Genomic DNA, 72,089 nt, shown 5'->3' on the forward strand with positions numbered 1-72,089 from the left:
ATCTCCTGTGATTATCTCGCCTCTCCTCTGTGCATCTCTACTTATCTGTCCATTGCTGAGGATCTCCTGTGATTTGTCCTTCGATGTGTGTCTACTGATCTTTCCCCTTCTGTGCATCTCTATTGATCTATTTCCTGCTTTACATCTCTTCTGATCAGTCCCACATTGTGCATTTCTATTGATCTGTCCCCTGCTGTGCATCATCTATGATCCATCCCCTGCTTTACATATATACTAATCTGTCACCTGCTGTGCATCTTAACTAATATTTATCTGGCTGCACCTCTCTACTGATCTATCCCCAGTTGTGCGTCTCTTCTGAACTTTCTCCCACTGAGAATTTCTACTTATCTGTCCCCTGCTGTGCATCTTCAGGAACTGTGATCTGATCCCTGCTCTGCCTCTACTGTGACCTTTCCCCACAGCTGTGTGTCTCTACTGATATTTCCCCTGCTGTGCATCTCCTGTGATGTGTCCTTTGCTGTGTGTGTCTACTGATCCACCCCTTGCTGTGCATCTCTAGTAAACTATTCCATGCTGTGCATTTCCTGTGATCTGTCTCCTACTGTGCATGTCTACTGACCTGTACCCTGCTGTGCATCTCCAGTAATCTGCCCCCCATTTTGCCCTCTGCTGATCTGTTTCCTACTGTGCATGTCTACTGACCTGTACCCTGCTGTGCATCTCCAGTAATCTGTACCCCGTTTTGCATCTCTGCTGATATGTACCCTGCTGTGTATCTCCAGTGATCTGTCCTCTTTTGTGCATATCTACAGATCTGTCCCCTCCTGTGCATCTCCTGTGATACATTCCCTGTTGTATATCTCTACTGATCTGTCCTCTGCTGTGTCTCTATTGATTTGTCTCCTGATGTGTATCTCCTGTGATCTGTCGTCCACTGTGTGTCTTCACTGATGTGTCTCCTTCTGTGCATGTCTAGTGATCTGTCCTTTGCTGTTCATTTCTACTTATCTGTCTCCTGCTCTGCATCTATATTAATCTGTTACCCGCTGTGCATGTCTTGTGGTCTCTCCCCTATTGTGCATCTCCTGTGATCTGTCCTCTACTGATCTTTCCTCTTCTGTGCTTCTCTAATTATCTGTAGCCTGCTGTGTATGTCCTCTAAACTTTTTTCTGCTTTGTGCCTCTATTGATCTGTCACTTGTTGTGCATTTCCTCTCATCTGTTCTTTGCTGTTTGTGTCTACTGATCTGTCTCCTGCTGTGCATCTCTACTGATCTGTCCCCCACTCTGCATCTCCAGTGACATGTACCCTGTTGTGCATCTCTACTGATCTGTCCCCCACTATACATCTCAAGTGATCTGTACCCCATTGTGCATCTCTACTGATCTGTTAACTGCTGTGTATATACTGTGTTCTGACCCCTTTTGTGTATCTCTACTAATCTGTCACCTGCTGTGCATCTCTACTGATATGTCCCCCACTGTGAGTCTCTACTAATCTTTTCCCTGCTGTGCATCTCTTGAGATCTGTCTCTCACTGGCATTTCTATGGATCTGTCCCCTGCTGTGCATCTCTACTGATCTGTCGCTCGCTGTGCATTTCCTGTAATATGTCCCCCACTGTGCATCTCTACTGATCTTTCCCTCACTGTGCATCTCTACTGATCTTTCCCTCAATGTGCATCTCCTGTGATCTAAATCCTGCTGTACATATGTCTCCAGCTGCATGTCTCTACCAGTCTGTCCCCTGCTGTGCATCTCCTATGACCTGTCCCCTGCTGTATATCTCTACAGATCTGTCCATCACTGTGCATTTCTTGTGATCTGTCCCCTGCTGTGTTTCTCTACTGATTTGTCCCTTGCTGTGCATCTCATTTTATGTGTCCACCATTTTTGCTGCACATATCTAGTGACCTGTCCACTGCTACGCATCTCTAATAATCTGCCACCTACTCCTCATCACTAATGATCCATCTCCTGCTGTGTGTCTCCTATAATCTATCTCCCACTATGCTTCTCTACTGATCGCTCTCTCACTGTGCAACTCCTGTGGTCTGTCCCCTGCTGTGCATCTCTACTGATCTGTCCCATACTATGTGCCTCTACTGATGTGTCCCCAATGTGCATCTCCTGTGATCTGTCTCCCACTGAACATTTCTACTTATCTGTCCCCTGCTGTGCATCTCTTGTGACCTGTCCCCCCAGCTGTGCATCTCTACTGATACTGCCCCCTGATGTGCATCTTCTGTGATCTGTCCTTCTGTGGGTGTGTCTAGTGCTATTTTCCCTGCTGTGCATCTCCTGTGATCAGGGATGTCTTGACAGCAGTGTGGGCCTTGGGCAAAGCAATGCACTGGGGCCCCTACCCACCCATTCACGGGACAAAAATATGTAAATGGTCAATAAAATTAAACGTTTAGATTTAGTAGTACTTGCAACAAAATCAGTCAAACATTTGATTAAAAAAAATATAATGGTTTGGCTGACCTTGGTGCTCACTATGTATACTGTGTCTGGGTAATTCATAGGCTGCTGCTGCCCAAAAAAGGAAAGTTGTGCAATCTTACCAAAATTAATTATATACAGTCAAGTGCATAAATATTGGGACATTGACAGAATTTTCATATTTTGGCCTCTATTCACCACCACAATGGCTTTGAAATGAAACAACCAAGATGTGCTTTAACTGCAAACTTTCAGATTTAATTTGAGGGTAATTACATCCAAATCAGGTGAACGGTGTAGGAATTACAATGGTTTCTATACGTGCCTTCCACTTTTTAAGGGGCCAAAAGTATTGGGACAAACTAAACAATCCTAAATCTAACTTTCACTTTTTAATACTTTGTTGCAAATCCTTTGCAGGCAATTACAGCCTGATGTCTGGAACACATAGACATCACCAGACACTGGGTTCATCCATGGTGATGCTCTGCCAGGCCTCTACTGCAAATGTCCTCAGTTCCTGCTTGTTCTTTTGGCATTTTCCCTTCAGTTTTGTCTTCATCAAGTGAAATGCATGCTCAATCGGATTCAGGTCAGGGGATTGACTTGGCCATTGCATAACATTCCACTTTTTAGCCTTGAAAAACTCTTTGGTTGCTTTTGCAGTATGCTTCGGGTCATTGTCCATCTGCACTGTGAAGCGCCGTCCAATGAGTTCTGAAGCATTTGACTGAATATGAGCATATAATATTGCCCGAAACACTTCAGAATTCATTCTGCTGCTTTTGTCAGCAGTCACATCATCAATAAATACAAGGGAACCAGTTCCATTGACAGCCATACATGCCCACGCCATGACACTACCACCACCATGCTTCACTGATGAGGTGGTATGTTTTGGATCATGAGCAGTTCCTTTCCTTCTCCATACTCTTCTCTTCCCATCACTCTGGTACAAGTTGATCTTTGTCTCATCTGTCCATAGGATGTTGTTCCAGAACTGTAATGGCTTTTTTAGATGTTGTTTGGCAAACTCTAATCTGGTCTTCCTGTTTTTGCAACTCACCAATGGTTTACATCTTGTGGTGAACCCTCTATATTCAATCTTGTGAAGTCTTCTCTTGATGGTTGACTTTGACACATATACACCTACCTCCTGGAGAGTGTTCTTGATTTGGCCAACTGTTGTGAAGGGGTTTTCTTCACCAGGGAAATAATTCTTCTGTCATCCACTACAGTTGTTTTCCATGGTCTTCCTGGTCTTTTGGTGTTGCTGAGCTCTCCAGCACATTCTTTCTTTTTAAGAATGTTCCAAACAGTTGATTTGGCCACACCTAATATTTTTGCTATCTCTCTGATAGGTTTGTTTTGATTTTTCAGCCTAATGATGGCTTGCTTCACTGATAGTGACAGCTCTTAGGATCTCATATTGAGAGTCGACAGCAACTGATTCCAAATGCAAATGTCACACCTAGAATCAACTCCAGGACTTTTACCTGCTTAATTGATAATGAAATAATGAGGGAATAGCCCACACCTGTCCATGAAATAGCTTTTGAGTTGATAGTCCCATTACTTTTGGCCCCTTAAAAAGTGGAAGGCACATATAGAAACTGTTGTAATTCCTACACCGTTCACCTGATTTGGATGTAATTACCCTCAAATTAAATCTGAAAGTCTGCAGTTAAAGCACATCTTGTTTGTTTAATTTCAAAGCCATTGTGGTGGTGAATAGAGGCCAAAATATGAAAATTCTGTCAATGTCCCAATATTTATGCACCTGTATAAAACATAGGTGATAGAGTGCTGGTGGTTGCTCCTGGTAACCATAGCGATGGAGTTGTAACTGAGAAGCCATCCCTTGCAGTTAAATAAAGTACCTGCAACATTTTTGTCCCCACAAGTAAATAAATATCCCACAGCAGCACTGGAGACAGGCTGCTGTGTATAAGCAGTTGTGTCTCTCACACTGCCCTGGGGCTTATTGCTCTGCCGCAGCACAGCCCTTACCTTTGCAGTGTGGGTGGGTGCATGCATCTGTGGCCGGGTTGGGAGTCCGAGTTGGAATAGAGGCAGTGGTGGCGGAGTCTCCTCTGAGGAGACAGAGACTGGGATGGGTCCTTTGGGTCCAGGAGTCTATGCGGCAGAGGCTGGGCAGCCGCCGGTCCTTCATTGTCTCATCACATCTTTCCTGCTGCAGGAAAGATCTGTCAGTATCATCCACGATCTGGCAGCATATCGTTCAGTGTGTATGACTGAATTATATGATGCTGCATGCACAGAGCAGGGATATCTGTGATAGATGCATCAAGACACAGATATCCGCATGGACCAGTGAGATCCGTGCAGCAAGCACCTGTGATAAAAGACACAGATGAGGGACAGATTAGTGAGATCTGTCCATGCATCTGTGTTAACATAATGTAAACAAAGTGAAAAAAAAAATGGCTTGCCCCCCTTCCCCAAAGCACAACCAGCCACGGGCTTTTCACAGCCGGTCCTGGTTGTGCTAAATACAAGAGACAAACAATGTAGGGGTCCCCTGTGTTTTGCACAACAAGCACCAGGATTTTCCAAGTCAGTCCTGGTTGTCAAAATACAGGGGACAACAGACGTAGCGGTCCCCTGTATTTAGCACATCCAGCACTGGGCTCAGACGAGCCGGTCCTGGTTCTGGAAATACAGGGGACAAAAAGCATAGGGATCTGCTGTATTATCCATAACCAGCAGCGGACCCTTTCTAGTTGGGGAGAAATGCTACTTCCAGGGGAACCCTTTCACTGGGTCCTCAGGCCAAAGCATTACCCCTGACCGCTAGTCAGCAAAGGCTGGGAATCCCTGGGGAGTTGGGGACCCCCAATAAAGGAGTCCCCCTCTCCAGGGCACCCCAGGCCTAGGCTGATAGCCTGGGGCTATCCCCGGCACCCCTGGAGTGGTGGGTGCCGGGTTGATTATGTGAAAATGTGGTGCATTTGAAAGAATGAAAATATTGTATTTTGCAGTAGAACTACAGGTACCAGCAAGCCTCCCCTGCATGCTGGTACTTGAAGAACCACAAGTACCAGCATGCAGGGCATTATGGGCCTGCTGGTACTTGTAGTTCACCTACAAAATAATATCTAAAAATGACAAGACACACCGTGAAAGAAAAAGTTTATTAAAACATACAGGCGCACTCACACATGCACTCTCACTATCTCACATACTCACCTATGTATCCCTGAAGCCAATCACGCCCCCTTCACCAAGTAGATAATCCATGAGTACCTGTAAAAAAAATTCCATACTCACCTCACCTCATATGCTTGAAACAGTGCAGCAGAGTGCCGACAGACTGCTGGAGGAGGTGGGGGCAAAAACCGGTCAGCCAGAGCTTTAGAGTTGAGTGACAAGTAGATTGCAGGAGGCAGGCCTAAACATTGGCCAATCGGAGCCTGCAGGGGTCGTAACCACACGCAAGCCAGCCGGAGCCTTGAGGGGGTGGAGCCAAATGCCGCACTCATGGACGGAGGTGAGTAGTAGTGCTCATCAGGGGGGGAGCACAGCGGAGGACTACAGTGCTCCAGCGGCCAGCTTTTAAAAATATCACTAATTTACAAAATGGCCGTGGCTGCAGGGGAGTTGGTTGGTGGGCCCCTAGAAGCTTCGGGCCCTTGGGCATGTGCCCAACAAGCTCAATGGAAGAGACGGCCCTGCCTGCGATATGTCTCACACTGAACATTTTTACTTCTCTGTACCTTGCCATGCATCTCCTGTGATCTGCTCCCTGCTGGGCATCTCTATTGTTCTGACCCTTGCTGTGAGTTTCTACTAATCTATCCCCTGCTATGCATTTCTACTGATCTGTCCCCTGCTGTGATTCTCTACTGATCTGTCCTCTGCTGTGCATCTCCTGTGATCTCTCCCCTGCTGTGTATCTCTACTGATCTGTCCCATTCTGCGCAACTCCTGTGATCTTTCTCCTGCTGTGCATCTCTACTGATCTTTAACCCGATGTGCATCTCCAGTGATCTGTCCCCCAATGTGCATCTCTATGGGTCTGTACCCCGTTCTGCATCTCCTGTCATCCGCCCCCTACTGTTTATCTCTACTGATTTCTCCCCTGCTTTGCTTCTCTACTGATCTGTCTGCTGCTCTAAATCTCTACTGATCTGTCCCTTGCTGTGCATCTCCTCTGATCTGTCTTTTGCTATGCAGCTCTACTGATATGTCTCCCACTGTGAGTCTCTACTAATCTGTTCCCTGCTGTGCCTCTACTGAACTCTCCTTCATTGTTTATCTCATGTAATCTGTCCCCCACTGTACATCTATATTGATCTGTCCCCTGCTGTGCACCTCTACTAATCTTTCCCATGCTGTGATTTTACCCCTTCTGTGCATCTCTACTGATCTGTCCACTGCTGTGAATCATTTGTGATCTGTCCCTTGCTGGATTTCTTTATGATTCTCTACTCTGTTGTCTGTCTCCATTGACCTTTTCCTCTTTGCCAGCACCTTTGAGTATGAATAGTCAGCTTATATACTACCACAATTACTACCTGTCTATTTATAAACTTAAACCAGGGAAAAGGGAAGAGGAACTACTGCACTAGTAAATAATAAATAATGACACCCCATAATGCAGTAAATTCTAATGGTATTGTTTGTGGGGGTGATGCCAAAGACAATATGGAGAACCACATAAACTGGAAAAAAAAAGAAGAAAAGGATTGTCGAACGTTGGCGAACATGCACGAATAAATAGATACTATAAAATGTAACTTTTATTGTTTAATGTTAAAAAAACCTCATACAGTGAAAAATTAAAATCAAATAAAGATAGAGTGTGAAAAATAGTAAGGAATAAATCAGATAAAAAATTCATGCTGTTATAGTATATGTTGCGAAAAAATTATTCAGAATACATTTTAATAATTATTGTGAGTTACAATGACTCAATTGAAATGTATGTATTGACAATCAGTTCAAACAAATCTATGTCTAGGAGGCAGTCTAATATATAAGTAACTGGTTTAAGAATATCTGTTACCTGTTTGCTTCTGATGATAGAATAGCTACAGGTATAAGCTCTAAAATATGGGTTAAATGTAATAAAAATTGGCTTCTATTGTGGAGCTTATATTTATAGAGTGTGTAGGTATTCTTTGGGAATCTCCGTTATTATCAGTTTTAAACTGTAGAATAAATAAAGCAAGAGGAACTGTTATTTAGTACCCCTGTTATTCTTAATACTGCTGGTGTTACTTAATGGAATACTGTATGGATATTTTATATCTCCTCTGGTCCCTTGTCAAATATATTGCATTTATTGTCCGTGGTGTCTTTGCATTGTTGGGTATGCATAAGGCGTCCTTGTTAGTTAGGTGTATCTGTGTTGGTCTGCAATTGCTGCTTTTAGCAGTATCAAACTGCACTAATAATTAAGCAGGTAGATCAATCACATTTACACACCCATTGTTTTATTAGCTGTTAATATTGGCTGATTATGCACATTACATTATGTGTTATTAGCACTATTGCACTGCAATATTAATTTGACATGAGCATGAGTAAATTTACTGGCCTAGCATGAAACCGCAAATCTCACATACGAGATTTTTGTGGATACAACTAATCAACCTGGATTTCATACAGTAGATAAGACCAGCCATTACTTACATACACTATATAAGTGCTTCTCTTCCATTCCATCAGTTGGGATCACTACATGATTGAATAGTTTAGTAGCATGCTGGTTTCATATTATGATAATAACATCAATCCAAATATATGTGATTTTTCTGGGAAGGGGCATCAACTACTGTCTAGTATCTTTCCCTTCTATCCCATGACATGATCATGGGTAAATTCATTAGCCTAATATGAACTACAGACCTTACATATATGATCTTTGTGAATACAGTCAATTAAGCTACATTATGTAGATAAGATCAGCCATAATTTACAGATAGTGTACTGGTGCTTTCTTTTTATTCCATTAATTAGGATTACCACATAACTGAATAGGGTTGTAGTTTTATGTGGAAAAATCATATGCACTATATTATGATAATGGTACCAATTCACTTATGCGTGTTTTCCCAGGAAGGGGCAAGAATTATTGTCTATTGATATGCTGACTCTGTCTAATCAAATACGTAACTCTTCTATATCTGACCGTATTAACCATATGAGTCTGAGAAGCACCGATCCAACAATTTATGGTATAACCCCCAACTCAGATATAATAATAGTTGGATCTCACACACATTGTGGGATATATGGAGGATTAATATAAACCCCATTGGTTTCTAAACAAGTATGTAGAATCAACCACTCTTTTATCATACTGGACATAGTATTTAATAATGATAAAAAATCCTTGAGCTACTGTATACATTTATTTGGTTAGGACCTCACAATTATGAGTCTTTACTTATTAGTGTGTTATCTGTGAACAAGATATAATTTCTCTTCATCACAATCAAGGATCTGTACCATTATATAAGCTCTTGTAACATTACATTATTCCCCTGAAACACATTAAAATATTTTTGGACACCATTTTGCACATTATTACCCAGTTGTCTTAGAAGTCTCTTTTTTGCTCACCATCTACTTGATATAGTCTCACATTTGGCATTTTTATTGTTTTTTCATGTTAATTTTAATTAATTGTAAATTCTGTAATAAAGACACTAAGGGATCTATTTACTAAGCAGCGTTAGGAGAAGTGAAAAGTGAAGAGTGAAAAGTGATAAGGTGCCAGCCAATCAGCTCCTAACTGCCATCTCACAGGCTGTGTTTGAAAAATGACAGTTGGGAGCAGATTGGCTGCACCTTATCACTTTTCACTCTTCACTTTTCACTTCTCCTAACACTGCTTAGTATATAGACCCCTTACACACTGAAATTTATTATATTATATTCCCCTTTATTAAACACATTTATTTTAGTTCATATCACATCCACAACTCACTAGATTAAGCACCTAGCATATATTTGTGAATTTAAAAAAAGTTGAATGAAAAGATGCTTGGTGCTACCAATACGCACCAGTCACACGTTATGTGTAATGCAAATTGTAGTGCACAGAGGACAGATGTATGTGGACACATCCGTACTTCATTCTTGGATCATTCCATGTAGATACATTGTTATACACACAGATAGTAACATTCGAATCCATATAGCCTGGCTAGATGACACAATCAGGTTAGCCTTGACAAAATGAGCAGTAAAACATACGTCAGCCGTCACTCACTGAATGGTATATGCTGCATTACTGAATATATTTCACTAATATCAGTGGTGATATGTAAATGTTTGCATTCACATTGCGATCACAGTGTAAAATACGGGTGTCCACTTGCCCTTACTAACATCCATATACTTTGGCAACATAACAAAACAATCTGTAACATTGAGGAACATCGGACCCATGCACAAAGTTAAGGCAGGTCAGACCTCATTCAGGAATTGCTTACTTCAGCGCACAATATGAGGCCTCAGGCTGTGTATGGTATTGCAGTGGAAAATTAATGCACTCCCCTGCAACACTGTCCCAACGCACTGGCATGCCTGTGTTCACCCAACCACCCCCTTTTACCACCCTTAAATGGCACTTCATGTCATTCACTCTACAATGGGTCTGCTTAGCCCTTGTGATCACAGTCCAGATTGCAGTGGCTAGTTCGCGCACTGCGATGTATAAGCATGCAAAGGACGCAACAATCGACCAATTGCGTGCATATAAGCAACTGTGCTCCTTGCTGAATTAGGCCCTGTGTTGACTTTATTAGGAGTCGGGGGTTTCAGTATTGACTATAGGCAGAGCCATAACTAGACTTTGCCCTGTGCCAGAGACAGCATTGGCACCCACCTTCCCCATTGTTTTAAATAGGGAAATAAGATAGTGCACCTAAAAAAGGGTCATGGCTTCATGGGGAAGGACCAGGGAAGAGATAGGGGAGCCCAGCAAATGCTGGGGATAAAAGAAGAGGAAGCTACAAGTGAGAATGATAATAAACAGGAAAATTGCCCTGCACTGTGTTGCCCTGTGCCAAGGCACAGTTCGCACTACCCTAGTTCCAGCCCTGACTATATGCACAGGGGATACTGAGGGTGTCAGTAGAGCATGCCAAGCATAACACTTAAACTAATTTCCAGTCTGTGGTGATAATACTGTTCCTCCGTGTACAGGACACTAATACAATGTACTCCAGGATTTTACCTACCCTGTACATGAGGGGATGAGGACAGTGTGCTGTTCAAATGTGATTAAAGGATAACTGTATACATTAGAGATGTGCGCCGGACCATTTTTGCTGGTTTTGGTTCTAATTTGTCATCCAGTTTTGGTATTGCCAAAATGCCAAGACAGTTTTGGTTTTGGATTCTTTACAAAAATTGACAAAAAAAGCTAAAATCGCATCATTTGGGCCTTTTTTTTGGTCAATACATACATCTAAATTTATAGTCATTGTAACTAACAATTATTATTAAAATGGGTACTATATTTCATTCTCTTTATCTCTATTTGATTTTAATATTTCACTGTATGAGGTTTTTCAACATTAAACAATAAAAGTGAAATTTTATAGTATCTATTTATTCTTGCATGTGCACCAACATTCAACTATCCTTTTTCTTTTTGTTTTCATTCTGAACTTACAATTTAAATTTCTGTCTTGCTTAGTGAATAGGTCAAACTCATTTAATAGTATATTAAACTTTTAGTTTGCTCTCTGTAATGCTGTCATCTCAGTGTTACTGGATTGCCAGCTCCTATTTAACTTGAGCAGTAGATCTGTTTTAGATTCAGTTCACTGTACTATGGCCTGGTACAACTAATTAATTCTATAGCAATAGTGGTCTTTTGAAATCTTGAATTATTTCATTTTGAAAAAAAAAAGTGTTTAAAGACGTGATATTGAATAGAGATTTGAATAGGCTACAGAAATTATTGAGAAATTAAATTCTGAGAAGTAAATTCATTATCTTTTATCTAGTGAAAGGGACCACAGGAACAGATGTAGATAGAAGCAGAGGGTAAGGGATGGAGGAAGTGAGATGCAAGAGATAAGTAGGGGAGAGAGAAGCAGGCAGTGAGTCACAGAGAAGTGTTAAGGAAATATGTTAAACAATAGCAATCCACATTAAATAGGGCAGCAACGGAACAATGGTGATAATCACAGATCACCCTAATGGCATACAAAAAATTGACAAGATGTTTCCAAGTGCTCCTAATGGGAATTTATCACTGTAAAAAAATATATAGTATTCAAGTGTCCTAAAATTAAGTCCAGTATCAAAAAGAAATGTCTATACTTCTAGGTGGAGTCACCAACGAAGGTAGGTGACCATACAGTTATCCCACCAATATAAATTATATTAATATAGGAGTTACTGTCTGTAGGTTTATTATAATTCTTTGTGACTATTCCATTATCTGTAGAATAAATTACTAGATCCAAGAAATTAACATCCTTCTGGCTGATATTAAACGTGAGATGGATGTTATATTCATTATTATTATGATTTTGACAAAATTTCTTTAGGCCCACTTCTTTCTTTAGGCTCACGTTTCCAGACAAAAATATGTTGTCTATAAATCTAATCCAAACAATAATATTATCTGTATATGGATTATTGTGCCAAATAGTCTCTTTGTTTTGCATGCATGTACATTTTGAGGAGTCTGCATATAAGAGAATTCACCTTGGATGAAGGAATATAATTGAAGGAGTTTGTAGTGACGATTTATGATTACCTCCGTTGATGACTCCACCTAGAAGTATAGACATTTCTTTTGGATACTGGACTTAATTTTTGGACACTTGAATACTATATATTTTTACAGTGATAAATTCTCATTAGGAGCACTTAGTCACAGAGAAGTGGAGAGGGAGAGAGGAGGCTATCTATAATGACTACAGTGGTACATACTGTAGGGTGGGCTGTTAAAGAAAAAGTGACACATGGAAGACATAGTGTAAGTCAATGGTGAATAAACAAAAGGGAAACATCAGGGAGATGTAGATATATGGAAGACATTAAGGAAAGGTGACATGCACATGCGCGAGACCCGGCTAGCGACGGGCACTCCGTCGATAGGAGTCTCGCACCAAACGGGTCGAGCTGTCAATGGTGAGTGACAGCTCACCCCATTTGGGTGGCGGGGAGGGGGCGCGGCCAGCCAAACAGAAGCATTCCCGGTGGAACGCTTGCCGTTTGGGGGCGGCCCCACTGACATCAGCAATGATGTCAGTGGGGAGCTTCCTGCTCGATCAGAGAAGGAAGCTACCTGGAACTTGCGGTTGACGAGACCCAAGCTCTTGCGGTTGACCATCACCCTGGTCAATTGCAAGAGTTGTGGGTGGTAACCCACAGCCTAGCGATCAACCAGGAGGCGGCACTGAAAAAAGTAAGCAGCCGCCCTCATTCAGAGCGATCGCTTGCAGCAAGTGATCGACTCTGAATGAGGTCCATAGTGTGGATAGCCTTACATCATGTAATAGGTTTTATATTATACTATGTGTATATTATCCTAAATGAATTTCACACTATTAAAATCCTTAAAGAAATTGTGTAGTTTCTCAAACTCCACCATTACAGTCCAGGTTTTAAGGATATTCATGCCTGAGCCCAGTTAATTAAATCATATGTACTGAGGTACTAATTAAGTCACTTGTGCTCAACCAAGGATATCCTTAAAACATGCAGTGTAATGGTGGAGTTTGGGAACCTCTGGTCTAGTCTCTTCAAATTTCCATACCAGCACTTCTAAATTCCCACTTTGACCACTGGTTACAGGTGAATTATGTTGCTGAAGACTATCTTTTTAAGTGGCATGAGGGTTTGTATGGAGTTGTTTACCAGTAGTGCACCAATGGTTGCCAGGCAACCAGTGATGCACAATCTGTCCAATGGTGTAAATAAAGTTTAAAACCCATCAATATTGGACACATGACACAGCATCTGTCTAATATTGCAAATAACGCATTGGTTTTAAAATGATATTCAAATAATATTATTTGTATTATATTTATTTATTTTTCATTTTTAATCTTTATCTTTAATTTGGTTAATCTGTACCTGGAAGTCTGAGAAGAGGTGCAGAGCGCATGTGTCACCCGGAAAAGTAATCATTCTATATTACAGACTTCCACAAGAAAAAATAGACAACCAGACTCATGATTGCCATACAGTAAAATATTGTCTTTAAAAACTGATTATTTTTTTAGTTCAATAATCCTTCTAAATGTCGCTACAGTTCAGTGAGCTGTGAACTTAAAAATGTCCATAGGTTCAATAAATATACAGTATGTCTTTATTCAAATATTCACATGAATATTCAAAGCTTTGAACAGAATTGAATTTTGAAAATGAATCCATAAAAGCATTATTACCCTCAATTTTATATTAAATGCATTTAATAATTAGAACACCAAATAAATTAAGTTTTTTAAAGACAATATTGTAGTATAGGGTGAATATTGTACTATAGGGTGAATCATACTGTACATGGATGCAGTTTTCTGAGTCATCTAAGGAAATCTACTACTAAGCTACACAGGGTAAAAATAGTTAACAATTCATATTTGTATAAATAGTAATGTAGAAATAATGATGATAGTGCTCTAATCTGCAATTTTTTTTTTTTAACAAACAGAACCTCTGACATGCAGACATAATGGAACAGAGTATAAGGTAAGCTATTTGTAGCCTTTATGGGGGCAGTTCAATTACAAGTGACATGTCGCTAAATATTATGCAATGTTCATCTGTGCACATACAGTATATGTCTAATGTGGTAGGCATCAACATGACGAGATTTACTGCACACCTCTATAGGGTGCAAGGAAAAACATGCATAGACCCAAATGGTTTATTTTGCCATTATAAACAATATCTTATTTGTAATAATTTCCATATGCACTGTTACAGTGTATGTATTTGTGCGTGTATATATATATATATATATATATATAGATAGATGTATGTATATTGGATATCATATGCCGGTGCATGAGATGCCGGCAGTTGAAATACTGATGCTGGCATCTCGATCTTGAAGAATCCTGACAGAGTCAGGTAAGTACTCTAACCCTCCTTTGGTGGTGCCTAACCCTAACCTCCCACTGGTGGTACATAACCCTAACCTCCCCCCGATGGTGCCTAACCCTAACCCCCCTTTTCTACACCCTAAACCTAACCCTCCCCAGGGGGTGCTTAACCCTAACCTCCCCCCAATGGTGCCTAACTCTAACACACCCTCCCCACAGCCTAACTCTGCCCGGGGGTTGCATAACCCTAAACCACCTGGGGAGGTTCCTAAACCTAACCAACCAACACTGGGCTAATTTAATACTTACCCACAGCCTTATGTTTGGGATGCCTCATGGTCGGGGGCCGGACATCGGTATCCTTATATGTATGCCATTGCGGCACTGGCATTATGCCGGGTGTCAGGATTCCAGCATCGGTATATCAACATCCAGGATCCTGTCTGCCGGCATCTTAAATGTATCCCATAGATATATATATATATATATATATATATATACTGGTATTGGATACTCGGCACTCCTGCTGATGTATGCAAAACTGTCACCGGGTGCCCTCTTTCATGGATAAAATACAAACAAGAGGCAATGAGTTGGCAGCACTCACGGTTTTGACAACAGTCAATTAGAAGTCTCTCTCCCCACAAACTGAGTTCAATGTTTCAAATATAATATAATGAAAAATTTATATTTAATTTGAAACATTGAAATATATTATAAGGGCACAGTCGCAGTGGCATAATTTCATCCTAGACGCCTAGAGGCAAGTTATCATTTGGTGCTCCCCCCCCCGAATATGTGAGTATGTTTTTATTAGGCCTATTTACTAAAGTAAATTTGTAGGATATCCCTTCAAAACACCCATTTTGAGATGTGTCTAACTGGCATAAGAAGCTGCAGAGGAGCAGTGACACCACTTAGTAGGGACAGGTTATATAGATAGATGGAAGCAGCAACTGATGGTCTGACACAGTATATCAGCATATGGTTATGGTAGCTTCTCAGGTGCCAAGAAGAGGTGCCATGTATTGAACAGTCATGATGGTACACTCCGGGTACATATTTAAAGACCTAAGTGGGGTGAATATATTGTGGGCAATGGAGGAGGTGCCCCTTCAGTGCTGGCGCCCGGCAGCAGGTGCCTCCATAGTCTACCATAGTTCTGCCCCTGCACAGTCGTACCCTTATATTAAGGCAGAATCTATTAAACTGAATTCTCCCATAGGAAATTCCTGAGATAGGGCATGGTGTTTGAGGGGCTACATCTCAAAAGCTATTGGACATACTGAGCTGAAATTTGGCATGGACGAGTAGAACTGTTGCTTGGTGTTGCATGCTTAATTTCAGGGCACAAAAAAAAATGAGTAAGGGAACAATCTAAAGTTTAACCTGTCAGTTTTTTTTCCACTTTCTGTTTGGTCAAAACTGATACTTTTCTGCTTTAGTCTATGGGGGATTTTTGGGAAGGCATAACTCAGGGTAGAGGATGAATTAGGACTTGGGGTTTGTTTTGTAGCTCTAGTTCCAGTGTAGGACCTATTGGGGTTCAGGTTATTGAGAAAGTTACAGTTTTTAAACTATTAGCCCAGAAATGCCCCATTATACAGTATAGATAGGGAATGTCAACTTGCTGCATATGCTCAGTAGGTGTCTCCTGTAGGGGGTGTACTGTGGTTTCACCTGGGTGCACAAACATGGCCGGCGGTGTGAGCATTAGCGGAGACCTGCTGCTCAAAGGATACCCATGAGGGTCCAATCCCTGCCAGCCATTCTGCAGAGTTTGGTAGCAGTATCAATTTCAAAAATGGTGCCTCAGCTGCAGTTTTTAAATTCAAGATGGCCGCTACAAGCCAATCATGGCTTGTGACATCATCGTCCCACCCTCTCAGCTGGCTTATATAAGCAGCGGCATGGCAGTCCGTTGGCAGGGATGGAGAGTGGAAGACTCCTTAAGAAAGAAGACGGCCGAAGTCCTAGTGGGCGGCAGCCATGCAAAAGAGCTCAAAGGCTGCTGCCCACAAGGAGAAGAGGACACCAGAAGCCATGTGGAGGTGGCAGCCATGAAAAAGAGCTAATCGGCCACCACCCACCAGGTGAAGACACCAGAAGCCCTGGTGGGTTAGCGCCTGCCAGGTGAAGAAGCCGGAGGCCCTGTTGGTTTGGCGCCTGCCCGACAAAGATGCTGGAAGCCCTGGTGTGTCGTGATCACTAGACAAAGATGCCGGAAGCCATTGTGGGTTGGTTCCTGCCAGGTGAAGACTCCAGGAGCCCTGGGTGGGCAGCCTGCATGAAAAAGAGCTTAAAAGCTGCCGTCCCCTGGGTGAAGATGCTGGAAGCCCTGGGGATGCTGCAGCCTTCCCTAGGTGACGATGCCATAGAAGTCCTGGGGGAGGCGTCAGCCATGTAAAAGAGCTTAAAGGCTGCCACCCACCCAGGTGAAGGTGCAGTAAAATAAATTATTAAAACATTCGGTATTTTGCTTATATTTTACTATTTCTTTTACAGGGATACTATAGGTAACAGCGGACCCTTAATGCCCCACTTGCTGGTACTTGTAATTCTCCAAGTACAAGCATGTGGGAGAGGCTTGCTGGGACCTGTAGTTTACCTGCAAAAGACAATGGCCCTCATTCAGAGCCGTACGCTCTGAGCAGAGCGCACGCTCTGAATGAGGGCCGGGCTCCATTTTCATGGAGCGTCCTCCTGGACGCTCGTATAGCTGTGGGTCACCACCCACAGGCTATACGAGCGTGCTTTGTAATGGCCGCGATGGTCGAGAGCATCGTGACCATCGAATTTGCGAGCCGGAGCCTGCGGTTGAGGTTTTCAACTGCAAGCTCCGGAGTGATTTTGGCTCTATCAGAGCCAAAATCACTCCCACTGACATCACTAGTGATGTCAGTGGGCCGGCTTCTGATGGGAGGCGTTCCCGTGGGAACGCCCCCGTCAGGGAGGCACGCCCCCGACACGCCCACCAAAGGGGGCGTGCTGTCAATCAACATTGACAGCACGCCCCCTTTGATCGGACACAACGAGCGAAGGACTTTCCTTTGCTCGTCACGTCTGGCGCATGCGCACGACGGAGCTCCCTCCGTCGTGCGCATGCTCAGTGCCTAACATCGACCCACTTGCGAGCGGACAGCCGCTCGCGAGTGGGTCTGAATCAGGCCCAATATTTTTATTTTTTTCTTTGCACTACTTTACATAGTAATGCTTTGGCCAGGGGATCTAGTGAAAGGTTTCCCCTGTCTGTGGCACTATTCCTCCCCACTAGAAAGGGTCTGATGGTGGCTATGGATAATACAGGAGACCCCCTATGCTTTTTGTCCCCTGTATTTCCAAAACCTACACTGGCTCACTGAACCTAGTGCTGGTTATGCCAAATACAGGGGACCCTTACATCTTTTGTCCCTTGTATTTTCACAACCAGGACTAGCTCTCAAAAGCCCAGTGCTGGGTGTGCTAAATACAGGGGACCCCTATGTAATTTTCCCCCTGAATTTTCACAACAAGGACCTGCTGTGAAAAGCCCAGGGATGGTTGTGCTTTAGGGGACACACATGCCATTTAAAAAAAAAGGCACTTGTTTTCCTTTTTTTTTAACACACATGCATGGACAGATCTCACTGATTCATTCATTTATCTGTGTCTTATTGAGTACGGATTGCACTGATCCATGCATACATCTCTGAATAATTTTTTTTTACACAGATGGACTACATCACGGATCGCACTGATCCATGCATGCAGTCACCTACCTACCTATCTTTAGATCTTGCACAATAGTTCTTATGTCAAAATGTGCTGTTTAAGCACCATATCGTGTCCTGGAGTGTCGGGGAGAGTTCAAGGGAAATCGTTCATGATATCGCATTGTGAGCACATTGTTTTGTGTGTAGGGGCCTTAAGAAGCAATTCAGGGCTGGGATCACCAACACCAGTGAGCCCCTCTGTTCCCCACTGTTGTCCCTGTGCACTGCCCCACTGCTGCCACTGCTCTGCACCTGTGCTGCTGCCCCTGTGCCCTGCCCCACTGCTGCCACTGACCTGCAAGCCTGCAGCCTGCCCCCGCAGCCATCTCTTCCTCTGCAACACCGAAACACCTTCTGTGTGCTGTCCCCTACACCACCCACGCTAGTGTACCATTTTGTTGCCCTTCTCCCCTGCAGGTGGCCCGGTTTGCTGCTCCCATCCCTCATGCTTAATACATTTTAAAAAGCAATGAAATTCCATAGACAAAAAAACTTGCAGTTTCACATGTCCCATTATGGGGCATATTCAATTAGCCGCGATAAGCCGTCTTCGGCAAAAAGTTTTCGCCGGTGACATCATTTTGCCAGGTGAAAACTTATCCCCATTTTCAATTTCAAAGACTTTTCGCCGGTGCACAAAGTCAATGCATTGGAATAGGCGAAAAAGATTTGCCTATGAAAGTTGGCGTAAAATAGTGCAGAATTGGGGTTTTTGGGTGCAAACTTGTGGAAACGACTCTGCACCCTTGGGTCAGCCCCCCAAAGGTAAACTGTGTCAAAAAATTAAGAAAAAAAAACAAAAGAACACCCCAAAAAAGTACTTTCATTTTGGGGGCGAAAAAAAAACAAAGTTGGGGGACAAACTAAAAAACTAGCAAAATAGACTCCAAGGGGTCCCTAAGTATGCCCCAGGTGTTTTTAAGATTGCAGGTGTTTGTGGCAGGTGGACTTTTTAAGTTTTTTAAAACTTCACTTTACCAACTTTAATATATGCTAGCACCCATTTTCATGTACCCCAAATTTGCTGGGACTACTTATTTTCTGCAAAAACAACCTGCTAAATGCTATTCTTCACCACTTCTGCAAAGACGCTTTTTAACAGCTATTGAGATCATTTAAGTACCCCAAATACCTTCAGCAGGCCTATTCAGGGGTATCTAACGTGATCCTCAATGTCAGTGCATCTTTTGGGGGGTGTCAGGCTGATTTCCCCAATTCTGACAGAACTTTTTGCTGGTTTCGAATTCGCTGAGTTCCGTTTTTTGTAATTGAATATGGAGATAAGCGGGGACATGCGCGATACTTTTCCAGCAGAAAAACCAGCGATGTCCGCGAAAAGTCCGTCATGCGAAAAGTACGGGACTTTTCACACCTAATTGAATATGCCCCTAAGGCTTCTTGCACATGATCTGAATTTACACAAAACCTACTGACTTTCACATTTTCAGGGGACTACCGGAGTCCTGAAAGCATAGATTGAGCTCCTGTAATCCATCCACCTCCTGTTAAAATTAGCAGGACAGGGAGCATAATGCTGTGAATAGCTGGTCCATCAGAAAGGCAGAATCACAATGACGCCTCTTCATAGACCTACGATTCACAGCATCATCCTGCAAGAGAGCAGGGCCTAATGACTTAAAGCACCTGGCCATGTCCCTTTAGTGATCAGCTGCATCTCCACTCCAGGCACTCTTTCACAGCGGAGAAAAAAAAAAGTTAGACATGTATGATTTATCAATGTCTGGTTTGTATTGCTTCATAATTGATCAGATATTATTCATGATCAGATCATTCAAGCTAAATTATGTTGGATTTGTGATGCAACATTTGAGGCCGGGGACAGAGAAAGAACTACATACACTTGAACAAGGATTTATAGCAGGAAATAATAGTCACTATTGTTATGGAGTAAAAAAAGACACATGAATCCTGTTCTTAATCAGATAGTCGTGACCTATTATATAGCACTTTGTAGTATTTGCACTACCTTATACTGTTTAATAAATACTTACAATACTTATTATAAAGGAAAAACATATGTAGTGGTGTATAATAGGTCAAATCAACCTCTGGGATTAGAGGTGTGCCTATAATATAGCAATGTAAGGCTGATGCCCAAGGCAGCAGGTTGTGAGGTGAAGAAAAATGTGGTGAATTATTTTACAAAATGTAAATTTTCTTGCTGCAAATGTTCAAACGGTATGTATGTAGTTAAAAATCCTGTCGGTCAGAATGGCGACGCCAGAATCCTGACACCAGTCAAAATCCCGGCGCCGGCATCCCAACAGTAAGTAGTGGGATTAGGGTAAGAGGGGTTTGGCTAGGCAATAGGGGGAGGATTAGGATGCAGGGAGGGAGGGTTAGGTTTAGGGGGAGGGTTAGGATACTTACCTGCAGCTGTCAATATCCTAACCCTGTCGGGATTCTGACCGCTGGGATCCCGTACCCAACTCATCCAAATTAGTGTTTTACCCTTGTTAGCAGATATAACAACAAATACATTGTCAATATGGGCCTTTTTTGTGTGTATTATTTATGATCGCTTGTGAGAAAGATCAGAAACTATTCCACTTTGGTTGGTTTCCCAGGCAATAGAATGATATTCACACCCCTGGGAACAGTACAATTATATTAAGCATACCTGTACAAAGAAATCCATATAATTTTAATAACATACTTCCCTACTTTTCATACATTCACTGAGGTACACAGGACTCGATGACACCATTTGCATAATCACAGCATGTCCATGTCCACATTGCAGGCAGATAAGAGCCCCTGCAGAAATATTACTGTCTCCCTCGAAAGTTCAGAAGTTCTACCCATAATTTGAAAGTCTCCTGAGCAATCCTTGAAGAGTATGCAGCTATATATTAAACTAGTTTGTTATTTCCAAACCTGCAAATTAATTTTTCAATGAGATATCACTAAAAAATGTTTCTGTGATAGATTCATGCCACCTTACTAAATCTTGTTCTTCTAATGTTCTAGATAAATGACTCCTTCAGAGATCCAGATAATCCCTGTATGGTTTATACTTGTGATGTGACTGGTATGACAGCATGGGCTGACACATGTCCACAACAGAAGTACTGCACAAAGGTAACATGTGGCACAATCTTATTGTATCTACCATAAATCACACTGACACGTATTGAAATCCATCCAATAGAAGTAGGAACAGCATGAAAATAATATAAACACCAATATTTTTGCTAAATCATATAGAAGACGGTTATATAATCACCATACATTAATATTTTCAAGCTTGAGGTTGATAAATGTTCTATACGTTATACAGTACTGACATAATTGAAAATGTTTAATTTTGATAAAGCATTTGGCAACATTTAAGATCAATAAAATCCATGTTTACACTGAAGGTAATTTAGGAAAAGTACACACAAAATTTCTCTAACCTCCTTCTCCTCTTTTGCTTCCTGATCTCCCTCCTTGTCCTATGTGTGGTGAGAAGTGTGTTTACCCATAGATTCCCATTGAGTTTTTCAATCTTACCCTCTCCTAGACCTAACTCCTAGGGGTATATTTATTAAAGTGCAGGTTTTTAGAAGTGGAGGGTTTTGCCCATAGCAACCAATCAGATTCGACTTATCATTTATCTAGCACCTTCTAGAGGTTAATAGCTAGAATCTGATTGGTTGATATGGGCAACATCTCCACTTCTATAAACTCAGACTTTAGTATATATACCCCTAGTGACTTCCTACTCACTCAGTTTACCTGAATAAACTGGAAACTGTCTCTATTTGTTAAATTAATTCTGTCTTTAAAGCAGGTGGAAACACGTTTCTGCATGTTTAAGATACACTTAAGTTTTACACAGAAAAATATGGTAATTAATGCAAACATTTGCAATGATGCTGAGTTGAGTTTACGTCTGTTTGCATAGCATATTCTGCATATTTTTGCACTGCAAGCATATATATAGCTGCACCCATTTCAGTTTCATCTGCATATATGAATAATGGGGCTCAACTAGACTCACAAGAGTAATGTACAGTGAATGCGTGTTGACATAATTGTAGGTTATGCAGAGATGGCCAGAAGCATAAATGCACTGTTTTCAGACTTTTTTTGCACTAAGGTTAGGGCTGGCACCAAAGTACACCCATGGTAATTCTAGGAATAAGCCAAACATACAGATAGGGTTGGGAGAATGAATATACGCATTTAGTTCTGTGCACACAATAGTAAAGCAATTATGGCCGACTTGTGTTCAATTCTGTAATAGGATCTAAATGTCTATTCAAAATAAAATCTTGTTCATATCCTCATTACTTTCTGCTTACATTTGTCTTTTTAGGATAGAAGAACATATGATGAATTTGGATGCTGCTATACTTGTAAGTGCAGCTATGCATTGATACTGTATGTATAAAAACAAACTCTCCAGGATGAACATGACTTGTACAAATATGTTTGTGTGATAGATAGAGAGGAGATAGGAAAGGCGCTGTCAAAGCAGCTAGTTCGAAAGGGGTATGTCAAACCCCAGTAAGCACAAAAGGGAAAGAAGAAAGGATCGAACAGCGCTGGTAATAATGGCAGTATAGAAACTGATCTAACACTAATTAGCTCCAAATCTAGTGGAGCAACATCTAAATATAAATGACAGATAATAAATAAAAATGGTTCCCTGAATTATATTCAATACGGCTTGGTTCAGAATTCAGAACATTTAATAATAGAATTGTTTAAAATATATAATGATAACAATCACACATGGAGTAAAAAGCAACAGCACATAGAGTAATAATATTCCAGCGTATAAGGTGCATGTGTGGACTCAAATCATAGGAGTCTCGAGTCCATATAGTTCAATGGTATTGTAGAAATCAAATAAAATGTCACAATGTCACAAGAAAAAAGCAACCCACATGGAAAGAAATGGAGTATATTGAGGCAATCCGGACAATTATCCAGCAGTTGTCAGTATATTACCAGCCCGCGGAGATGATCCAGTTAGTGGCTGGTCCAGTTAGCCAGCGGGGGCCGCCACTCAATGGCAGATGGTGAAAATGTATAGTGCTGGTCCGGAACTTCCCGAGTGTGTCTCCAAATCAGTCCTGGTACTCTGGGGTGCTGTAAGTCCTGCGGTGCTAAACGCGTTTCATTGTGGAACCCCCCACAACTTCGTCAGTAGCTCATTTGAGCTACTGACAAAGTTGTGGGGGGTTCCACAATGAAACGCATTTAGCACCCCAGGACTTACAGCACCCCAGAGTACCGGGACTGATTTGGAGACACACTCGGGAAGTTCCGGACCAGCACTATACATTTTCACCATCTGCCATTGAGTGGCGGCCCCCGCTGGCTAACTGGACCAGCCACTAACTGGATCATCTCCGCGGGCTGGTAATATACTGACAACTGCTGGATAATTGTCCGGATTGCCTCAATATACTCCATTTCTTTCCATGTGGGTTGCTTTTTTCTTGTGACATTGTGACATTTTATTTGATTTCTACAATACCATTGAACTATATGGACTCGAGACTCCTATGATTTGAGTCCACACATGCACCTTATACGCTGGAATATTATTACTCTATGTGCTGTTGCTTTTTACTCCATGTGTGATTGTTATCATTATATATTTTAAACAATTCTATTATTAAATGTTCTGAATTCTGAACCAAGCCGTATTGAATATAATTCAGGGAACCATTTTTATTTATTATCTGTCATTTATATTTAGATGTTGCTCCACTAGATTTGGAGCTAATTAGTGTTAGATCAGTTTCTATACTGCCATTATTACCAGCGCTGTTCGATCCTTTCTTCTTTATAAATATGTTTGTGTTAGGACACAAATATGAAGCTGGCTACACATTCAAGACAGGAGAACTATGATTCTAAAAATAAAATTTGCCACCCAATCTTGTGGCAGATAAAATCAGGGCCATAACTAGGGTGGTGCGACGCGCCACCACACAGGGCACCGCAGGGCATGGAGCGCTGTTTGGGCCTGTCAATTTTCTGTTTATAATCAGTCTCACTTGTAGCTTCCTCTATTTTATCCCTGTAATCTCCTGGCCACCCCTATCTCCTCTTTCGCTGACTTCACCCTCCATCTGGCCACCTCCCCAAGCACTTTCAGTCACATCCTCTTTTATTTAACACACACATTTAAATATGCTGCCATACCTGGGACTCAAACCTATCACCCCTCACCTGGCAGTCAGACATCTTACACATGGAGCTATCTGTCCCATAATTTCTGAAGGCAGCCATTTCCAACCCAGGTGTTACTAGCACTCCCCAAGTACCCTTGCCGGTGAGTTCAGCTCCTGGCTCAGAGTACACACATGGATCTCCCTGCCGCTGATATTTGCTGCATATACACTACAGGCATAGCTCTTTCTATACCTTCAGTCAGTGATCTACACTGCTGTCTCCAGGCTGTTGTGATGGACAAATCCTGCTGTAGCTGCAGCTTCACCAGCACTCTCCTACATCTAGAGCTGGTGAATTGTACTGCACAATTATTGGGTATCTTCACTACAGCTATTGGGTTGACACTGTTTTTGGCAGTGACACCTGGATAACAGTGGTACAATGAGATCAGTACCCTTTATCATTGTATGAGGCAAATCAGATGTCTCTGTTTGAAAAATGCTTTTTCTGAGCCCAGGGCACCAAAAAGTCTAGTTACGGCACTGGCATGGATTAAGTAGGAGTGAAGTAGGTGATCCTTTTTTGTTTTTCTAAAGTAATTAAAACTAAGGGCCTGATTCAGACCCACTCGCGAGCGGCTGTCCGCTCGCAAGTGGGTCGATGTTATGCACTGAGCATGCGCACGATGGAGGGAGCTCCGTCGTGCGCATGCGCCAGACGTGACGAGCGAAGGAAAGTCCTTCGCTCGTTGTGTCCGATCAAAGGGGGCGTGCTGTCAATGTTGATTGACAGCACGCCCCCTTTGGTGGGCGTGCCGGGGGCGTGCCTCCCTGACGGGGGCGTTCCCACGGGAACGCCTCCCGTCAGAAGCCGGCCCACTGACATCACTAGTGATGTCAGTGGGAGTGATTTTGGCTCTGATAGAGCCCAAATCACTCCGGAGCTTGCGGTTGAAAACCTCAACCGCAGGCTCCGGCTCGCAATTTCGATGGTCGCGATGGTCTAGACCATCGCGGCCATCAAAAAGCACGCTCGTATAGCCTGTGGGTGGTGACCCACAGCTATATGAGCGTCCAGGAGGACGCTCCATGAAAATGGAGCCCGGCCCTCATTCAGAGCGTGCGCTCTGCTCAGAGCGTACGGCTCTGAATGAGGGCCTAAATTACTATATTGATATTAAAAGCTAAGTATATTTCCCTCCTGCTACTTCTGAGATGTACCTGGTATAACTCATATGAATCATTTAGTAAAATATTCTTAACTTTATTATAAAAGACAGAGTAGTCCATTACTTACTAATTTTAGACCATTTGTTGATCATTGTGGTAAATAATCATTTTCACAAGCAGTGAAAAATATTAAAAAGTATAAAGTACAACTAAACCAAAATTTTACACATTCATATCTGAAGCATTAAGGCAAAATACATGAAGGCTTGCTTAAAAAAAACTGCAGAAACTGGTTGCACAATATATGTAGCATGTACAATATCTTCTTCATCATGCCACATGGTAAGTACAGTAAATTCAATACTGTATGTAGAGGATGTGCTGTATGGGCTTCCTTATCTCAGTGGCCTGTGTGTACAGCAAACATTGCAGCCATTATCAGTATGCCAATGGCTCTACTTCACAGTATATGGAAATTACCCTTTACCTAACCATTCATAGTATTACAAAACCAGCAATAGCATACAAACAATGAGTGCAGCATGTGTCTCCTCCATTGGACAATCTGTGCTGACATGCATTACGGTTGGAGTACCAGAGAGCATGAAATTACATTTATATATACCTGCATAGAGCTATCAATTGTTAACAGTGAAAAGTGCACTAGGTGGTAAACATGAAGTGATTTCTTCAAAATGTGAGTGAGGAGGAGCAAGTCAGGTTGGTGTTGTCGGTTAAGATGACCTTTTAGATCAGGGATAGGGAACCTGTTTTCTGCGGAGGGCCATTTTGATATATATAACATTATTTGCGGGCCCGGTGCAGGCCATGCTCCCTCCAAGTGATGTCACAAGGGACGGGGCCACAATCACCGATGACTACAGCAATGCCCGGAGCATCCTGAGGATGCTCCGGGGAGCTGTAAGGGCAGTGGTGTGACCATCTGAAGCATCCTAAGGATGCTCCTGGTGGCAATGCTGTGTAGATTCTGGCTGCAGGGTGCCATTCTAGGCACCCTGCTAGCCAGATGAGGCTAGCAGAAAAAAGGCTCAGAGGGTCACACCAAATGATTCCGCGGGCCTTATATGGCCCCTGGGCTTGAGGTTCCCCATCCCTGTTTTAGATGAATGATGGATTGAGCAAAGCAATTCTGTGTTTAAATATTTGTATTATTTACTTTAGTATACATAACATATTCATCTTGAATAAAATACTTTCCATATATATTACATAAATTAATCATTTTACAACCATATCTTGTTACAAAATACTACTACTACCACAAGGAGGTATGACAATATTATTATTATTTTAGATATTCTTCTTCCTACTCATCATCCATTATATCTATTTGTGTTCTCTATATACCTTCACATTCGTCCATAAATATTCATTCCCCACATATCCTACCATTCACCTCTCTCTAACATCCCTTACCCAAAATGCCCTTATCATATTGTCTGTTCACACTCTCCTAAATTCTATGGACTGAATACCAATTGGTAGATTAAAAAAAACTCAATTGTTTCTGTGTGGGTACATTTAAAGTCTAAATAAATGGGCCCCATTTGTTATAAAACCTCTACTCCTATCTCCAAATCTGTACATGTGGCTTGCCTCTCTATGTAAATTGTCTGCATTATATCTAATATGACTGTTCGATCAAAAGAGACATCCTTTCAATCCATTTACTGAGAATCGCTTTTCTTGCTATTGTCACTATTACTGTCAATATGGGCACTCCATGTTCAAACTTTGCCCACATCAATGCCATGGGGTCTAACGTAATCTTAATCTTAAATGTTCTATTTAGAAAGGATATCAACTTATAAAGCAATTCTAATGTGTTGCCGGTGATGAGAGACCTATTAATAATTCCAAAATGGTAAAAACTGAGTTTTCATAGAAGGAGTTGAGATTACATGCAGTAAACCCAGCATAACAAAGTAATTTCACAAAGAAATTATTTATTTTGGGGAAATTGTAGATTTTGTTTGAAATGGAACAAAGCATTTCACTTTACAGGATCTGTCCCAAATGTGAAAATGTGAAATAAGATTGATGTTGGCAGGTGCTCTTTTAGCAGAGTTGATCAAAAAATATTTAAGGATCCAAAGAAATGTAGACAATGAAGATACTATCAGGAGCACAGTTTTAATTTCCACTCAAAGTCTAAGGGGTATATTTACTAAAGTGTGGTTTTTAAAAGTGGAGTTGTTGCCCATAGCAACCAATCAGATTCTAGCTATTATCTTCTAGAAGGTGTTAGATAGATGTCAGTGAATGGGTCAGCATAAGCAGGAGATTGTCCATATATAGGGCCTTCCATTTGAGTGGATGCAGCTCCTTATATGCCCGCAAATGCACAGAAGTTAATTAATTAATTTTGAGCATCTCCAGTTGATTGTCAGGAACTGTATGGGAAGTTCCTTGGGAGAAGACAAAAGCCAGGGGGTTAGGGCGGCTAGGGAACAACAAAGTGAGTGACAATACTAGGTCTCCCTATTGCGGCAAAACAGAGGTGCAGAGTCTAACTTACTTGGTGGTGTTCCCCGGTGACCCCCGCAGTTGGGATATGGGATATGGGTTTTGCTGCACCAAGTGAGCAGGCTGTGGCCCTCTGGATAGGTGCCTGGGAGTGGTAGGAAGACCGCTAACTATATTTATGAGACTTAACACTGGAAACACTAGGAATGTAATAGCACAAAGAAACACTAGAGGCCAGTGTAAGAACTGAATACTTGAACACAGGAGTTCAATGTATGAAATGAATACTTGAACACAGGAGATCAGTGTATGAACTGAATACTTGAACACTGGAGATCAGCATATGAGCTGAATACTTGAACCATGGAGATTAGCAAATGAGCTGAATACTTGAACACTGGAGATCAGCGTATGTACTGGGAATTGACACCACAGTAACACAGAGAGGCAGCAGGGGAACCAAACAGCACAATAATAACAACACAAGAGCTGTAAAGTAAAAATCTGGAGTTCAGTGAGAGAACTGAAATGACAAACTGGAAAGTCAGCATGGGAGCTGATATAAATAACACTAGTTGACAACAAGAAGGCTGAAGCAACACATTGAGGACTTAACATGGAGAAAAACTTGTCAGTATCACAGTCACTGGAACAGCGAAGTTGAACAGCAGTTTCCTATTCCTGGAGTCAGACTTAAATACCCCTAGATGGTTGGTCATTGGATCAGGAGATCAGCTGAGAGACCGCAGGGTTGCCATTGGAGGAAACTGATCAGGAGACATAGACCAACATGGCTGCGCCCATGCCCGCTACCACTGGAACCAGGATACACACATGGAAGCCCTAGCAGACCACAGGGAGCATATTCAGTCACCACTCACTTCCACTCCCAGCAACTGAACACCTAAACCCAAGGACGCCAGCGCAGAGGTGAGTAGCAGCTGATCCCAGGCCACAACCTGACATTGCATCAGAGATAGACGAATATTGGTCGGATCTCTCTTTGCATGAAATGGGCAATTCAGACCAGCAGCTGCTGCAGTTGCACTCAAGAGATCAGTCTTGTGTGAATGTCATGGGCATGTAGCTAGATTTCTGTGCTACTCTGAGAAAGAGATGGGAAGCCTGTTTCTGAAGGATCTCTTATATACAGCATGCGCCAGGGGCAAGTTCCGATAATGATGATCATGGTTATGGCTGTGGACAGAAAAATAGTGGCCGGTGCAGCTTCATGCTTGTAGCATTACCAGTGTGGCTTGTAATATTAGCAGAAGATAGTAATTCTGGCACCAGCAGCATCACACAATACAGTCACTTAACATCCAACATAGAATGAGGCCCATAATGTGGTATTGAACTCCCCAGGATCCATCTCAATTGCCAAAATACTGTTATTAAATTTAATTCCAGCTAAATCAGTCTCTGATTTAGCTGGAATTAAAAAACTACTGAAAAACTACTCCCTTCAATTAGCATATTTTTCGTATGCAGATTGCATTTCCCATAATTGTAATGGGAAATGCAATTTGCCTGAGATTTACTAAAAATCATTTGAAAAATAAATACTGGTTCCTTGACTTTTGCTCTATTTTGACAGGCAGAGCAGAGCTGGGAGCTTTCCCCAGTGATCAGCTTCATAGTCTAAGTAGGGGAGGCAGATGTGGATCAGCGGTGGCCAGCAGTGGCAGAGCAGGAAGGGGTAATCAGCGGTAAGGAGGACAGTGGAAATGTTTAGAAGAGAGGCAAGGGTAGGGGAGGGAGCAGTGGTGGTGGTGGCAACAGTGGGGTGTCAACAGCCAGGGGTCAAAGGCAGGCTTAGCAGGAGCAGGGAGCCGGGCTGCAGAACCAAAGAGCTAGGGAAGACAGGCAACAGCAGTGGGACGCATGCACAGACACATTCTCTCTGTATTTTTTTTTTAAAGTACAATGAGAAGTGCGTAGAGGGGAATAGCATGGACATAACTTTACTGCAATTTCTGTCCCTGAAAGGGATTTTTTACACATTCATGTGATATTTCCTGAATTCACAATGCAAATTTAGGCTAAAATATCTCACTACAAATGCATTTGAAATGTGGATTGTAGTAAATAGGGGCCTAGATCTTTTAAAAGAGCAGGAATTAGTTGAAGCATAATTTAGGGTCTTGCCCTGCCTCAACAATAACTATAATTTGGTCTCATGTTGAGGTCATATCATATTGTACCCCATTTATCAGAGTAATGAACATGACAGAAAAGGAGCTAATAAATTAAAATGTTTATTATTAATTATTATTATTATTATTGTTCTATGCCGTAAATGCATCCAAGTTACATGCTGAGGAGAATTTTAGACTTGACATATCATGATACTTTCCTCAGTAGAGATTTCCATTAAGTCAAATGAATGGAATTCCTATGATTTTCTATAGGCGGTAAACATTCCTTGTTTGCTTTTGAAGGATTAGATGAGCCTGGGTGCTCCCAGAGTGGCTAAACTCTCTCTGTGGTCCATTGTTTGGGCAGATACAAAGCTGTAAGTCATATGGGCCTATTTATCATCACTTAATTTTTACAAAAGCAGGTGAAAATTAAAATTTTCACCTGCAATTGTAAAAATTAAGTGTTCGGGCCATTCATTGAGAAGGTAAAGCAGGAGATATCACAGATATCTCCTGCTTACCTTCCTCTTGCGGAATGGCCCACTGTCCCCATACACTAGTATGGGGACAGAATTCATCAAGCTCCGTAAATATAATTTATTTGGAGCTTGATTGCAGTAGCATTCACCATCTTCAGATGGCATTTGCTCCGCCACCTGCTCCTTCCCTATGGGAAGGAGTCCTGGGACATGAAGAAGGATCCTTTTGGATCCCTCCGTCCCTGTCCGGCTCCTTCTGCCGGACGTCGGAGCTTTTGTGCGCATGCATGACCTGTAGTTCATGCATGTGCACTGCTCTTGTGAGAAGTGAAAGGATTCACTGCTCTGGAAGGGGCAGTGAAGCCGCTCATTGGGACAACTGATTTTTGGTTCAGCTGTCTCAGTGCCGGAGCAATGATGACTTGCTCTGGTGTCCATGACGAGTCAGTGTGTTAATTATCAGGGTCTCGCCTTGCTCTAATTGAGCTGCCCACCCTCCAGTGTGTACTGAGAAAGAATTTTTGGCACAGACGGGAACCTTGTCAGCAATCGACGTAGGAGGCTACTTCCTCAAAATGTGGAAAAAATGATGTTCATCAAATGAGCTACAAATTCCACAAGGAAAACCTTTACTGCCAATTACGTCCAAAAAATACAGAGGCACTTGTAATGGTGGATTTCAGTGGGGACAAATTAATATTGTTTGAAGATATACACACTGATGAGGGTGAGGAATTGGATATTGATGGCGACAACATCTTGCCTCTGTAGAGCCAGTTTGTGTACATAGAGATCATTGCTAGCAATGTCACCTGTCCATTGGTAACTTGTTTTGTGGGGGCCAAAACAACCCAATCACTTCAGCCACAAGTGGCAGTCCCTGTCGCTGAATTTATTTGTTTGTTAAACTGTACATGTCCTGTTTAATCTATACAATATAAGGGTGGATGAGAGGGCCCAAGGATAGTTCCATCTTGTACCTCTTTTCTTTGCATTATGCAGTGTTTGGAGCATTGCTGACTGTCTTTTTGCATCGACAACAAACATTATTATAGTTTATAAAACCTCCATCCTTTCTGCCACTGCAGTGCCACTCTTGTTTCCTAGATGTGCTATGTTGGAAGTTGCACTGCCACAGCTGCTGAAATCTTCTACATATGGTTGATAACTTCCAAAAATGTCCAGAAATTGTTATGGCCACAGACATCATTTTTTTTTTAAATTCTGAACCACCAAGTTGATTGGGTGGGCAAATCATGTTAGATTTTCAAATTTACACAGTTTTTATTAATTGCTCCTTCCAACCCCAATCTGTTGCCCTAGGACTTTGGTGAATTGATAGTCCATTATAATTAACAGTTCAGCTCAATAAATGCCTGCCTGCTTTGTATGTACTGTAGGTTACTCTAAGCGGAATAACTGGATAATGTTGGGTGTCATGCGAGAGACCAGAACTATGAACAGCAGCACAGAGCATCTTCCTGCCAGGATGTGTGCAATAAAATGCAAATACATTTAATATAAAAATAGTTGTGTATATTGGTCATATACATACATATTTAAATGTACATACCATGCATAAATCAGGCTGAGGCACTTCACCTGTTGTTGACAAACACATTCCAGCAGGCCTGGAAAACAGCACAGATGCTGTAGTTCAGCCATAGAGCCACAGGCTGCTTTCCTCTGATTTAAACAGCAAGTCTTGGTGCCATTATCCCCAGCAACCTCCCTGTGCACAAAGTAAACATCTGTTTACAGTGTGTACTATTTAGCAACTCCACAAGCAAGGCCACTGCATTTCTATTAGATGTATAAAAAATATACAGCATATATGGGCTAAATCAATATTCAATCAGGAAGTGGCACAAAATGGCTGCCCTCACTGTGTGTTAGCGACAGGTGCTCTTTAGATGTCACTCAGGTGGTCAGGTTTTAGGTGGTTGGTTCACATAGCATTGGACACAAGTGGGCTGCTTCCATATATGCCCCAAGCATCTCTGTGTGATGGTGCAGACACTGCAAAAATATATTCTGACAAACTCTCCATGCTCGAATAGTGAACCTTCTCCAATTAAAAGATGTCTTTCAGGTACTGAAGAACTTGATCCTACATTGATCCTCCCTCATAAATTTTCTTCAGAATCAAAAAATGTAAATAAATGTACAAAATAATCAATCCTTCCTTCCTTTCCCTGCCTTCAACTACTTCATAAACATACTCCATATATCTCAGGCCTCTGATCAAGTTTTTGATCAATGAAAACATTCTTACTTTCTATAAGGGGTCAAATAGTTTATTAAACTGCCATCCTGTCTGCCTGTTACAGTCTCCCAGGACCCACTATGTAAACCCCCAGAACCACAAGGCAAGCCAATAACAGCCACCCACTGTTCCCTTAGAACTCAATACATTCACTGGTACTTAGGTGGCCATCTGGACTTAAACTCGAAGTAGTAGCAGTTTACACAGATATCCTAGGAAGACAAGGGTATACGTGACACCTACAAGAGGAGTGACAGAAGAACAGAATCTGCTGGTTAAGGCTCTGGAGTGGCTGAAGAATCAGGAAATGGCTTATAAGAGCCTGAGTGCATCTAATGTTGCAAAGCGGCTTTGTCTGGCATGATGCGGCTGGTACAGTTGATGGTATTGATGTGGCACAGAGTGACCGTAGTGCAGCTAAGTAAACTGGGATGCAGCTGGTATGGCTGGTGGTAATTGATGTGGCCTGGAGTAACCATGGTGTGACTAAGTTTAGCCGTGATGCAGCTGGTATGGCTGTTGGTAATTGATGCAGCCTGGAGTGACCGTGGTGCAGCTAAGTTAGCTGTGATGTGGCTGGTAAAGTCGGTGGTATTGAGGTGGCCTGGAGTGAATGTAGTGTGGCTAAGTTAGCCGTGATGTGGTAGGTACCACCGGTGGTATTGACGCAGCCTGGAGTGACCATGGTGTGGCTAAGTTAGCCATGATGCGGCTGATACCACTGGTGGTATTGATGCTGCCTGGAATGACCGTGGTGCGGCTAAGTTAGCCATGATGCAACTGATACAGCCAGTGGTAGTGATGTGACCTGGAGTTAACTCGGTGAAGAACAACAATGCAGAGACAGAATCCACACAGCAGGAACCGGAAGGCACGTTTGAAGGCATTATAGCTGGCAAGGCTGTAAGGATGCTGCTAGGCATAAAAAAGGTGAGGAACCAATCAGAACCATGAACATTCATCCTGTGTTCCCAATAATGCGTGATGTCATCCGGCATCCAGATCGCCTAGCAACAGTTGATACAGTTCCCACATGGCAGGTGGAAATAGTAGGAGAGATCACTGAAATGTTGAACAAATCTCTCTGGCAACTTGTAACAGTACTCCCCCTTGACAAGGGTCTAAGGAACCCCAGAACCTGGTTTGTTGAAAAAGTCTTCAAAAAACATTTTCTTCAACCTAGGAGCGTGCAAATAGTTTTCCAGAACCCAAGACCGTTCCTCTGGACCGTATCCTTTCCAATGGACCAAGAACTGCAAGTGTCTTTGTGAGAACCTGGAATCTAGAATCTTCTCCACCACAAATTCTTGTTGACCCTGAACAACAACTGGAGAATGTCTAACTGGACACCCGGACTTAAATTTCGAGGAAGAGAAGACAGGTTTTAATACAGAACAATAAAAGGTGTTGTTAATATGAAGAGAATTGGGCAGGTTAAGCTGGAAGGTGACATGATTAACCTGAGAAAAAAGCCGGAAAGGACCAATAAACTTGGGACCCACTTTCTGTGTTGGTTGGCAAAGTCTGATGTTCTTCGTAGCAAGCCAAACCAAATATCCCACCTTGAATTTATATGGCTTCTGGTGTTTGTCTGCAATAGTTTTGGAGCGAATTGAGGCTCTATGGAGACAATAGTGTACCTTGCTTAAAATGCAGTGTAGCTGAGAGACTGAAGATAGAGATGCAGACCCCTTGGTATTGGGTTCAAAGGAAATTACTCTGGGATGCAGTCCAGTTACATAGAAGAATGAAGAAACTGAGGAAGCAGAATTACACAAATTATTAAAAGCAAGCTCTGCCAGAGGCAGATTTGTAACCCAATTATTATGACATTTGGAAATGTAACAACAGAGATACTGTTCAATGACTGATAGGCACACTCCGTCTGGCCGTTGGACTGAGGGTAATAACCAGAGGAGAGACTGAGGCTAATTCCTAATGAAGAACAGAAATCCTTCCAAAATTGGGCAATAAACTGTCCCCCGGTTGGATTCAATATCTGAAGGTAACCCATTGAGATGAAAATATGCTGGAGTAGAAAGTTCTTTGGCAGAGGGAAGTTTGAGCAGAGGACTAAAATGTGGCATTTTACTAAAGCAATCCACTACAGTCCAGATTACAGAACATCAAGAAGAAGTAGGGAGATCAACAATAAAATCCATAGCAAAGTGTGTCCAAGGCCAACTGGATATGGATAAGGGTAGAAGGAGAACAGAAGGAGCTATATGAGGAGTTTTATTCTGAGCACAAATGTCACAAGCAAGAATGATCTCAGGGATGTCTTGCACCAATGAAGGCCACCATACTGAATGGGAGAGTAATTCCATAGTGTCACAACCAGAGCGTCCTTACCTACTGGCTCGCAGTCTCTGCCTGTGTGAGTGCTCTGGCACGAGGGGTGCTGGTTCCTGGAGGTTGGCGCGAGGTGCGCAAGGAGGTCCCAGGGTAACAGGCCATGCTGGTACAGGTAAGACTGGCAGCTTCTTCATGCTGCAGACTGCTGGACGCCACCATCTTGGTTTTGGGCATGTAACCTGAATGGGCCAATCAGGTTGGAGCTCTACATGTGACTCTCGCCAGCCTATCTTGCACCTTCCCATGGTACTTAAGGGTGTTCAGCACACCCTCTACTTGCCAGTGCAACATGTTCTCAGCCTTGCTGTGTGAGAGTTCTCTGTGCTCCCTAGCCTTGGTATATTGCAGTCTCAGCAGTGTCTCATATGCTTCCTGTCAGCATTCCAGGCAGTTCCCAGGATTCCTGCACCAGCTATACCCCGTGTCTCACCCTCCACTTGTTACTGACCAGCCGCATGCACTCAGAACCCACTGCAGTTTACAGACCTCTGATCCTCAGTATAGCTCCATTGGAATTTCTTCTTTGTCAGTTCATTACCAAGCACCTGTTTCTCTGCCTCACATCAATTGGATTCAGTCATTACCAGACACCTGCTTCTCTGCTTCACATCTATTGGATTTGTTTTATTATCTGAAACTTGTTTTGCAGTTCCCCAGCAATTAAACATTTATCCTCAGATCACCCAAGGACTTGCGTTACAGTTTTTATATATTTGTTTAATTCCATGAATCTAAATACTCCCATTACACCAGCTGCCTTTCAGTTTAACAAGACCATTCCTGCTTCAACTCCTGATTCCATCCTGGGTCCAAAAACTCCCCAGGTCCTGACAGTTTGCACTGACCTAATGGATTTGGCCACTGGACCGGAGTACAGAACGGATTTGTTACAAGGTATCCCCAATCGGCTAGAAGGCCAGGAGGCTATGCAATGGCAAATTGCACAATTTCTCCAGAGATGGCTCACCGGCAAGACACCTTGCAGGCCTCTCTGGTCACAGCTGGTACCCCAGCAGTTGCCACCCAGTCCACACCGATTGTCCCTACTCCCTGTGCTCCACCCCGTCTGCATGTACCTATGCCCAGTAAATTTGATGGCAACCCCCAAGGTGTGTCGGGGGTTTCTCAACCAGTGCAACATGCACTTTACCCTTCAACCCTCTACTTCCCTACTCTGAAAACCAAAGAGGCCTATATTGTGTCCCTGCTATCTGGAATGGCATTGGAGTTGGGCCCTGATTCAGAGCCGGACACTCTGACAGAGCGCTTGCTCTGAATCAGGGCATCTTTTTTTTTCTGGAGCGGCCTCCTGGCCACTCACATTGCTTTGGGTTGCCACCCACAGCTAATGCGAGCGGCCAGGATGATAGTCGCGATGGTCAAGACCATTGCGACCATCGGGCTTGCGATGAGACCTTTGTGGTAGGGTCTCATGGCCGCAAGCCCCAGAGAGCTTTTGGCTCAAACAGAGCTGAAAGCTCTCCCACTGACGTCACTTGTGATGTCAGTGGGGCCGCCCCCAAATGGTAGGCATTACCATGGGAACGCCTCCGTCTGGGCAGCCACCCCCCCGACCTGCCCACCAAAGGGGGCGTGCTGTCACTCAACATCGACAGCATGCCCCCTTTGGTACGAGACCCAGAGCGACAGATTGCCCATCGCTATCCGGGTTTTGCGCATGTGCACGATGGAGCCGGCTCCATCGTGCCCATGCGCTCTGGGCCACCATTGACTCAGTTGCGAGTGCTCAGCGCTTGTGACCGGGTCTGAATCAGGCCCCTGGTTTCCCCCGCACTGGGAGAGATCAGATCCTCTACTGGATGATTATTCTCACTTTTTGACAGCATTTAGGAGGATTTTTGACGAACCTGGAAGGTCGACTTCGGCATCGTCTGAAATTATGCGCCTCAGACAAGGGATTTGTCTAGTCAGTCAGTATGTTATCCAATGTCAGACCTTAGCTTCAGAGTTAAAATGGAATGAGGAAGCCCTAACATCGACTTTCTGGAGTGGCCTCTCTGATCGTTTGAAGGATGATCTAGTCATCCCGGACCGCCCTACTAACCTCAATGACCTCATTTCTCTGTGCAACAAGGTGGACCTCCGCTTCAGTGAATGACAGGCCAAGAAGAATAGGCCTGATCACCTCTGGTTCCATCCTACTAATTCCCCCATTTCTGCTACTCCTGGAACAGACATCACAAGCTCCCGCTCCTAACCAGTTCCAGGGACATTCGGTTGGGAGTAGTGCTTCCATCCTCAGGAAATATTTAGTCTGCTCTACTCATAGCCCTAGACTTGAAGCAAGGACTTGTGTTCGTTTCTTCTCTCCTGGATTCTGGTGCGGCAGAGAACTTTATTACTCTCAAACTTGCTAGAAAGCTTCTAGTGCCTTGTATCTCCCACAACCATGCCTTTACCTTGTTGGCTGTTGATGGCCATCCCATTGTCAATGGTACAATTTCCAAATGGACACAACCCCAAATAGTTTGCATAGGAGCCCTTCATTCTGAGCTCATCAGTTTTTTGATTACACTGCCAGGGATATCCTCATATCACATCATGTGATGCTTTGGGTATAAACACAATCCCAAAATCGATTGAAACTCCATGCAAGTACAGTCCTGGGGCAATGCTTGCCAGAAGTATTGTCTTCCAATTATTAAACCTATAAGGAAAATACAGACATCAGAACACCTGCAAATTCCTAAAGCATAAAGATTATTCTCAGATGTGTTTTCTGAAAACAAAGCTAATATCTTACCTCCACACTGAGACTGGGACTGTCCAATTGATCTGATGCCAGGCAAATCTCCTCCTTGAGGTTATGCCTACCCTCTATCGTAACCTGAAACCAAAGCCATGTCACAAAATATCCAGGAAAACCTGAGTAAGGGATTCATCCGCCAATTCACGTCTGCCGGTGATGGATTTTTCTTTGTGTCCAAGAAGCATGGGGGTCTCCGACCTTGTATTGATTATAGAGGATTGAATGATATCACTATAAAGAATATCAATACCTGCTACCACTCATAACAGTATTGTTCGACCAAGTCAAGGGTGCCTCTATCTTCTCAAAGCTTGATTTACATGGGGCCCACAATCTCATTAGGATCCGAGTCAGTGACAAATGGAAAACTGCCTTCAATACCCGAGATGGGCATTTTGAATACCTGGTGAAGCCATTTGGACTCTGTAATGCCCCTGCAGTTTTCCAAAACTTTGTGAATGAGATATTCAAAGATCTGCTTTACATTTCTGTGGTGGTATATTTGGACAATATTTTAATTTTCTCATCCACTCTCCAAGAACATCAAGCCCACATCAAAGAAGTCCTGTCACGGCTAAGAGAGAATCATCTATACTTCAAGCTTGAAAAATGTATGTTCAAAGTCCCTTCCATTCCATTCTTGGGGTATATCATCTCGGGCTCCAGATTGGAGATGGATCCAAAAAAGGTTAAAGCAATCCTGGATTGGTCTCGCCCCACCTCCTTAAAAGCAGTCCAAAGACTTCTCGGCTTTGCTAATTACTATAGATGATTCATTATGGGGTTCTTTTCTCTGGTGGCTCATATAACAGCCTTGACCCATAAAGGAGCCAGTCCCTCCAAGTGGCCTCCAGAGCCAGAAACAGCCTTCCAACTGTTAAAACAGGCTTTCATCTTCGCTCCAGTGCTAAGGCAGCCAGACACCAACAGGCCTTTTCTTCTGGAGGTGAATGCCTCCTTGGAGGCAGTGGGAGCTGTCCTGTTGCAGAGATTTGAAGACAACAGGATCCACCCATGTGATTTCTTTTTTTAAAAGTTTTCCCCATTGGAAAAGAATTATGCCATTGGAGAACAGGAATTGCTGGTGGTCAAGTTATCCCTAGAAGAGTGGCGTTATCTCCTCGAAGGTGCCAAGTATCCTTTCATTTATTTATTTATTTATTAACAGTTTCTTATATAGCACAGCATATTCCATTGCGCTTTACAATTGGAAACATTAATAGAACAAAACTGGGTAATAACAGACAGATATATAGGTAGGAAGGCCCTGCTCGCAAGCTTACAATCTATAGGGAAATAGGCATTGATACACAAGGATAGGTGCTATATATTGCATTTTGGTCCAGCCAGAATGCACAGTTTCTTGGTTGGCTGCATGATCCAGTCACACAGGAATGTCGACCAAATGTCATGAGGATGTGAGAGAAAGACAATGTGTGAGATTGAGTGTGGACTGTTAAAAGGGGATGGAATTAGATATGGAAGCTATGAAGGTTATGTGGGAGGTTCTGGAATTTGATAAGCTTACCTGAAGAGGTGAGTTTTCAGGGATCGCTTGAAGGATTGGAGACTAGAGGAAAGTCTTATTGTGCGAGTAGTTTATTCCATAGAGTGGGTGCAGCATGAAGAAAGTCCTGTAACCATGAATGGGAGCAAGTAATGCTTGAGATGAGAGACGCAGATCTTGTGCTGAGTGGAGAGGTCAGGCTGGGAGATATTTTGAGATGAGTGAAGAGATGTATGTTGGTGTGGTTTGGTTAATAGCCTTATGTGTAAGTGACAGTATTTTGTATTGAATACGGTAGAAAACCAGTAACCAATGGAGGGACTGACAGAGCGGGGCAGCAGAAGAAGAACGTTTCACAAGGAAGATAAGCCTTGCAGCTGCATTCATAATGGATTGTAATGGTGATAGCCTGTTTTTGGGAAGACCAGTAAGGAGGCTATTGCAATAGTCAATGCGGGAAATAATAAGTGCATGGATTAGAGTTTTTGCAGTGTCTTGTGTGAGATATGGTCGAATTTTGAATATGTTTTTTAAATGTATGTAACATGATTTTGAGACAGATTGAATGTGGGGAACAAAGGACAGTTCAGAGTCAAGGATGACACCAAGGCAGCGAGCTTGTGGGGTGGGGTGGATGGTCGAGGTATCAACAGTGATAGAGAGATCAGGTTGGTAACTGTTATTGGCTGGTGGAAATATAATGAATTCTGTTTTAGAAATATTAAGTTTCAGGTGGCGAGATGACATCCAAGATGAAATGGCAGAAAGACATTCAGTGACACGGACCAATACAGATGGAGATAAATCTGAGGAATTGTAGATTTGAGTATCATCCACATACAGATGGTACTGAAATCCAAAAGAGCTGATTAGTTTGCCAAGAGAGGTGGTATAGATTGAGAATAGCAGAGGACCTAAGACAGAGCCTTGCGGTACTCCAGCTGATAGAGGTAGCGAAGAGGAGGCAGAATCAGAAAAATGAACAGTAAAAGAGCGATCAGATAGGTAGGAAGAAAACCAAGAAAGAGCTGTGTCCTTAAGACCTAGGGATTGCAGTGTTTGTATGAGAAGAGAGTGGTCAACAGTGTCAAAAGCAGCAGAGAGATCTAGAAGAATTAGGAATGAGTAATGCCCTTTAGCCTTGGCAGTGACAAGATCATTTACTACCTTAGTCAGTGCTGTCTCTGTGGAGTGTTGGGAACGAAAGCCGGACTGAAGTGGGTCCAATAATTTTTGCGAGTTAAGAAAGTGTGTGAGGTGGGTGTAGACAAGTCTCTCAAGTAGCTTGGAGGGGCATGGGAGCTGGGAGATAGGATGGTAATTTGAGACAGTACTAGGGTCAGAATTTTGTTTTTTCAGAATGGGAGTAATCACTGCGTGCTTGGACAGTGATGGAAAGTTGCCAGTAGAGAGAGAGAGATTACAGAGTTTAGTTAGGGTTGGGATAAGCACAGGAGACAAAGCTTTACTGATTTGTGAGGGTATAGGATCTAGAGGAGAGGTAATAAAGTAGGAGGATGAGAAGAGTGTAGATACTTCATCTTCGTTTTTGTGAGATTAAATGAGGAGAATGTGCCAGAGGGTTCAGGAAGGGAATTGAGCAGGTCACTAGCTGAGGAAGAGCATACTATTTCATTTTGGATCTGATCAATCTTGTCCCTAAAATAGGAAGCAAGATCTTGTGCACAGATAGTAGCAGATGGTTTGGGTGATGGAGGGGTAAGAAGCAGTGTACATGGTATATACGTGGTATATACCTTTCATGGTATATACAGACCATAGAAACCTGCTGTTTCTAAAGAATATACAATGTATCAGCCTTAGGTTGGCTCATTGGGCCATATTCTTTGCCCGCTTCAGCTTCACACTGACTTTTTGTTCAGAATCCCTCAATCAAAAGGCTGATGCCATGTCACGCTCCTTCACTCCTGACAACAATATGGAAGTCCTCTGGGAAACACCAGTCCTTGACTCCAGAGTCTTTGCCAGTATTCAAGTGCAACCTCCCCCTGGCAGAACCTTCATGGAACCAATGAAATTATGGAAACAACTGCTGTCCTGGGCTCATGCATCCCACTTCTCAGGCCATACAGGTAACAGCAAGACGTTGGAATTTCTGCAACACTCTTATTGGTGGCCCACTATGAAAAAAGAGGTGGAGGAGTTCTTTGCTTCTTGCACCCAGTGTGCCCAACACAAGACCCCCAGACAAGCTCCTGCTGGAGACCTGATGCCTCTTCCCATTCCATCCCATCCATGGGCACATCTGTCCTTGGATTTTGTGACAGACTTGCCAGGTTCCAATGGGTATACCACCATCTGGGTGGTAGTCGACCTTTTTAGCCAGATGGTCAATTGCATTCCACTTTAAAAAGCTACCTTCCACTTCTGAGTTGGCTCATCTATTTGTACTTCACATATTCTGCCTGCACGGACTCCCCACTGAGATAGTGTCGGATCGTGGGGTTCAGTTTGTGGCAAAGTTTTGGAGCGCGCTCTGTTCCATCTTGCAAGTCAAATTAAATTTCTCCACAGCCTACCATCCTCAAAGCAATGGATCTACAGAAAGGGTGAATCAAGACCTAGAGACTTTTCTGAGAATTTACATGTCATCCTCCCAGGATAATTGATCAGAGTCTCTTCCATGGGCTTAGTTTGCACATAATTCCTCGTATCACTCGTCTTCTGGTCAGTCACAATTTTATATTGTCTATTGTCTCCATCCAAGGGTTTCTGAAGTTAAAGACCTGCCAGTCTATGATGTTCCAGCTGTTGACTCTACCCTGCAGAGGTTTGCCCATATATGGTCACAAGTTCATGCTACCCTCCTCAAGACCTCTCAGTGATACAAAAGGGGTGCAGATAAAAAGTGCAGAACTGTTCCCAGAATGCAAGTAGGGGGTCAGGTCTGGCTGTGTACTCACAACCTATGCTTCAGAGTTCCACCTCCATTTATTGGCCCGTTCTCCATCATTGAGATCATCAACCCAGTGGCTTACAAACTGCAGCTTCCTTCCTACCTCAGGATCCCTAATTCATTCCATATTTCCCTATTGAAACCCCTTGTTCTTAACAAATTTCTCAAAGTCCTGCCATCACCTCCTAAAGTTGTTACCAAGAAGGGGGTTGAGTTCGAGGTGAAACAAATCCTAGACTCTAGTATGCGATATGGACACTTATAATATTTGCTGGACTGGAAGGGTTATGGTCTTGAGAGGTGATGTTGGATCAAAGCTGAGGATGTCCATGCTCCTAGTCTCAACCGCAAGTTCCATACCTCCAACCCAGAGAAGCCTGGAAAGTGTCCAGAGGTCACCTGTAGAGGAGGGGGTACTGTCATGACCAGAGCATCCTTTCCTGCTGGCTCATGGTCTCTACCTGTGCGAGCACTCTGGCGCAGTCCTACAGGTGGGGGTGCCGGTTCCTGGAGGTTGGCGCGAGGTGGTCCCGGGGGAACAGGCCATGCTGGTACAGGTAAGACTGGCAGCTTCTCCATGCTGCAGACTGCTGGATGCCACCATCTTGGTTTTGGGCATGTGACCTGAATGGGCCAATCAGGTTGGAGCTCTACATGTGACTCTCAGCAGCCTATCTTGCACCTTCCCATGGTAGTTAAGGGTGTTCAGCAACATGTTCTCAGCCTTGCTGTGTGAGAGTTCTCTGTGCTCCCTAGCCTTGGTATATTTCAGTCTCAGCAGTGTCTCATATGCTTCCTGTCAGCATTCCAGGCAGTTCCCAGGATTCCTGCACAAGCTATACCCCACGTCTCACCCTCCACTTGTTACTGACCAGCCGCATGCACTCAGAACCCACTGCATTTTACAGCCCTCTGATCCTCAGTATACCTCCATTGGAATTTCTTCTTTGTCAGTTCATTACCAAGCACCTGTTTCTCTGCCTCACATCAATTGGATTCATTCATTATCACACACCTGCTTCTCTGCTTCACATCTATTGGATTTGTTTTATTATCTGACACTTGTTTTGCAGTTCCCCAGCAATTGAACATTTATCCTTAGTTCACCCATGAACTTGTGTTACAGTTTTTATATATTTGTTTAATTCCATGAATCTAAATACTCCCATTAAACCAGCTGCCTTTCAGTTTAACAAGACCATTCCTGCTTCGACTCATATAGTTTTGGAAATACCAGGATGACCTATGGCTCATTGAGAGTGGAAGTACACAAGAAATGCTTCCCAGAGTCTTTTTGGGATGAATAATAACTCCACAAGTTTTCCAGGTGGATCATCCAACTGAGCAGCTTGCAGAGAATCTGCCTAACTATGTGCAACCACCAAATGGATATGAGAACTAGGAACAATAGGATCCTCGGATTCCAGGGTTTGTTGGGCCAGCAAAAAACTCCTGGAAAGGGCATTTGCCTTGATATTTTTTGACCCCAGATGGAAAGAAATAATGTAATTGAAGCAGGGGAAAAATAAAGCCCAACGTGCCTGTCTTGAGTTTAGCCTTTTTGCTATCTCAAAGTATGCCAAGTTCTTATGATCAGTTAGAACAATGACTTGATATTTGGCCCCCTCTAACCAATGTCTCCAATCTTTAAAAGCCCATTTGATTGCTAGTAACTCACGATTGCCCACATCATTGTTTCTCTCAGCAGTGGCACATTTTCAGGAGAAAAATGTGCAGGGATGCAACTTATTGTCTTGGGGATCCTTCTGGGATATTATGGCTCCAGTACCAACCACAGAAGCATCTACTTCGACAATAAATGGTAGATCTGGATTAGGATGATGAAGGACAAGAGCATGGATGAAAGCAGCCTTCAGTTTATCAAAGCTTGCACAGCTTCGAAGGACCAGTTTGAGGTGTCAGATCCTTTTTAGTTGATTCCACAATCAGAGCCACAATAGAAGAAAAATAATTGATGAACCTCCTATAATAATTTGCGAATCCAAGAAAGCATTTGATAGCTTTGAGAGTTGTGGGTTGAATCCAGTCCAGAATAGCTTTGACCTTACTAGGATCCATGCAGAAGCTCTGAGAGGAGATGATATATCCCAGAAAAGACACTTTTGTCACTTCAAATTCACATTTGTTGAGTTTAGCTTAAAGATGGTTTTCTTGCAGCTTTTGTAGTACCTGCTGGACATGTTGAAGATGTTGATCCATGCATTGAGAAAAAATCTAAATATCGTCCAGGTATACAACAGCAAAAACACCCAAAAACTCATGGAGGACATAATTGATAAGATCCTGGAAGACAGCTGGAGCATTAGCAAGTCCAAAAGACATGACCAGGTACTCATGATGTCTGGAGTGAGTGTTAAAAGCTGTCTTCCATTCATCTCTTTTCTTTAAGCGGATCAAGTTACACGCTCCCCGGAGACCAATTTTGGAGAAGATGGTCACTTCACATAATTTATCGAAAAGAACAGAAATCAAGAGCAGAGGATAAGAGTTCTTGATAGTAATGTTGTTTAGACCTCTGTAATCAATACAGGGTCTAAGCGACCTGTCTTTTTTCTCAACAACAAAGACTACTGCTCTGACTGGAGATTTGGAAGGGCGGTTGAAACCCTTGGCGAGTACATCCTTGATATATTCCTCCATGGCCTTATTCCCCGGAATTGACAAGGCATACAAATGACCTTTGGGTAACTTGGCACCAGGAATGAGAGTGATCATACAGTGATGAGGCCAGTGAGGTGGAAGTATATTAGCCTTTTGTTTGGAAAACACAAAGAGGGATAGCAGGAATTCACAGGCTTTTGAAAAAGGATAAGTCCATGAAGTTGGCAACTGATCCACTGTCCAAGAAAGCTGTAGTAACAAATTTCTTTCCAGAAATCTGAATAACTGCAGGCACCAAGACAGAGTATTTTGGGGAAACTGATGTGAGTCCTACATGTACATTTAGGCCTTGCTATTTACTGGTTTGTTGGGGCAATTCTTAACTGAGTGTCCCTTGGCACCGCAGTACATGTAGAGTTGCAAAGCATGCCTTCTATGTCTTTGTTTTGGAGGTAGATGAAAGACTCCCATCTGAATAGGTTCTTCAAATTCAGGAGGAGGAACCCAAGTGGAAAGCCTAGGTGATCTTGTGGGTAGATCTTTCTCATGTCTACATTCATGTAAGTGACGATCTATGTGGATTACTAAGTGCATAAGATAGTCTAGACTTTCAGAAACATGATGTTGAACCAAAATATCTTTAATAGATTCAGAAATCCCTAAACAGAACTGACTTTGAAGAGCAGAATCATTCCAACCAGAGTCCACTGCCCATTTACAAAATTCTGTACAGTAGTCTTTTGATGCCTTCTACCCCTGTTTAAGAGAGTGCAGCATTGCCTCTGCCAAAGCAGCTTTATCTGGGTCATCATAAAGGAGACCTAATGCTTTAAAAAATGCTTCCACAGACTGAAGAGCTTCATGTGTGGACGGTTATCCAAACACCCAGGTATGAGGATTTCCTTAAAGTAAAGAAAAGATTATTCCAACGCGTTGCACCTCAGTTCTGGAAGATATAGGGCATTATCTAAAATAGAGTTTACAGCTCCTTTGAAAATTGAGATACTCTTTATGATTCCGTCAGGAAGATTCATCTTAGGTTCCTAAAATCGGTCAAAGATTCGGTCAAAAATCGGTCAGGAAGATTCATCTTAGGTTCCTAATGGCTCATTTGAACTGATGTAGAACGAACATCTTCAACTCTGAGTGAGAGCTGTTGTACCTTGTGAGTAAGGACTCGAATCTGGCCAGCAAGGATCTGAGCTGGATTCTGTGAAGGATCCATGCATGTCACAAATGTTTGGCCGCCTATAATGTTTCAGTATCCCAGGACTCACTGTGTAAACCCCCAGAACCACAAGGCAAGGTCTTCTGCCAATAACAGCCACCTGCTGATGCAGCTGGTATAGCTGATGGTAATTGATGCAGCCTGGAATGACCATGATGCAACTTTGTTAGCCATGATGTGGCTGGACAGCCGGTGGTATTGATGCAGCCTGGAGTAACCATGGTGGGACTAAGTTAGCCATCATGCGGCTGGTACAGCTGGTGGTATTGATGCAGCCTGGAGTGACCATGGTACGACTAAGTAAGCCATGATGCAGCTGGTATAACTGGTGGTAATTGATGCGTTCTGGTGTGACCATGATGCAACTAAGTTAGCTATGATGTGGCTGGTACAGCCGGTGGTATTAGATGTGGCCTGGTGTGACTGTGATGCAGCTAAGTTAGCTGTGATGTGGCTGGTACATCCGGAGGTATAGATGTGGCCTGGAGTGATGATGGTGCGGCTAAGTTAGCCGTGATGCAGCTGGTACCGCCGGTGGTATTGATACAGCCTGGAATCACTGTGGTATGGCTAAGATAGCCATGATGCGGCTGGTACAGCCATTGGTAGTGATGTAACCTGGAGTTACCATGGTGAAGAACAACCACGCAGAGACAGAGGGCCTGATTCAGAGTTGGGAACAGAGTGAGATATCTCTCTCAACTGTGAACCTGAACAAACCATATTGCAATGCAAGGGGTGTAAATACAAATTTTTTTTTTACATGTGGGGTAAATACTGGCTGCTTTTGCATGTAGCCCACAAATACTGCACAGCTTTATTATTACTCTACAAGTTAGATGTCAGTTTGGACACACTCCTCCCAAATCTAAATCTCTCTGCACATTTTAAATCTGCCCCACCTGCAGTGCAGCATGGTTTCTCCAAGATGATCAGTTGAGAGACATATCTCACTCTGGGCCTGATTCAGACCCGGTTGCAAGCGCTGTGCGCTCGTAACCGGGTCGATGGTGGGCCAGTGCGGCTCAGTCATGCGCATGCGCGAGACCCGGATAGCGACGGGCACTCCGTCACTCTGGGTCTCGCTACAAAGGGGGTGAGCTGTCTATGTTGAGTGACAGCTCGCCCCCTTTGGTGGGCGGGCCAGGGGAGTGGCTGCCCAAAAGGATGCATTCCCATGTGAACGCCTCCATTTGGGGCGGCCCCACTAACATCACCAGTGATGTCAGTGGGAGAGATTTCGGCTCTGTTAGAGCCAAAATCTCTCTGGGGCTTGCGGCAACAAGACCCTACCACAAGGGTCTCGTCGCAAGCCCGATGGTCGAGATGGTCTTCACCATCGCGACCATCTTCCTGGCCGCTCGCTATAGCTGTGGGTGGTCACCCACAGCTATGCGAGTGGCCAGGAGGCCGTTCTAAAAAAAAATAGCCCGGCCCTGATTCAGAGCGAGCGCTCTGTCAGAGCGTCCGGCTCTGAATCAGGGCTTCTATTCCCAAGTCTGAATCAGGCCCAGAATCCACATAGTAGGAACTGGAAGGCATGTTCTAAGATGCTATATCCAGCAAAGCAGTAAGGATGCTGCTAAGCATAAAAAAGGTGGGGAACTGATCAGAACCACAAACAATAATCCTGTGTTCCCAGTAATGCGTGATGTCATCTGGCATCCAGATCGCCTAGCAACAGTTGGTGGAAGTAGTAGGGGAGATCACCGAAATGTTGAAGTGTGACAAATCGTGCCGGAAACTTGTAACACTTCCACTGCAGTGCCACTCTTGTTTCTTAGATGTGCCATGTTTCAAGATGAGTTGCCACAGCTACTAAAATGTGTGTGGTTGCTAAATGCCAAAAAGGTCTAGATTTTTTTCAGGCCAAAGTCAGCATCTCCCAGTACTGCTTGGTAACATGTAAAAGTTAGCATTACTGCCTCACAGCACTTAGGTCGTGGATTTGATTCCCACCACAGTCCCAACTGTGTGGAGTTTGTATGTTCTCCCTGTGCTTGTATGGGTTCCCTCCAGTTGCTTTGGTTTCCTCCCATACTTCAAAAATATACTGGTAGATGAATTGGCTCCCAACGAACATTAGCCATTGTGTGTGTCCTTTCCCTGCCTTCAAACATTCTTGTTTTCTTTCTATGGGGTTGTATAGTTTATTAAACTGCCATACTGTCTGCCGCTGCAGTGCCACTCTGTTTCCTAAATGTGACATGTTGGCAGCTGAATTGCCACATGTTTATGACGCCCACTGCTGTCTCTTAGCTTAGTCAGCCAGCTAGCTTCGTGCAACCTTTTGGACTAAACTGGATGAAATCAATATTGTGAGCTGGGAGGTGGTCAAATCTGACTAGAAAGGAATGTTATCGAGGTTAGTAATACTGTAGGAACAAAAGCAGGCCCAAATAATGTGATTTCTGCTGTTTTCATGATTTTTTAGAAAAAAATACATATCCAACACATAAAAAACGAAAGGGTAGTTTTGCCAAAACCAAATTCAGGGCCTCATTCAGGATAGATCACAAATGCAACAGCATATGAAGACTGCTGATTGTTGCATACTGCGCATGCGTATGCACCGCAGTGCGTGTGCACGATGACAGCTTTGTAATCTCATTGTGATCACACAGGCTACGGTAAACCATCGCAGAGTGAATGACGGGTAGTCAGCATTTGGGGATGGTGACAGGGGTTGGAGAAACTCAGGCGTGCCAGTCCGTTTGAACGCTGTTACATGGGCGTGCATAAATTAGCGACTGCGATGGCATACACAGTTTTTGTGTTCTCTGCGTATGACGTGGTTAGCAATTTCTGAGTAAGGTCTGACCCGCTGTAATTGTGCATGAGGGGCCAATGTTACTCGATGTTCCCGATGTATATGCAGCACTGCAAGGTATTATGGATGTGAAATAGAGGAAGTGGGCATCTCTATGCTGGCCGTGTGACGGCTTTGCAATTGCAGACATTAGCATGTTTTCACAGCAGACCTGCGTGTGCAATTGCAGCCGCCATAGCAATCTTTAGTGAATCAGGCCCCCAGATCTTAACATGAAAGAGATACTGTACAGATCCAAAACCAAAACACGGGTGTTGGCGCACATCTCTAACAGATACAGAATATATATATATATATATATATATATATATATATATTAGGGGTGAGCAGGTTCGGATTTCTGAAATCCGAACCCCCCCGAGCCCCCCCGATCCGAGGCCGATCCGAGCCAGGCTCGACTTTTCCCGCCTGACTCGGATCTGAAATCGAGGCAAAACGTCATTGTGAGGATATGGGGTTCTCTCAATCACCCAGACACCGAGCAGATGAAACCAACGTGATGGTTTATTTTTCCACAGCACACAGCAACAGATGATATGTCAGGACAAGCGGTAAATACAGTGAACAGGCAATAAACAGGTAGCAGTCCAGACAGAGGCAGTCCCAGTAGAGTATAATGTCCCAGAACAATTCCACAAAATAGCTTGAGACCCTCAGTCCCCACAGTAGAAACTATCACTGATCACACAGCAGTGAATAGCGTATGTCCACTCAATCGCTTCCAGGACCCCACACATAGAAACTATCAGAGATCACACAGCAGTGATAGTCCCTGGGTCCAAACAATTGATTCCAGGATCCCATACAGTAGAAGCTAATCACAGAACACACAGCAATGAATAGCGTATAGGTCCTTGCAGAATTTCCAAAGTATAAATCCACAGAGAACTGGTGATGCGTTCCACTAGCACCTTAGCAGAACGAGACCTCTTAGCCAAAGTCAGCGACTAACATCTGGAGTTGCCTTCGGTGACATGTTTTAAAATCTTCCAATTTCCCACGATATTGTGACCACCCAGGGGGGGTTGCACAGTCTCCTGATTGGTGCGGGTCCCTTATGCTGTCACTTTCTCCTACCTCCTCCTGATATTACTTCCCTGACAAACACCTGCTGGGATGGTTCCGTTCGGGCTACCAGATTCACGTGAGACACAAAACAGGCAAATGGAAGGAGGAGTAAATCCTGAGCATCCCCTGGGGAGGTGAGAATTAACTTAGAGGGTCTTTTGTTCTGGGAGGTGTCACCTTGCTCTAGTGGTTACAAATAACACAGACATATGGACCAGGCTAACATCAAGGCTTATCCAGTATTAAACATTACAATTACTTACATTATTATATTACAGTACATAATAGACATGCTAATGGAAATGTGTGTCCTGAGAATGATCACACATACACTAGGAGACGGGAAGGGGGGACACAAAAGGACTAAAAAGTAAATTGATCTCTGCAATGACTGAGATGCTGCCAGTAAATTTGTAACACACATCCCATGTCCTCACAGTCATCATCCCACCCTCCGGGTCTCGCGGGTTTTGGATCCTATATAAGGTAACCGCGTCAGCGCCATTTTCTCACTCGGCTGTGGACAGTGAAGAGGGAGGGTGGGAGTTAGGGCTGGCTGGGCTGTGTAGTGTAGTGCAGTGTAGTGTTGTGCTGTGCTGTGCTGCTGTTGTCCATAGGGGCTGTGTCCACTCCTCCAAAGTCCATAGGGGCTGGCTGTGTTGTGCTGTGCTGCTGTTGTCCATAGGGGCTGTGTCCACTCCTCCAAAGTCCATAGGAGCTGGCTGTGTTGTGCTGTGCTGCTGTTGTCCATAGGGGCTGTGTCCACTGCTCCAAAGTCCATAGGGGCTGGCTGTGTTGTGCTGTGCTGCTGTTGTCCATAGGGGCTGTGTCCACTCCTCCAAAGTCCATAGAGGCTGGCTGTGTTGTGCTGTGCTGCTGTTGTCCATAGGGGCTGTGTCCACTCCTCCAAAGTCCATAGGGGCTGGCTGGACTGTGTTGTGCAGTCAGTTGTCCATAGGGGCTGTGTGCACTCCAAAGTCTTGTGCAGAGTCCCAGTCCTAAAGGGGTGCTGTAGTGTTGTCCAGGGGGTGCTCTGTCCATTAGGGGTGCTCCCCCCAAGTGCAAAAAAATATATATATATTTTCTGTGTTTGTGAATTGTGTGCGCACTAGCCGCACGTGCATCAACAAAGTAGTGCCAAGCGTGCGCCTGTGTCATAAGTAAAGGGCCGGCTGGCTTGACCAATAAAGGGTGCTGTAACCCCCAAAGTACACTCCAAACAAAATAAAAAAATATTTTCTGTGTTTGTGAATTGTGTGCGCAGTAGCCGCACGGGCATCAATAAAGTAGTGCCAAGCATGCGCCTGTGTCCCATAAATAAAGGGCCAGCTGGATTGTCCGCTAAAGGGTGCTGTAACCCCCAAAGGGCACTCCAAACAAAATAAAAAAATATTTTCTGTGTTTGTGAATTGTGTGGGCTGTAGCTGCACGTGCATCAACAAAGGAGCAGCGCCAAGCGTGCGCCTGTGTCCCATAAGTAAAGGGCCGGCTGGCTCATTTCTTAAAGGGTGGTGTAACCCACAAAGTGCACTAGTCTCCAACAAAAATAAAAAATTATTTTCTGTGTTTGTGTGCGCCTTAGCCGCACGTATATATCAATATAACATAAATGGAGGACCAAACTTTCTCCGATAAAAATAAAATAGGGAAAGATCAAGAACCACTTCCTGCTAGTTCTGAAGCTGCTGCCACTAGTCATGACATGGCTGGCTCATTTCTTTAAGGGTGGTGTAACCCACAAAGTGCACTAGTCTCCAACAAAAATAAAAAATTATTTTCTGTGTTTGTGTGCGCCTTAGCTGCACGTATATATCAATATAACATAAATGGAGGACCAAACTTTCTCCGATAAAAATAAAATAGGGAAAGATCAAGAACCACTTCCTCCTAGTTCTGAAGCTGCTGCCACTAGTCATGACATAGACGATAACATGCCATCAACGTCGTCTGCCAAGGCCGATGCCCAATGTCATAGTAGAGGGCACATACAATCCCAAATGACAAACTTCAGGAAAATGACCTTGAAAAAAACATTTAAATCATCTGAAGAGAAACGTAAACTTGCCAATATGCCATTTATGACACGGAGTGGCAAAGAACGGCTAAGGTCTTTCCCTATGTTCATGACTAGTGGTTCAGCTTCACATGACGATGGAAGCCCTCCTCCCGCTAAAAAAATCAAACGAGTTAAGCTGGCAAAAGCACAGTGAAGAACTGTGCGTTCTAAGAAGATATCACAAATCCCCAAGGAGAGTCCAAGTGTGGTGGCGGTTGCAATGCCTGACCTTCCCAGCACTGGACGGAAAGAGGTGGCTTTTTCCACCATTTGCATGCCCCCTGCAAGTGCTGAAAGGAGCACCCACAGTCCACTTGCTGATATGAAAATTGAAGATGTCACTGTTGAAGTACAACAGGATGAGGATACTGGTGTAGCTGGCACTGAGGAGGAAGTTGGCGAGGAGCATTCTGATGGTGATGTGGTTTGTTTAAATCAGGCTCCGGGGGAGACAGTTGTTGTCCGTGAGATGAAAAAGCCCATCACGGTCATGCCTGGGCAGAAGACCAAACATTCCACCTCTTTGGTCTGGCAATATTTCTATCCAAATCCGGACAACAACTGTCTTGCCATATGTACCATATGTAAAGGTGAAATAAGTAGGGGTAGGGACATTAACCACCTAGGAACATCCTCCCTTATACAGCACCTGCAGCGCGTTCATAAAAAGTTACTGTCAAGTTCAGAAACTTTGGGTAAGACCGTAAGCAGTCCAGGGACATCTAAATCCCTTTTTCCTGTTTTATCCAAGGAATCAGTGGATGAGGAGGATGAGGACGACATCTTGCCTCCGTAGAGCCAGTTTGTGCAGGGACACAATAATTGCCAGCTTGTTTTGTGGGGGCCCAAACGAACCAATCATTTCAGCCACAGTCGTGTGGCAGACCCTGGCGCTGAAATGATTGGTTTGTTAAAGTGTGCATGTCCTATTTATACAACCATAAGGGTGGGTGGGAGGGCCCAAGGACAATTCCATCTTGCACCTCTTTTTTTTCTTTGCATTATGTACTGTTTGGGGCCTAGTTTTTCAAACTGCTATCCTGTCTGCCAATGCAGTATCACTCCTAGATGGGCCATGTGTTTGTGCCGCCCACTTGTGTCGCTTAGCATAGTCATCCAACTACCTCGGTGCAACCTTTTGGCCATAAAAACAATATTGTGAGGTGTTCAGAATAGACTGGAAATGAGTGGAAATGAAGGTTATTGAGGTTAATAATAGCATAGGAGCAGAAAAACCCACAAATTCTGTGATTTTAGCTGTTTTTATGCTTTTAAAAAAAAAAAAAATCCAAAACACAAAACCCAGAACACAAAACACGGAAGGGTGGTTTTGGCAAAACCAATCAAGATCCAGATCCAAAACCAAAACACGAAAAGTGGCCGGTGCACACCCCTAATATATATATATATATATATATATATATATCTATATTCTGTATCTATCACAATGGTAACATGCAGTTTTGAAAGTAACACATTCCACAGGAACACATATCCATTAAAGCTTCAGGAAGAATCCACACACTAATAGTATTCTGCAGTAGAGGTGTATTAGTATAGATGCAGAAACCTAAAGTACTGTAAATGCAGTGATTGCAGTGAGTGGAAAAATATGTTGGTCCCGGGGACCTCTCAGTTTAAAAAATTGGGGTCCTACTCGACAGTTTCTGGGTCCCATTACAATTTATGCTTCACTGTCTGTAGAATGTAAAATGCACTATAGGGCATATTTTGCACTGACAATAAAATGGAAAGAAGAGGCACAGGGGTGGAAGGGCAGAGTACGCAGAAGAGCAGAAGGGGTACAGACATGGGGAGAGGGGAACAGGGGGCACAGGTGAGAGGGCAGGTTACACAGAAGAGCAGAAGGAACATGGGGAGAAGTGTATAAAGGTGGGAGGGCAGAGTGCACAGGAGAGCAGAAAGGGAGAGGGGAACTGGAAGCACAGGGGTGGAAGAGACTACACAGGAGAGCAGAAGGGGTACAGACATGGGGAAAGGGGAATGGGGGTTGGAGGGCAGAGTGCACAGGAGAGCATAAGGGAACAGGAGGCACAAGGGTGGGAGAGGAGACTACACAGGAGAACAGAACGTACAGACATAGGGTAAGGGGAACAGGGGTGGGAGGGCAGAGTGCACAGGAGAGCAGAAGGGGAGAGGTGAATAGGAGGCACAGGGGTGGGAGAGGAGACTATACAAGAGAACAGAAGGGGTACAGACAAGGGGAAAGGGGAACAGGGGTGGGAGGGCAGAGTACACAGGAGAGTAGAAAGGGTACAGACATCGGGAGAGAGGAACAGGGGGCACACGGGTGGGAGGGCAGAGTGCACAGGAGAGTAGAAAGGGTACAGACATTGGGAGAGAGGAACAGGGGGCACACGGGTGGGAGGGCAGAGTGCACAGGAGAACAGAAGGCATACAGACATGGGGAGAGGGGAACGGGGGCACAGGTGGGAGGGCAGATTACACAGGAGAGCAGAAAGGGTACATTCATGGGGGGTGGTGAACAGGGGGGCACAGGGATTGGAGATCAGACTACACAAGAGAGCAGAAGGGGTACAGACTTGGGGAGAGAGGAACAGGGGGCTCAGGTGGGAGGGAAGAGTACACAGGAGAGCATAAGGGGTACAGACATGGGAAGAAGGGAACTGGTGTGGGAGGACAGAGTACACAGAAGAGCAGAAGGGGTACAGACATGGGGAGAGGGCATGGTACACAGAAGAACAGAAAGGGTACAGACATGGGGAGAGGGGAACAGTGCCCAGTGATTGACAGCACATGAAGAGCGCAAGGGAAATTCTGGGAATAGGATCCGCAGCAGCCAAAAGCATCATGTAGGTGAAAGTTGTCTTTCAAAGACATCCTTTCTTTTTGTGGTCAGGCGCAGACTCATTGGTACCCCGTAGGGTCTGGCACTAAAGCTGCCTAATGGTGGCTCTGAACCTGAATATATGCTAATTTTATTATTGTCACTCACTGGGAGTTTGCAGTTTGTTTGGATAATGTTGGACAAGGAATGAATATGTTTGAGTCTAGGACCATGTTAAAATCTCTTTCTAGAATGAAACTACCCTCCTTCATTACCAATAGCTTTTTAAGGAAAAAAAAAAGTTGGCCTGAAAAAAAAGTGAACTTTATATGTTTAATAGTTCGTAAACAGAAGCACACTATTGTGAAGTTAGCAAAAAATGTTAACTTTAAAATTTTATCTTCTACATTATTGTGGTGCAATCACTAACACTGGGTACACACTGACAGATATATTGACCGATCAATTGATCAACCAATATATCTTGTGCCCGTTGGCCAGTGTGTACCAGCAATATGTCTTTGAATGACATCGTTAACGGACATATTGCGTAGGCTGTGCTGCACAGCTTATGAACAGATATATCTGCAGATATATCTGTCCATCAGAAAGTGTGTGTATAGGCACACAGCCTATCACCCGTACACATGCAGCAGCAGCCGCAGGTAGGGGGGTGGACCAGCGGGACTCGCGGCTGCCTGGAAGATGATGGTCGTACACTGTATATGAATGACCATCATCTACAGATATACAGTATCTGCAGATATATCTTTGCAGTATGTACCCACCTATAGAACAGTTATGCAAGAAAAGATCAAGATTTTCTGGTAAGTCCTAAAGGGGAATGTCAGCAGGGCTGACTAATGATACCAGCTGTTACAGTGGGCTAAGTTACAATTGATTAATTTCAGACAAGACATACTGTATGTTTCTTTTTCCATTTTCCTATGTAGGTGACATGTTGTGTAAACCAGTACCAGTATCAATGGCATTATCCATTAAGGTTTCTGATTTGGAGAATAAAGTTATCCAAACCTGCTCATCATTTGTTGAAATGGCAAAATGCAATGGAGAATGTAAAGATAGACTAAGGTACATTTTCACAGCTGTCAAATCTGTCTTAAGAGTATCATTAAACAAAGCATCAAAGTTGGAAACCTGTGCTGTATTTGTAATACATCCTTTTATAAAGTGTACTACCACATTTCATATATATTTATATACCATAATAAATAATAATTGCAAAGAAGTCTAATTTTGAAACTTGTATAATAAAAGGCCTAAAATGCAGTATTTGTACTGATGTTTCATAATAAAGATTGAATACAAATAACTATTACAGATCAAAAATTTACTTTATACTGTATAGCACATCATAGGTATATTGTGGTCTAAATATACAGTATTAGAAAGAAAAAATGGATTTAATTGCTTTAAGCACACTGATTACCTTTTAGTTCAGGTGGTGCAAACTGAAATTGCTCAGAGAGACCCCTTAGATATATCAGAAGAGACCAAAGTGGTGTGCATTAGTTTGCCATCTGTTCATGTGATACATTTTGGAATCCTCCCCAACAGGATTAATAGGGATCGGTATGAAATGCCGACAGTCAGGATCCCGACAGTCAGAATCCTGATGCCGGGGTCCCGACTGGGTTAACATACCGACACTTGTTGGTCGATATGTTATCCCTCCCCCTCTCCCTACCCTAACCCTCCCTCTTTGGTGCCTAACCCTAACCTCCCCCTTAGTGCCTGAACCTAACCTCTCCCTCCCCGCACCCTAAACTTAACCCTCCCCCCTTAATGCCTAACCCTAACCATCCCCCTAGTACCTAACCCTAACCCCTAAACCTAACCCTAACTCTCCACCCAACCCCGCTACTTACCTTGCAGGTGCCGGGATTCTGACCGGCTCCTGGATTCCGGTGCCAGTAATGTAAGCGTCGGCATCCTGACTGCCAGAATGCCGAATGCATCCCGATTATTAATGTCCATATACTGATCTTTCAGTCAGCACAGTATTATATTGTATCACCGAAGTAGCTCTTGTACTGTCTCAGTCAGTGCTGTGTGCCTTGGTGAACAAAAATAAAAGGGCCTCCAGTAAGCAATAGTCAGACTTTTAAACATAAATAACTTTAATTGTCATCAAACAAGATTTATTTCTCCAGGCTCTTCTCAGACCTCCTGTCTCATCTCTTATACCCCTTTCACATCACAATGTCGGGTCGCACCCAGGATTTTGTACACGGTGCGACCCCTTTCAGACTGGTGGCCCGACAAGGCTTGTTGCTGGGTCGATAATGTCACTGCCAACATGTACTGAGCCAGTGCTTGGGAATGAGATCATCGCCAAGTGTCAGCTCTTCCTATGCTGAGCGGGGTCGAATTACCAGGGTTGAAATGTTGGGTTGCTCGACCCGGTTTTGTCAACCTTGCCCTTTCACACTGCATAGTAACCCGGGTTTTCGGCGCGTTCCTGTGCAATAACCCGGGTTATTGCTGGCCGTGTGAGAGGGATATTCTCTTAGCTGCTGACCTTTTCAATCTTGTGGGAAATATACTTCATTCCTAGACTGAATAGGTGGCCAACTACTATTAGGTTGTACTCACATGAGCATGTTTATCTACCAGATAAACAAGAATTTCACAGTAGTCTCCATGGTACAAATTTCATCTGTGCCATTTTCCTTACTATATTGTGATTGGTTGTCCTTTGTGGCTGTCAGTTTAGAGTTCTTCTAAATCGATAATACCTGAAGCTAGATGCAATATACATCTAAACATTTAGACAATCCAACCTCTATCAAATGCTTCCCTTTATGTTGCAGCAAGTGGGAGGTTCCTCCCCTAGGGGATCTTATATAATCTTATTATCAACTTATGCTGCTAACAAGACTAAGGCCCTCATTCAGAGGCAGTCGCAAGAAGCGATCACTCTCTCTGAATGAGGGCGGCCGCTTCTTTTTTTAGTGCGGCCTCCTGGTCGCTAGCTAAGCTGTGGGTTACCACCCACAGCTTAGCGACCGACCAGGGTGATGGTCGCGATGGTCAAGACCATCGCAACCATTGGGGCTTGCGAAGAGCCCCTAGGGTTGGGTCTCGGCAACCGCAAGCCCCAGAGAGCTTCCTGCTTTGATCGAGCAGGAAACTCCCCACTGATATCACTGCTGATGTCAGTGCGGCCACCCACAAAACGGCAAGCGTTCCGTCAGAACTGCCTCCGTTTGTATAGCCACCTCCCCGCCCCGCCTACAAAACGGGCCGAGCTGTTGATCAACATCGACAGCCGGCCCTTTTGTAGTGAGCTCCGGAGCGAGAGAGTTTCTCTCTCGCTCCAGGGCTTGCGCACGTGCAGTGCATCCGCTGCGCATGCGCAGGGCCTTAACATCGACCCAGGTTGTGGGCGCTCAGCGCTTGCTACCGGGTCTAAATGAGACCCTAAATTCATACAGTCATTATTCAGTAGATAAGCAAACAAATGTATTTCCCTATATTCCACTTCACCTGCTATATAGAGAGAGAGGATGTAATGAGAGCAGTTGACTAAAAGGGGATAACCCCATAAGATTAAAATTGGGTCATGCAATAATGAGAATCCTATAACTTTACATTGATGTAACCATGTGAATTATTAATGTCTGTCCTTTTTATATTAGTAAGGCAAGTTATGAATAACTGCTCTGTATTTTTCAGATATGACACCAATCTTCATATAGTGGTGAATGATTGTTTCTGCTGCAAACAACAGACAACGGAAGACAGAAATATTACACTGACATGTAAAAACGGCAGCCAAAAGTTATATTCATACAAGCACATAACATCTTGCAAATGCGAAGATTGTGATTAATAAATAATCATTGCTAAGAATTCTAACATTGATTAAATTAATGCGTTATTAGGAAAAAAAATCAAAAAGTAAATCATTTTAAGACCTGCTAGTGCTAAGCTTTATAGGTATATTTGTAGTGAGCATTGGGGTCATGATATTATATCATGTATTACAGTGTTGCTTTATTAATAAAAAAATATTATCTATTTTCTTTCTCTTGCATGGTTTATTAGATAATTACACTATTGTGTATTGTCATATTTCTCAAAATATGAAATAGCATGAAGAGACAAATAATGATAGATTGTGTTGCTGGACTTTTATCTTTTATTTCAATAACAGAAAAAACAACAAGTGAAAGACCCATGAGTGCAAATTAGCATTATATATTGAAGTCACAAACTCTGGGCCTGATTAAGCAGAGGACGCAAATGCGATCGCAGCTGCAATTTCGCACTGAACACAGCTGCAAAAATATAAAAACATCGGTAACACTGAGGCAGATCGGACAGCCATGAGGCCATTGCTGCAGGTCTGACCTGTCTCAAATACTGCAGCTCTTCTCGCATGCAAAGCGGTCTCATGCTGTGAAAGCAATCGCAATGGTCATTTATGCACGCCCACCGAATGGCGTTTAAATGGTCAGACACGTCTGCGTTCACCTAACCACCCACCGCAGTTACCTCCCCAAACAATGACAACATGACATTCAATTTGCAAATGATTTCTATGCGTGTACATAATTGCAAAACTATCGCGATGTGCACGCAGTGCGACTTGCATGCATGCGCAATGGCAAGTAATCGCCCAATCTGCATAAATTGCCTAATTGCGTCCTCTGCTGAATCATGCCCTCTAATAATAAACAATATGATTATCAGTGGCAAATGCAGGATTTCTACAGGGGGGTTTCCAAATGCCTGATTTTAGAGTGAGTGTGGCCAGTCCATAAAGAGGGTAGAATTAGCACTTAACCAGCTTTAATATGCGTCATACAAAGTATATTATGTGTCATAATTCCAGCATATACAGGACCAGCGATCACAGTAAGTCATTAGATACGGCAGTAGGTCCATCCTTTCTGAGCTGAATGCCTATATTTCGGATGTGGGCACAATTCCAGGGCATTGGAGCAAATCCAGGAGTCTGGGGGAGCAGCAGAAGAACCTAGCACTGCCCTGGACAAATATGTACATATTGGGCTCTATAGCAGCACATACCTAACAGTGAATGTTTTCCAGATATCCTATTTGGTGCACAGGTTATTTATTACTGGCTTATACATGTTAGAAGATCCACAGGTGGTGCTAATTATTTAATTTGTGATACTGAAAAGAACATGCAGCGCTAGTAAAATTCTATTCTAAAATACTATTTCTATTGTGGTCATGGTGTGGGCTGGGGAGGGGGTTTCCAAGCAGACTGAAACCCCTCTGCGATTGCCTATGATTATAATACACTTAAGTGTAGAGTACTGTAAGTGTATTATTTGCCATAACTGGAGTCGTCAAAATGATCAACAAATAAGATCTTATTGTAACCACTTCTTATTTGTTGATCAGATGTCTTTCCATGCTTCAGTACCGCCGTGATCAGCGATGAACAGATTGTAATGTTAGCTGTGCATCTGCAGATGTCAGTATTTATAGAGAAAATGTAAAGCGCAAAATGCTCTGCACGTTGTGGAAGGAATGAAAAGGAATTTTCTGCAGACTCGAAGCATGTTATAACTTATTATACTGTTCGCTCTGCAAAGTGAAAGCCAGTGCACATAGCTCAGAGAATAGATACCTAAGGAGTGCTGAGCAGGGCTAGATTAACAATGGAGCAGATAGGTTTATGGCTCCATGTCTCCACATTAAAATAGTCCCATCATCATGACAACATAATGATGACCTGCCGCCCAGCTAGCCACAGCGTAGACCATAAATCATAAGTACTAACATTGTATTTCTATTTGACTCACAAAATGAACACTTTAGGTATTTAGGGAGACTTTGGGGCTGATGGTGTAGTGAGGGGGTACATGCCCACACAGTACTGGTCACAGCTCCTCTGATTCTTACAATAGGCCTTTGATCATTTTCAGCCCCAGGTCCATGTGGCCATTAATCCTTTTTTGCTGCTGCAGCTTTTTTTGGGATCCTCACTGAGGTAGTCGAAACTGTGAGGTTTTATTTGTGTTTCTCTTTGGCCACATTTTATTCAGCTGCACAAATTACTAATTAAATAGCAAGTAGTATGCATGTGGCACTGATATTTACATTAACCAAAAGAGTTATGTTCAATCACAGTTACCAATAGAATATGTAACATATACAGTATCACTATTGTGCAATTATTAAAAATGTGTACAGTAGATGACTGGATGCAAAAGAGGGTTTGCTGTACATAGGAGACATCCTGGAGACCTCTCACTGGATATATTTGGGCTTCTATACTGTAACTATCTGATCACAGCCAATTCATCATCATGTCTCATCTGTTCATGTTTTTCCAGTGCCTTACTTAAGAAGCTAAAGGGCATAGTCATATATTTTATTTATAAATTACGTTGCATTATTATTTATTAAATTATTCCAATTAATTTATTATATAACTGAATTGTTATTTCTGAAAATAAACCAGAGCTAGATTAAAAATGCATGGGTCCTAGGCAAGATACTGTTTTGAAACACCTTCTTTCAATATGTCTAATCTACATTATTTACCTACCCTATACTATAGATGAGCGATTCGGTTCTGACTCTGTTCTTTTCACCATATTATTAATATAAGTTTGAGTAATCTTATTGGCTATCCAAAAAAAGTAAGAGCCAGATAGCCAAAAAGTTGCTGTGTTGCGATAAACACATAAACGAGTAAAACTGAACCGTATCTTTACTATTGGTGGAACCTTGGGGTCACTCCAATAGGGTTACAGCATATGTGAAAGTGGATGTTAGGCAACACAGGTGTTCTTAACCAGGACACTGGGTTTATTAGTAACAGCAACAGCGGTAATACAATGGTGGTAATAGTGGTAACTCAGCAGTGGTCACCAGAGGGGTAATCAGGGTAAGTCCGCACAATTCTGAGACACTGTACATAGTGGTGCATACTGGGTCAAAGGTCAGGCCTCCTAGTGCCCAGATGTATGCAGGAGACAGTACCAGAGTACACTGCTCCCTAACACCCCCCTCACTTTTGGTTGACCTGGTTACATAAAACACATATTATACTTATAAACACTTTGAAAAAGTTCACATGTAACCAGAAAATATTGGGCTATGCAATAAATAACCAATGAAAACATATCAACACATGTTAAATGCATTCCACTCCTCATCCTTTCAGGAAAACAGTCAGGAGCTGTGATGTCAGTCCCTTATCAGTATTATTATCCTCACTCACAACAAAGGTTATGTTTACAGACTTCTTCTCCACCCGTGCATGGATCAATAAGGCAAATAGCTACAGTATGTGTAAAGACTGTCCATGGGTTTTTGCACTGTAAGACAAATCTTTTGCACCTCTGTTGTTGCACTGCATGTTGATAGTCTCATCCTGTTTTAGAATAGAAGACCTATTTCACATAAAGTGACTGTTATGGGATCACATACAGTATGCTCATTGATGTAGACCATTCTTGATTGCAACTGAAATGCCTTGTGGCTCCCGAGTACATGTACCAGCAGTCCTTCCTGCAATTGTCTGACATTTAAGGCTGACTCGTTCCTTTTATTTAGCTTCTGCTGCATGCCACTTTAATCTTTCGGTCTCCATTTAGAGACTTTGTATCCTACCTTATGACAGTGCCCTTTGTGAGTACAGTAGAACACAGCAGTGGTCACTGCAGTGATGATTGCAGGTAAGCAGGTTCTTATGCCTCAGAGCTAAGTACTATGCATCTGCACAGTACTTTGACACTCTACACAGTGGCACATGCTAGGTTGCATGTGCACTATTATGTCACCAGGTCAGAGGTCGAACTCCAAGTCCTAGTGCCTGGATGTATGCAGGAGACTGCACTCTAACACAGTACACATCAGAAATACACTGATCACTATACACAGTTTACACACACTACACACCTAGTACACACTGAGATGTATACAAAGGTTACATCAATACCAAACACTTGATGCACACATATCATTTTACACAGGTCACACAGATATCACAAAATTGATACACACAGATCACTTATACAACTGAGACAGATATCACACACCAGATACATTCTGAACATCTTTACATAGGTCACATTGATATCACACTCCTAATACATTCTGATATTTCATACTATCACACCCTAGCTCTGACCCTGATTGTTCCGCATTCAAGTATTGTGATGGTGCAGGCCGTACCCCAGTGTATACATACAAATACTGTGTCGCTGAAGGCCATACCCCAGTGTATCCATATAAGCACTGTGATGCTACAGGCTGTACCCCAGTGTATGTGTCCGTACCCCAGTGTATCCATATAAGCAAGGTGATGCTGCAGGCCTTACCCCAGTGTATCCATACAAGCACTGTGCGTTTGTGTTGTGCATTTGTGCTGCTGCTCTGGAGCTTATTGTTTTGTTTCATACTGTATTTATTTCAACTAAAATCACAAATAAATATACTTGCAAAATACTCCTATGCAATTTTTTAACCTTGATTTGTAGATACCAACCTGGTTTTCCTTGATCATAAAAGCCATGTTTGGTAAGATGAAACTCAAGCACCAAATGGAGAGGCTATTTTGTGAAGGTATCTGGAGATGTTCTCCCTCCTCCCCTCCCAGCCTTCCCATACATAATCCCAGAAGCACAATGATTAGAGATGTTTAGTACCAGACTTTTAAATCCCTCTTCCCCCTTTCTGTTCCGAGCTTCCGTTTTGTGTGCTGCAACATTATTAGTTCAGCCACCCATTCAAGTATCGAAATGGGGAGGTTCAACACCAGCATTACTCCCATCAATGGGAGGACCCAAGGACAATTCCATCTTGCACCTCTTTTCTTTACATTATGGGCTGTTTGCAGCATTGCGGACTGTCTTTTTGTGTAGATGAAAAACATTATTGTTATAGTTTATTAAACTGCAATCCTGTCTGCCACTGCAGTGCCATTCTCTTTCCTACATGTGCCATGTTGGTAAGTGAACTGCTACAGCTGCTGAAGTCTTCGACATGCGGGTTGCTGAATGCCAATAATGTCCAGAAATGTTTATGGCCACAAACTGCATCCCCTGTATGCCCCTTTCAGTTTTAAACAAAGTTCTGAACCACCAAGTTGATTAGGTGGGCAAAACATGGTAGATTTTAAAATGTACCTAGTTTTTTTCATTAACCCCTCCAAACCCAACCGGTTGCCCCAGGACCCTGGTGAATAGATAGGCTGTAATAAATAATGGTTCAGCTCAATAAACACCTGTCTACCTTGCATTTAGGTGACTCTAAACAGAATAACTGGATAATGTAGATGGTGGGTGTTATGCAAGATACCAAAAATATGGGTAGCAGCATCTTCCTGCCAGGATGTGTGCAATAAAGAGAAAATACATTTAATACAAAAATTAGTTGTGTATATTGGTCACATAAATACATATTTACATGGTACATACCATGCGTAAAGCAGGCTGAGGTAACTTGAGGCATGCCACCCTTTGTTGACAAACAACTTCCAGCAGGCCTGGCAAACAGCACAAATGCTGGGAGTTGTAGTTTAGCCAGAGAGCTACAGACTGCTTTCCTCTGATGTAAACAGCAAGTCTTGGTCCCATTATACCTAACAACCTCCCTGAGCACAAAGTAACTGTCTGTTTACAGTGTGTACTATTTAGCAGCACATCCACAAGCAAGGCCACCACATTTTGATTAGATGTATGAAAAACTTTCTTAAGATTAAAGATGTCTTTCAGGAACTGAAGAACTTGATTCTACATTGATCCTCCCTCAAAAATTTGCTTCAGAATCAACACATTAAAATAAATAAATTTACAAACTAATCAATCCTTCCATCCTTTCCAATACTCCAACACCCTTGGGCCTCTCACCTAGTTCTTGATTAATGAAAACATTCTTCGTTTTTAAACTTCCTATGGGGTTGTACAGTTTATTAAACTGCCATCCTGTCTACCACTGCAGTACCACTCTGTGCCATGTTGGAAGCTGAACTGCCATAGGTTTGTGCCACCCACTGCTGTCACTTAGCCTGGTCAGCCAGCTAGCTTGATGCAACCTTTTGGCCTAAACTGGATGTAATCAATATTGTGTGCTGTGAGGTCGGCAAAATTAACTGAAAATAAATGTTATTGAGGTTAATAACACTGTAGGAACTAAAACAGGCCCATATTATGTGATTTCGGCTGTTTTTATGATTTTTTGGAAAAAAAATACAGATCCAAAAACAAAACACGCAAGAGTGGTTTTGGCAAAACCAAATCCAGATCCAAAACACGAAGGAGATACAGATCCAAAACCAAGACACAAGGGGCTTTGTATGCTGCTTAGTAAAGCTGGTCAAGTGCTAATTATGCCCTCTTCATGGACTGGCCACAGCCTCTCTAAATTCAAGCATTTGGAAAATGCCTCTAGAAATGATGCATTTGCCACTGACTTGCGATACATGTGAATTACACAGGTTTTGTGGTTTATTTAAAAATACTGGTGAAATGGAGACTTGAAGGCCACCAGCCACAGAATCTGTGTAATTCATATGTGTCTCGAAGTAAAGGGATGACATGGCAAGCCTATCTCTTTCCAATTTATCTCTCTCCAAGCTTTGATTAATGTCTCTCACCAGCATTATACACATGTCTCATCAATAACACACATGGTAAACACTTAGGGGTAAATTTACTAAAGTGAGAGTTTTTAGAAATGGAGATGTTGCCCATAGCAACCAATCAGATTCTAGCTATTATCTTCTAGAACAGGGGTGGGGATCCTTTTTTCTTCCAAAGTTCATTTTCATATATGTAACATTATTCGCGGGCCTGGTATAAACCACGCCCCCTCCGGGTGACGTTACATGGTGGCGGAGCCACTATCGCCGGTATTTACAGCAATGAAAGTGGATAGATCCCTTTCAGTTTTTGTACCCTGACATCATCAGCTACTGTCCAATGTCATTCCCTACCATCCACGTGGGCATAGAGAGGGAACACAATCTTGTGGCGAGCCATCCAGCCCGAAGTGTGGCGAGCGAACAAGTTTCTCTTTTGGTGCACTGTATGGGCAGGGAACCTCACTTCCACCCTCAGTCCACGTCACTTCTAAGTACAGAAACTGAAGGACAAATATACCTTTCCTTACAGCAATGCTCGGAGCATCCTTCAGTGGTGTTACCATCTGAAGCATCCTAAGGATGCTCCAGGTGGCACTGCAGCATAGATTCTGGCTGCAGGGTGCCATTCTAGGCACCCTGCTAGCCAGATGAGGCTAGTAGAAAAAAGCTCAGAGAGCCAGACCAATTGATTCCTCGGGCCTTGTACACAATATAATAAAATACAGTTCACACAATTTTCACACATATTAAGCAAGTTGAACAATTATACAAAAGGTCACACCGATATAATACATCTGACTACTACATACCTCCCAACTGTCCCACATTCAGCGGGATAGTCCCAGTTTTTTTAGACTGTCCTGCTGTCCCAACTGCGGGCCACAATGTCCCGCGGTGGGGGAAAGTTGGGGGGTGCACAGCTTAAAGGGTAAGCAGCAGGAGAATATATTCATAGTGTAGGGCAGGGGTGTACAGAGCCTCTCCTTTCATACTCCTTAGATGTGATATAAAAATGCATCCTAGCGAACGGGTCTAAATCAGTCAGCAGAAGCAACAGAAGACTTAGTGATGCAGGTGAGAGAATCAATGGACACTGAAGCTTAGTGTAGTGAGGGGAGAGTTACAGTGAGTAGGGGGTGAGACAGGCTCCCAGCACTCAGGCCCATCTCCATGTGTGCCTTCCCAGCCATTGACCTGACAGCACATCACTAATGTAGGGGGAGCCTGGTATGCCCTCACAGTGACATGATCAGGAGGTGCAGCAAGGCTCTGCCCCTTTCCCTGATGCTCTGCCCCTTTTCGTGAGGCTCTGCCCCCTTTTGGGTGCACATGTGCCTTCGGCATGACCAATGTCCCACCTCCAGGGCAGGCAAAGTTGGGAGGTATGCTACTATAGACAAGTTACATTGATATCACATACCTGAAACATACTGATCATTATACCCAGTTCATACTAATATTAAACACCTGGTAAACACTGATCAATATACACTGGAAACACATCATAAACCTGGTACACACTGAGCATTATACACAGACCACACCAATGTCACAGGGATGGAGTTATGAGACCGGCGACTGCATGGCCACCGGTCTCAATCCTGGCACAGGAATCCCAGCAAGGGATTACACATAGACGTTGAAATACCGATGCCTATGTTAATCCTGGCATTGGAACGCCAACAGGATGCTGGACCGATCATCCTCAGCCGGGGGTAAGTATACACTTAGGCAGGGATGAGGAGGTTAGTTTTAGGGACCCCTGGGGGGACTTAGGGTTAGGCACCCCCCCGGGGGAAGGTCAGGGTTAGGCTAGGGGAAGGGAGGTTAGGTTTAGGCACTAGGGGGAAGGTTAGGGTTAGGCACCGCCTGGAGGGTCAAATTTAGGATGTGGGGAAGAGTGGTTAGGTTTAGGCACTAATGGGGGGAGGTTAGGGTTAGGCACTAGGGGGGAGGTTAGGGTTAGGCACCCCTAAGGGAGGGTTAGGGTTAGAGATAGTATACTTAACTGCTCTGTAAGGATTTTGAACCATCGGGCTGCCGGCGTCAGGATTTGAACTGCCAGGATGTAGTCCAGTGGTCATTAATACTGATTTCAATGTCACACACTTACTCACTGATTATTATTTATACACAGGTTACATGGATTTTACACATATGAAACGCATTGATCAATATAAAGAGGTCACACACTCGTACACACTGGCCCTGATTCAGAGCCTGATGCTCTGACAGGGCCATTCCTTTTTTTTTATAACGGCCTCCTGGTCGCTCGCAAAGCTGTGGGTGACCACCCACAGCTATAGCGAGCAGCCAGGAAGATGGTCGCGATAGTCAAGACCATCGCGACCATCGGGCTTGCGATGAGACACTTGTGGTAGGGTCCCATTGCCGCAAGCCCCAGAGAGATTTCGGCTCTAACAGAGCCGAAATCTCTCCCACTGACATCACTCGTGATGTCAGTGGGGCCGGCCCCAAACGGAGGCGTTCACATGGGAATGCCTCCGTTTGGGCAACCACCCCCCAGGTCCGCCCACCAAAGGGGGCGAGCTGTCACTCAACATCGACAGCTCGCCCCCTTTGTTGCGAGACCCGGAGCGACGGATTGCCCGTCGCTATCCGGGTCTCGCGCATGTGCACGACAGAGCTAGCTCCGTCGTGCGCATGCACACTGGCCCACCATCGACCCAGTTGCGAGCGCACAGCCCTTGCAACCGGGTCAGAATCAGGCCCATTGTTCACTATAAAAATGTAGCCCAGACAGACTGCTCTAGGCCAAAATTTATTTTCCATAAGATAAGTCCCATTTGAGTACCGCCTTTTCTAAATTATATCTATATATATATATATAAATATATATATAATATCCAATGGACCGGCACTCCAAAAGGCTGTGCTCCAGCACATAAACGGCTCCGTTGCCTTCCTCCGGTTTTGTGCAGAAAACCTCCAAATAGCTATCCAATGAGGCGGCAAATGAAAAACCACACTTATAATACTTATAGTGAGAGGACCATACGCAGGGAGTACGCACCACTACCACAAAAAACAATACTGAAAATAGATAAAGACACTGGAATATCATAGCCACAATTATAAAAAACAGGGCCAGCCCAAAGATTCATTAAGACCCCTTAGTGCCAAGGTGTCTAATAAATAAATCCATTTCAACTCCAATTGCAATAGATGTTTAGATCTGTTGCCACCATGAAGGGACAAAGGTACATGGTCAATCATGCAGTAGCGTAAAGTCTCCACCCCATGATTGGCCAAAGCAAAGCGACGTGCCACAGGTTGCTCGCTGCTGCCCAATGAGATGGCTGCCCTGATCGCAGAGCAATGTTGGGCCATGCGTTCCTTGAACTATCTTTCTGTCTTGCCCACGTAGTATAACCCACATGGGCAAGACAGAAGATAGATGACATAGCGAGAGCTACAAGTCAAAGCATGATAGATCTTGAAACTGGCACCTGAGTAAGGATGCATAAAAATATCACCTGTGACCATAGAACGACACGTAAGACACTTATAACAACCAGCCCTATGCTGCAAAAAATGCCTAGGAGCAACACGTGAAAATCCTGTGATATCAGTTCTGACAAGATAATCACTCAGATTACGACCCCTAGTATAACTGGGACGAATCCTGGAATTGGCTAAAGATGGCAACTCGGGGTCTGTTTGAATCGAAGGCCATAGTTGTTTAACCTTCTTGCTACTGATCTTACTACTGCTACTAAACTTATTAACCCACGTGATAGTATTAGAATCAGAAGACCTTTTAGCAGACTTCAACAAATTCCTCCGTGGGATGGATAAAGCCTTTTGTTTAGCTTGTAATAAGTCATGTAACGGATAACTTTTATTAGACACCTTGGCACCAAGGGGCCTTAATGAATCTTTGGGCTTGTCCTGTTTTTTATAATTGTGGCTATGATATTCCAGTGTCTTTATCTATTTTCAGTATTGTTTTTTGTGGTAGTGGCGCATACTCCCTGCGTCTGGTCCTTTCACTATAAGTATTATAAGTGTGGTTTTTCATTTTATTTTTTATCTTTATTTTCAATATGTATTTATTTTCACATTTTAGTCTGTATTCATTATTATTCTTTTGATAGTTTTTTTCTGATATGTTGGGGTATATATTTATTTTTTATTTACATTTTTTTTTTTTTTTTCATTTACATGTGACACAATGGGTTATGATTTTAGCATCATTGTTTTGATTTTTGTACTTATGTTCCTGGGAAACACATTGTGGCTATGGAACAGATGTTTGATACACAAATGTGCTATGTTTATCTTTTGCTGGTAGGCGGTCCATGGTTTGTTGACATTGGCTACCGCTATGTTTAGGGTTGCCATGCCAACACTCTTGTCGGACTTGCTGCATTGATATCGTCACTAGGACGGCGCATTCTGATGATGATCATGGGATTGTGTCATCTGACAGTGCATTACTGAGCGCTGCCGTAGGTTATACATGCGCCTTGGCTGTTTGGGGAGGAGACATCACGCTCGGGTGTCAGATATTTAAGTCTGTATGTATTGTTTGTCTTAATATATGTCAGTGTCTTGAGAAAGGAGGTTCGTCCTCCGAAACGTCGACCTCAATAAACTGAAGTTTTTTTCAACTTGAGTGAAAGTCTCTGAGTGCCGCCTCATTGAATAGCTATATATATATATATATATATATATATATATAAACAAAATGCCCTTATACTGTGCTAATTTTACAACAATAATGAGAAAGATATGAATAAATTTCAAATTACAATTTTGTGGCTGCACCCTTCTCTATATATCTCTGTTAGACAGATATACACAAGATAAAACACAACAACACAAAGAGAAGGGGCGCTCACTTGAACAATTTAAATATGTATGTATGTAAAGGAGAGGAAATTCATCATCTCTCTCTGTGTCTAAGAACTGATCATTGGAGCACTACGATTGCTATTTTCTACTCATATTATACTTATTGACTGTTTTATAATACATACTGTTATGTTCTGGGTCAAGACCATCGCGACCATCAGACTTGCAACGAGACCCTTGCGGTAGGGTCTCGTTGCCACAAGTCCCAGTGGACTTCTTGCTCTTACAGAGCAAGAAGTCCACCCACTGACATCACTTATGATGTCAGTGGGGCCGGCCCTAGACGGTAGGCGTTCCCATGGGAACGCCTCCATCTGGGCAGCCATGCCCCCAGCCGACCAACCAAAGGGGGCGTGCTGTAACTCAACATTGACAGCACGCCCCCCTTGGAACGAGACATGGAGCGACAGTTTGCCCGTCGCTATCCGAGTCGTGCGCATGCGTACGATGGAGCCGCCTCCATCGTGCGCATGCTCACTGGGCTAACATCGACCCGCTTGCGAGCGCTCAGTGCTCGCAAGCGGGTCTGAATCAGGCCCTCTGTTCAATAATGAAGACTTGACACAGGGATATCACCAACATTTCGGAGCCACTTAATACTCCATCATCAAGGTCACAGATATAATACAAACACATATAAATACTCACACATCACCACATGAGGTCCGCGCTGCTCGGCGTCCAGTATCGGGTCGCCATGTAATGACGTCACACCACCTGACCAACATGCCGATGCATACCCAATGATGCGTCAGCACAGGAGATGAAAGGAACGCCCATCAGCAGCATCCTGGTTACCCAGACAACGCGCGGCATATGACCTATAATAAGACAAATTAATGACACATTCAATGTATAAGCGATATTAGGCAATGTTATATAGAACAGGCCAACTAATGGATTATAGTAATGATTATAAACAATCAATAATCAGTCCAAAAAGACAGTAGAAAAAGCATTAGAAAAAAATCGTATTAAACACACTGGAAATCACACTAAACGATTTCCTACGGCCAAGTACATCCCAAGTTAATCAAAGGATTACATCTTAAAGGTAAATAGCAGCACCTTCAATAAACTAATTATCAATATCAGTATGAACCATAGATCAACCAGAACAATGATCATTATACACAGTTCACTCTGATATCACACACCTGATGCTGACTGGGCTATACACAGGACACAAATTTATTACACACACCTAAAAACATACTGATAAATACATACAGGTCACACCAATATTGCAAACTTAATAAACACTGATCACTATACACAAGTCACACCAATATCACACACCTCATAACTATAAAAATAAACAGTATTAAACATGTGGTAAAGACTGATCATTATATAGAGGTTACATCAATATTACAAACATACTGTAATACACACAAAACACTACCTACAGGTTACAGAGATATTGCATACCGATTACTAAACACAAGTCACACTGATGTCAAACTACTGGCACATACTGTACTGATCATTATACTCAGTTCACACTAATATCACATAACTGGTATACACTGATCAGATTCACATACCTACTATAATACACACT

At 43.2% G+C, this 72,089-nt stretch overlaps 1 protein-coding gene across 1 annotated transcript; it reads left to right on the forward strand.

Annotated features, from left to right (window-relative positions):
• Positions 1 to 16,674: 16,674 nt before the first annotated feature.
• On the forward strand, positions 16,675 to 60,548 carry LOC148515256 (integumentary mucin B.1-like). Its single transcript, XM_088480250.1, has 6 exons — positions 16,675 to 16,776; positions 21,200 to 21,310; positions 22,533 to 22,572; positions 56,004 to 56,142; positions 58,750 to 58,835; positions 60,451 to 60,548. Exons 1-6 carry the CDS (start codon positions 16,675 to 16,677, stop codon positions 60,546 to 60,548), a joined length of 576 nt encoding a protein of 191 aa, XP_088336376.1.
• The last annotated feature ends 11,541 nt before the right edge of the window (positions 60,549 to 72,089 follow it).

The sequence above is a fragment of the Taudactylus pleione genome, unplaced genomic scaffold (genome assembly GCF_031769625.1).
Source record: "Taudactylus pleione unplaced genomic scaffold, aTauple2 ptg000251l, whole genome shotgun sequence".
NCBI classification, from domain to species: Eukaryota; Metazoa; Chordata; class Amphibia; order Anura; family Myobatrachidae; genus Taudactylus; species Taudactylus pleione.

Excerpts from the sequence above, each read along its gene's own strand:
- LOC148515256 (XM_088480250.1), top strand. The coding sequence starts at position 16,675 with ATGCCGGAAGCCATTGTGGGTTGGTTCCTGCCAGGTGAAGACTCCAGG. Across the intron at positions 16,777-21,199 it reads TAAAAGCTGCCGTCCCCTGG|ATAAATGACTCCTTCAGAGA; the intron begins GTGAAGATGCTG and ends CTAATGTTCTAG. Across the intron at positions 56,143-58,749 it reads GAATGTAAAGATAGACTAAG|ATATGACACCAATCTTCATA; the intron begins GTACATTTTCAC and ends TGTATTTTTCAG.